Source organism: Lepisma saccharinum, chromosome 15 (genome assembly GCF_977018435.1).
Source record: "Lepisma saccharinum chromosome 15, izLepSacc3.1, whole genome shotgun sequence".
Lineage (NCBI taxonomy): Eukaryota > Metazoa > Arthropoda > Insecta > Zygentoma > Lepismatidae > Lepisma > Lepisma saccharinum.
In genome coordinates this window covers 79099960-79172048 of record NC_139243.1, presented here as the reverse complement: position 1 = coordinate 79172048, position 72089 = coordinate 79099960, and the positions used below count along the sequence as shown (strand labels likewise).

Genomic DNA, 72089 nt, shown 5'->3' with positions numbered 1-72089 from the left:
AGGGCCCCAGGTTCGATACCAGGCTGAGGGCACATGGTGGTTCGTATCAGTCTCGATCAGCTGATTTGTGCATAAAGTGGACTCAAAACAAACACTAGGAAAGACTCCTAGTTGGGAAGATGGGATCCTCCTGCTCCTCCATTCCCCACTCTGCTCATCATTCATCATCCTTCCCCAATCTCACAAATTAGCCAAAAGTGGCAGAAAACGGCCATAGATAAGAAAATAACTAAATAAACAATTCATCCTCATTGCCATGATTAGAAAAGTTACAGAAAAGGGACGCAAAAGTAGGAAAAATACGTACATTTGAAAACTGTGTATTTTAACAAAAAAAATGTAATTTGTGCAGGAAAGTCAATAACTTGTACGTTTTCTTTACAACATCATAAAATATATTGTAATTTTAAAATTTGCGAACAAACATTATGACCAAAATAATTGTAATCCCAGAAACACTATCGTTCTTGTAACAATAATTTCTTCCCTGTGTGATCCTATACACTGACAATGATCAATGCTGTTAACGTACTGAACCATTGATTGCTGACACTATTGCTTTGTCAGATTAGTAGAAAATGGATCGCCCGTTTTTGCATTGTAAGTTGTGTTTTACACAGTAATTATCGAAATTTTGCTGTCTGTTACGCCATCGATATCCACAGGATTTGTTCCAGGGGTGGCACAAACGGGGCATTTTTTCCTGGCGGTGTAGCAAATGCGGCATGATTCTCCCCAAAATAGCGATGCAGCTAAAATAAATTGCTATTAGCCGGAATATATTCATATATGCCAGTTAGTTATCTGGAGATTACAATTATTCAGATGCTAATGAAATAAATAACTCAGATATATATAATCTGCGATATAAAAATATTTATAATCTAGATTATCTGTATTTGCATGTAATGGACTTTGTCTTTATGAGTCTCTTGCAAAAGTAAGCAATATTATCATTTATTTTTGATGCCGTTGCCACATTCAAAAATTACATCAAAATGCTGAGAAAAATGTAGCTGTAGCAAAATTTTCGCTACAACTTCAGGAATTTTGTAGCTTCGCTACCGCTACAACTACAATTAAAAAAAATGTAGCGCCGCTACAGCTACCGCTACAAAATTTTGTAGCTAGCTACAGTAGCGACGCTACAAGTAGCGCGCTACTTCCGACCACTGTATCTTTATTAATGTCAAAGTTATGAACGAAATACAGGGTTCCGCCCCGAGTGAAACACCCTGTATTAAAAGGCCTGCACATTCCCCAGATCTAATATCTTAGGAGGACTTTTACCTTCAGAAACATTTGAAGAGAATGGTGCATGCACTAAATGTCCCTGATATTGACCATCTGAGAGAAGGATAGTTCCTGCTTGCGATGACGTTGCACCTGCTACATTGCCAAATGTTCTATGTGAGTGTGAGAGACGTCAACGAGTGTGCTCACAGGAATATTGACAACACTACAATGTGCATATATCGTAAGGGAAAGATATGCGTATAACGATTTGCTGCCTAAAAATAAGTTGGAAAAACCATCGCTGCTTCATTTCTCGTGAAATTCTAGCCTGATTTGATATCACATCACACCCTTTCATTTGAAATGTTTGCGTTGAATTCAATATGGCGGTCAACAATATGCCGGACCTGCGCTTGACACACACAGCTAGGGATCTTCATGTGCACAACCTATTTCTTTCATGACCAGGATAACTCCTTTATATTTTGTAGGGGGTGTTAAAGGACTTTTGACTCGTCATAGTTCATGTAATGAGGCTTTTATCAGTCACATAGTTACACATATTATTTTGTATCTTCTAATCCCATTGCAGTCCCAGAATGATTTTTTGATATGTTTTATAGTATGGCATCAGGGACCAAATATATTTTTTTCACAATTTTTGGTGATGACATGTTTTGAGATATTCAAGGTAAAAGGTGAAGGTCACGTGACAAAATTATATTTTTATCCAAAGGTAGGCTTGTTATATATCATTGGAAAGCTTGTTCAATTCCCTGTATAATAAGCTTTACTTGAGCTTTCTAGGGAAAATAGGGGCGGAGTTACAGCACATTTAGTATAGCTAAGCGGGCTCAAAAAGGGCAATTTCTGCTAACTTTGACCTTGAATAATTTAACAATTACAAGACAAACGAAACAAAAATTTTTCATAGTTACTAAGTTCCATGCATAGTTTCAACTCCCCAAATTTCATTAAAATCGGAGATGGTCAGGTTGGGAGCTGTGTTGATTTTGCATGGAATGACTCTTTAGCGATGGCACTGCAGTTAACTTCATCACGTTCTTTGGTGGAAAATACAGAAGTTCTGCTTTTGGATCTCACACATAGTCTTCTTCACAATAACTGGCACTGCACACTTGCATCTTTTACATTTCGTCTAAAAGGTAAAGGTAAAGTTCTGCCCTGTGCTTAGCTCCACGCCATGAAGGCGTATAGGGGGTGTGTGTACATTTCGTCTACAAGCATGAATCCACTGTTTACTTACGAAATTATCGGCTGGAAATATATTTTATGTCAGTTCCTTTAGTTTTCTAGTTAGAGTTTTCATAGCTTGCTACAGCTACATTGCAGTCTACAAGCACAAAAACAATAAAAATAAATCGAATGCTACAAAATCAACAACTTGCTTGTTCCGATTTTCGCGACGCGTTATCAGATGAATGTGCCCCGCACAAACCCGATCCTCCCACGTGACATAATGCATCCACGGACGACTGCGGATACGTACTGCACATAGCAACGAGCACCCCCTTACTTGAAATGTAAACAAACTTTCACATAACAAAACACGAACTTGTTTAGCCTTTAGAGACATGGTATCAGAAAAAGAAGTGTGTTACTACAGTGTAGCTGTTCTTTGAGAAAAATTCTTCTTCTTCTTTTTTTGACCCTATCAACTATTAGTCGATTTTAGTTATCTTTCTGAGTTGTTTGCAAAATTCACTATGCACTTATTTTTCACAAGAATGAAAAAAATTAAAACATATATATATATATATATATATATATATATATATATATATATATATATATATATATATATATATATATATACAGGGTGTCATTTTAATGGCGCCCACGGACCACAGATTCGTGTAGAGGACATCAAAACAAACAACTTTTCTCAGTAACATTTTTCTCGTTGGTGCGTCAATTCGACGCTCCAGCCGTTCAAAAAAGACCGTTTTGCCGCCTGGATGCTGGCAACCCAACACAACATTTGATCGTATCTGTGACGTCATTTCCTGCTGCGAAACAGCACACGGTAAGGTTGCAAGGAACACACAAATTTTGTGAAAAATTACAAACTACCAACCACATTATTAGCTGTAAAACGAAGCGAGAAACGCGTCCAGTAAACAGAACATGATAGCCTATCAGCCAGAAGATCAGCAGTCATCTCAGGGGAAGGGGGAAGTGAACCAACGATATGAGAAATGGTAAAAAAACGTATTCAAAATGAAGTGTCATTATCGGATTTTAACTCAGCCTACATGTCAAATATCAAAAACAATAAATTTTATTGTACTTACAACTTACATGTGGCTGTTTACGCCCAGCTACATGTAAATTATATTTGCTTATCTCGTTGCAAGGTTGATATCTACAGGTTTGTGTCCAGATGCCTTGTGGTACTTTTGTGCTGATAACGGAAGTATGCAAGGTTCACGTTGTTACATTACGGCTAAAACACGTACAACCACAGTAACAATCTAATGATGAATCAGTAGCGAATATACTGCCCTGTTCACAGTTGCAAACTATTACATGTGTATCCGGTGCGTAGATAATCACAGTCGTCGGAGAGTTTGTTTTACTACTATTTATATCCCTGTATTTTCAACCATTTTTGCCACTTGCCTCATAATTCCCTGAATATGTATTATGTTATGTGTTGCTTACCTTTGGAATTGAGCTCTTTCATTTATATTTTGTCATCTGTTCAGTGTGTCACAGACAACTAGTATCAGAAGGACGAAGTGGATAGACTAAGTTGTAGATGCGAACTTGGTAACTAGATTTTGCAAATATTTGACATGCAAGCTGAGACAAAACTCAATATGACCACTTCCACTTGAATTCTATTTTCTTTCTATGATTTTTCGTATTGTTTGTTTACTTCCTGTTAGGTTACAGAACGTGTTTTCTCATTTTGTTTTACGGTACATAATGTGGCTGCTTGTAGCTATGTCATTTTTCACAGAATGTTTGTGTTCGCATCGCATCGCCTCACGACGGGATATTACGTCACAAATGCAATCAAATGTTGTGTGTGGTTGCCAGCATTCAGGCGGCAAAACGGGCTTTTTTGAACGACTGTAGCGCCAAAACGATGCACCAACGAGAAAAATGTTTCTGAGAAAAGTTGTTTGTTTTGATGTCCTCTATACGTTTCCGTGGTCCGTGGGCGCCATTAAAATGACACCCTGTATATATATATATATATATATACACACTGTTTCTTAGATAGTCAAATTACATCTTCTTGCATATCCATAAAGAAGCCATATTGTGGGAGGAATGGGATCCGTGAGCAGGGCAATTAGAGATGTAGAGAATGGAACTCCATGGCGACGCAAACCATTATATAATTTATCTCGTTCTCTGTCGAAATTAGGACATTGTAAAAAGAGATGTGTGGCATCTTGATTAACTTCTCCACATGTGCAGGCTTGTTTTGTTGTAATATGTAATTATGCTAAATGATCATTAGTGGGAACATGACCTGTACGTAGACGTATTATAAAAATAATAACTGATCTTGGAAGATTATAAGAGTAGTACCAAGGTTTAATTTGTGAATGTTCTGCAAACCATTTATATGTATTGCCCGCGGATTGAAATTGTTTCATACACCACTGTTTCCATTTATCTTGAAGTTTATATTTAACTCTTGGGAGAAGATCCGTGTATGGAAGTCTCGCAAGTGAGGTAGATTCCTATGATCGGGCGGCTTTGGCATATACAGGGTGGGAAATAACCTTTTGCTAGGGGTCTGCAGGAAAAAGTAACAACAATTAAGAAATTATGGTAATACCAAATTTTTACTACGACAATTGTGGTTACAAAAACAAAATTAAAAGTTAGTTCACGACAAAGCACCTTGCTTCAAGGCAAATGCTAAAACCAATATCTTCTTCGGCGAAGTGGCATTGACTTCTTCAGCAGTTCTGAATGGCCGGGTGCATCACCGGACCTGAATGCAGCGGAGCATTTTGGGGCTATTCTGAAGGACGCATATGAGTTCTTGATGATAGTGGAACGCGGACCGGACCGCTATTCCCGGCCAACACTCCTTGCACTACTGGAACAAGTCCTCCGTGACATGGAATGGAATACGGACTGTTTGCGAATCTTCTGAGCTCCTACCCTGATCGTCTTCGTGCTGTGAGAGAAGCAAACGGCGGACATACTAACTTTTAATTTTGTTTTTGTAACCACAATTGTCGTAGTAAACATTTGGTATTACCATAATTTCTTAATTGTTGTTACTTTTTACTGTGGACCCCTAGCAAAAGGTTATTTCCTACCCCGACCAGACGCTGGACTCCTCCGAGAAGAGGAAACTATTACCGCCGGAACTATGGAAACCGGTCAAGATCTGATTCATCGCAGCGCAGACCAATGGTTAACGCAGAGACCAATACTGAAGACCTGCAATTAACACCTGAGCAGCAAGAGGCCATAAATGATACAAGGCGCTATTATTGGAGTCTCGTACGTCCACACGATCATTTTCCGTGTTTACTTGGTGACCCTTTACGTAACTAAACTGAACGATGATATTTCTTCCATTAGCATACTGGGTTTGTTGGATTATTAGTATGATAAATAAAGAATGTTTACAAATCTGAGGATATGAGGAACTCAGTGCCATTAATACGCTTAAAGCATCTGTTATGATAAGAATTTTTGTGTAATTATTATGGATAGGGTATGTGAGAGCTTTATATATTGCGTAACTTTCTGCAGTGAAAATAGAAGTGTCAGTTGTTAAAACTGTTTGTTTATATTTTGATCTGGAATGAAATAAGTACAACCCACACCTAGGCGATCTTTGGATCCATCAGTATATATGATTAGGTGTGTTGGCCATTTCTCTTTATACATGACATGTCTTCCTAGATCCCTGAAATGGATATTGCATTGAGTATATAAGGGTATGTCTAATTGATAAATTAAAGGATGTTGGAAGGTGAAAGACTTTGCACGGGTTTCCGGGTCTATGTATTGGCAATATGCAAAATAAATATGTTTAGGATCTATGACTTTAGTCATACTACGGAGTATATTTATTATTTTACGGCCTTCATTGATTAAATGCATAATGCGTGTATTTCATGTGAATCGCCTGTCAAAATATATACCTAAATATGTATGTGTTTCTATTATTGGGATATGAGAAATGTGTGATATTGTTGGGATAAGTACCCAATCGCTTATTATTAAAACAAATAATTTTTGATTTTGTTTCGCTGATGGATAATCCTTCGTTGAGAAACCACGCTTTTAAGGTGGAGATTAAATTCTGCATTGCTGTAATACCTTGAGTAGCATCATCTGTAATGTTATAGAAACAGAAATCATCTGCATACTGAAAGGGATGAAATGGTTGAATTGGTAATGCATGTATCTCATTCGTATAAATATTGAATAAGAGAGGGCTCAGAGGTGAGCCTTGAGGTATGCCGATTGAAGTGGAACGAGGATCGCTTAATTTATCGGAGAACCATCCAAATATAATTCTGTTGGAATATAGATTCCACACAATTGTTGAAAGTTTTGGGTGTATATGAAGATGCTCTAATTTGTGACAAAGATTATGTAAATCTATAGAATCCTAAGCTTTTTCAACATCTATAAACAAACTGAAACAGAAGGAATGTGTAATTTTACTATTTTGAATTGCTGCTATTAGAGTGGCTATAGCATCTTGACTACTAAGATTAGTCGAAATCCAAATTGTGTGGGATGAAAAAAAATTTCACGTTCTAATAACCAGGATAGTCTATTTTTCATTGTGCGCTGAATTTTTTTTCTTCCAAAACTGAAATGAGTACTATAGGTTTGTATATGATGATGCATGGTGCGGAGATTTGTTTGCTTTTAAAATTGGAACAACTACATGATTTTTCCATTCTAACGGAACTATGCCGGTTCGATACATATTGTTGTAATGTGAAACAAAAAATATCTAATCCGGTATTCGGTAAATATGTTATGGCCTGGTACGGAATACCATCAAGACCTGGCGCTGTGTTTTTCACATTTTTAAAAATTGTTGTTAATTCCTCTCGGATTACAGGTGGAAAATCTTTTGTAAATATTGAGGGGAAATTCTCTTTAATATCATAATGTAGGTGAACAGATGGTGGAGTTAATTGGGAAAGAAATTGATGTTGCCAACTGTCATCTATCGGTCTTTTTTGAGGAGAACGTGGTTTGCGTAAAGAATAGAATTTATGCCAAATATTTCGGGATGATTCCTGCATGTCTATCGAATTGCAGTAGTTAATCCATGCTTGTTGTTTGGCTTGTAAATATATTTTCCGTGCTTGAGCTATGGATTTTTGCCATGATATGAGGTTTTCAGGATTGGGGCATGAGGCATATTGTTTTTCTCTGATTTTCCTATTTGATTTTGTCTCTTCACATTGTGTCGTCCACCAATGTATCTTTGGAAACATTGTTTCACAATAAGTATTTTTACGCGAGGTTAGTATATCTAAAGCTTTAGTAATATATTGAAGTAGCAGTGAATAAGATATAGGCTGGGAGGAAGTAAGATGTTTACTTAGAATAAAGGAATCTATTAATATTTTATATGATTCCCATTTTAAATTGTTTGTTTTCCAGCGGAGAATTGGTAATGGCACGGGGGGAAAAGGTTGGCTTGGTAAAAATTGGGCACGAATATACATGGGAAAATGATCGCTACCATGGAGTTCGTCCTCTATGAACCACTGAAATTGAGGGACTAATGAGTCCGATGTTATAATTAAATCAATTGATGTTGGATTACTTCCATTTCGAGGTATGTGTGTTGGTGATCCATCATTTAGGACAATGAAAGAGTTGTTGTCCATCCAATCCACAATACTAGTGCCAAGTCTATCTGTTGTATGCATACCCCAAACATCGTGATGCCCATTAAAATTCCCGACAATTAAATAACGACTGGGTATGTTGAACGTTAAATCTTGTAAATCAGTTTTTGTTTTATTTTTTGAGAATTGTTATTGGAAGGCATATATACATTGATTATCGTAATTTTATATCCTGCTATGTAAATTTGGATTGCTCTTGCTTCTACTTTATAAATCCGAAATAGTTTTTTGTTTAGGTAATTGTATTTCCTGGTAGGCTATTTTCTCATGGACATATATACTAATTCCCCGTTCCGTATCTTTGTATGGAGGTCCTATACAATGATAATGTGAAAGTCTATATATTTCTTGAGGCCGACCCTTAGTTTCTTGTAAACACATTATTAAAGGATGTCTTTCCGTCAATAGTTTTAGTAGATCTAGTTTACTTGCAGAGAGACTATTGACATTCCATTGAAGTAATAATATCATATTGGGCCTCCCCACATTGCGCAGTGGTAGCGTCATTGCCTTGTAATCGAGGGGTCCCGGGTTCGATACCCGGTGGAGGCATAAGTGGTTCGGATCCCACTTTAAACTGTAGGTCCAGTCCCGATTAGCCTTACTGTGTATAAAGTGGACTTAAAACACCAAATCACACATCACAATAATGTCATATTAGCCAACTTTTATATAATTGGTTAATTAAGAGGTGAGATTCTGTAAAACGGCCAGCAAGTTTGTAGATAGGGTATTAATATGTTGTAAAAGAAGTTTTTGTTTCTGAAACTCTTTTATTTGTACAAGAGTAGACCAAGAAGCGGTATTGTCTCTAATAATGAGGTGTAAACCTCGTGAATATTTTCAGATGGATGATAAGAGGATGATTGTTCTAAGTTTTTATCTGTTGAATTAGCATGCTGTATCCTTGAGGAACTAAAATTAGAATAAGCATTTTGCACTATATTTAAAGAGAGCTTGGGTTCTGACTCAGTAGAAGAAGTGTCTGTAATTGATGATGTGGATGGGTTGGAGTGAGTATGTATCCTTGGTTTCGTAGAATGTTTCCTTTTTTCTTTTGATGTCACTCTGATATTTTTATGTACTTCTGTCAACTTCCCTGATGTATGTGGAATAGGATGATGAACCGTTGAAGCAACTGGAGTTAGATTTCATCCAGCAGAATGATCTTGCCATTTATTAATGCTGGGGCTGTGGCTTGCATTTGTGATGGGTTTAGATGTGAGGGTGGGTTGGGCATTATGATTTAGAATTTTTGAGACTGGGTGAAGCATTTAGTCGGGCACGAATCTGAATAGGAGGATAATCTGTTTTGTTTACAATGTGATTCAGAATTTCCTCTATAGATGGCGGTTGTATATATGTGCCTTCAATAATTTGTCCAACCTCACGGTAAGAGAGATTATCGTTCGCCATTCGCTCCTGTATTTCTTGCTCTCTTTGCCACATTGGACAATTTCTATCAAGAGCTGAATGAGCTCCTTGGCAATTAGAGCATTTAGCTGGTAAGTTACAGGAGCAGCCATGTTTATTGTCTCCGCAGGTTGCGCATTTTGGTTGGGAACGGCACTGAGTTGCAATGTGTGCATATCTGAAACATTGTCTGCACTGAAGAACAGCTTTTTGCCTGGGATTAACTTCATGTATCATACTATTTATGATTATTTTTGGGGGAATTATACGCCCCAAAAATGTCAGACATACAAGCTTTGTATCTCGTAGCAAATATGATCCATCATTTTTCCACAACTTCTTTTTCATGCGTTTAACGTCAATGACTGGGATAGGCGATTGAACGGCATCCAGTATATCCTGCTCGCTAACATTATATTCTATCCCGTACACTAGTCCCTCTCGTTGAAGTAAAGATTGCGGTATGCGAGACTTGATCGAGAGCTCGCTCAGCTTGGAATTTCGTATTTTTGACGAAATTGTTCGCCTCCGGAGCAGATTTGAACGTAATTCTAACTCTATTACTACCACATCCTCAATATGCTTCACTGGTATTTCTGCCTTCCTAAATTTATTTCCTAGGCTTCCCCAGCTAGATTTCCAATACTTTCCTATACCTTCTATGAAGACAATATATGGGCCAGAACTGTTGAGCTCATATAAATTCTGAGAAGGAGAAAAGATTCTTTTGTTCTGAGACTTGATATAGTTCTCTGTGTTTTGAGTCATTGATCCTTCTTGTGAATTATTATTACATTGATTCTCTTCACTATTATACGACGCACGTTTCTAGAAGCGATATCGGGCGGAGCTAGTGAGAGCGTGTCCTTGGCGACCAGCCAATGGCAGGAGTGCAACGTTGTACAGTTAGGAGACTGCGGCTCGCAAGTTAAACGCCATGTTCTGTATTTTTTCTTGCGCGCAAGAAGTTTCCATAAAATTCGCCACTTTAAGGTTAATCATAAGATGGGGCACGACATTTTGAACATGACCGTCCAAGTCCCATGAATTTCCGTCGCCTACAGCCGGAGTTATCGGTTCTCGAAGAAACACGGGAAACAACACGTCTCTACAAAAACACACACAATGACCCTTTTTTTTTCGTGTTCCGTCTGTTTTTTTTTTCGTTGCCACAGTGTTGACCCCGCTGAGTTGTGTCTTGGTGTCAAATTCGGCTGAATATACACAATGACCCTTCATTGTTGTGGGCGTTCAAACATTGCGAGTAAGTTAAGTCAGTTTGAGTTCAGCGTTTTCGTAACAGGGGCAGTGTAAGATAATTATACTCGTACGCCACGAAGAACAGTTGTGAGAGGATTCAATACAGCCCTTATTGATTGATTGATTCGATTTATTTTACTTCGCTTTTCTGCCACTTTTGGTTAATCGCGAAGATGAGGATGGGTGGTGATATGATGAAATTGATGAAGGGGAAACTTACAAACACCTATGTCCGGGCCGGGATTCGAACCCGAGAACCCTGGCGTCATAGCGCGCTGTGTAATACAGCCATTATGTTCGATAGTTGTGCAATAGTTTGTGTTCCGTGAGTGTTATTAAATAATGTCGCGCCGGCCCCTATAGTGCAGTGGTTAGCATATCGCGATACGACGCCAGGGGTATCAGGTTCGAATCCCGGCCTGGACATGGATGTTTATGAATGTCCATTCATCAATTTCATTATATCATCACTAATTCCCATCTTCGCAATTAGCCAAAAGTCACAGAAAAGCAAAATAAAACAAATCAATCAAATTAATAACGTTGCTCTTGAAACGTAGTACCAGTAGTATAGGCAGGGTTGGCAAAATTTGTGTTTTTTTTAAAAAAGAACAAAACGAACTGTTTTTTTTTTTAAACATGTTTTTTTTGTTTTAAACATAGTTTTAAACATGAGTTAAAAAAACATGTTTTAAACATGTTTTAAACAAAAGAAAGTCAACCTTTCCACAGTAAATAATAGTTAAAGTCGTTAAAGAAAAAATACTCATTGTTATGAGTACAGTGGCGGCAAGGACAGTTTATTTCCCTTTGGAGATAAGGTTTACCATACTGCAGGGTAGGGGTGTGCGGGACAGAATTTTTTTGGTCGGGACGGGAAATTCTTCAAATCCCGACATTCGGGACGGGGAAAATTCTCAATTTCCGCACAAAGTCGGGAAATTTTCGGGACGGGATATGTTCGAAATTTCCCAAAGCTCTTGAAATCTCGAATTCTACACGTAATTTCTATCTTAAGTGCTTGTTTTTGCACTTCTGGTACAAAAACTAACAATTTCCGATAAGTTACAAACATTTACAATGCAGAAAACGTCGAGAATTGACGACTTTTTAAAATGACCATTCGGTATTTCCAGACTGCTTAAGATCCCGAAAAGTCAGGAAGTCATTTTCCGAAGTCTGGATCGGGACGGGAATTTTTTTTTTCGATCCCGGTCCCGACTTTTCGGGATCCCGCACACCTCTACTGCAGGGACAAAAGTTGGAGTAATAGCCCCCTTTTTCCGTCACTGCTGAAGTAGGTTAGGATTCATATTCATCTAAATTTCAAGAAACTAAATATTATAGAATTACTATCCTCGTTCTGTAAAAATCAGGGTGAAATATTTCCTGCTGCCTGAACAGTTTATATAGCAGAAAACAACCTGCAGTGTCATAATAGATTCTCCAGATCAATTATCTTTCCAAGTACAAAATACCAAAAGTAAGCACCTGCGCTTCATTCAGTTATACAAACCAATGAATCGTATCGCAAGAGAAAAAAAAAATCACGGCATTATCAAAATCACGCATTGTGTATTCAGATATTAGTTTCCAGCTTCCACCAGTCTCAAACTTACAGGACGGTAGAAAACAAGGAACTGAGAAGTTTCGATTTCTACAGTAAAGAACGCGTGTTTCTTGTCGCACAACAGTTTTGCTACCTTGTGCATACATAGGGTGCGTTCCGAAAGTCTTAACGAAACGAACGCATTCAACGAAAATAACTGGGCTCGTGAATCTGGTGAAACCAGTTATTTTACGGACTTATGGGACACTCTAGGCGAAAGCGCAGGCGCAGCGTTTTGTTTAGAGAAAGTTTCCGCATGGCTTCAGCGGAAGGAATGTCCTTATGGCAAAAATAAACTCTATTATGGCCACTGTTACTCATTTTAATCACATTCTAAGAACGGTCAAGGCATACTTATCTTGTGCATGTTGCTTCATATCGCTATCTGTTAAAATTATAATACATTTTCCGAACTAGTGCAGTTTGAATCCATCAGCACGCGCTTTGTCTGCAAGGAGCAGACGATTTTCACGGAACAAACCAGCATCCTGGCCCGTGCGTTTGGTGAATCTCGTTCTTGCACGAAACGCACGGAATGCGACTTTTGGGACAGCATAATGAAACTCACGAAACGCACGGAAGCACTTATGGAACGGTCAGTTACCATAACTCGTTTAACGCGTTAAACTCGTGCGACTTTCGGAACGGGCCCATAGCTAGCCTACCTAACCTAACAACCTAGGCATTTAGCCTAAATTTTTAAAGGTAGTGTCTGCTGCCACATTCTTTTTCTGCTGGAACCTCAAAAGAGATACGCGTGGCAGCAAACTCGGTCTTTGTTTTATCGTGATTTCATCATGCTATGTATGCAATTACGTCTGTAACACATACTGTGAAGTTGTAGCGATTACTTTCACATAAATGTTTTAAGATTAGGTCCCTTAGCATTCTTCTAATAATAAACCTACATGCTCTCGTAGTTAGGTTAGGTTCCGTTAGCATTAAAATAATATCGCTAAATGCTATCTAAAGAAAAAGGTTCTAAATTACCTCTATAAGTAGTGGTAAACATGATAGGATAAGGACAAGAAAGGAAGAGCTCTCTTCAGCAGATTTGTTTACACTTAAACCTAGCTCAACATGAGCATATGAGCTGTTTGCTCTAGTGTGGAACTCTGCCTAATCCAAGATTTTTGTAAAAATGCCTTCTCAGAAAGGAAGAGCTCCTCTCCAGCAGATTTGTTTACACTTAAACCTAGCTCAACATGAGCATTGCTCTAGTGTGGAATTTTGCCTAATCCAAGATTTTTGCTCAGAAAGGAAGAGCTCCTCTCCAGCAGATTTGTTTACACTTAAACCTAGCTCAACATGAGCATTGCTCTAGTGTGGAACCCCCTCTAATCCAAGATTTTTGCTCGGAAAGAAAAAGCCTCTTGCCAATACTTACAAAAGTTGCATCAGCCAGTCCATAAACTTGTCAACACCTGAAATTAATCCAATACACACACACATACACACCTATATGCACACGTATTTACTTCCAATTTAAGTTTAATTGGACCCCAGCCTCAATCCAATATTAAAAACAATGCAATATGCAGAGACCCTCTAGAATTGCTCTGTGACTCTCTCATTTCTTACATCATAAACATATGATTTTTCTCCTATGAGAATAACACTACATATGGTGTCATCAGGTAAAGCCTCGTGGAATTCACAGATAATTTTAATATTTGTTCTGTCATTCACCACAACCTGTTTTCTTTTTGAAGTGTTAATTACAAACATGGGTCTCTGTGTCTTGAATTCATCTGGTGTGTAGTACATGTCAGTATTGCCTGTAGTGACACGCTTGAAGGAAGAAAAAGCTTCATATAATTTCAGGAAGTCATCCTTGGACATGTCTAAATTGTAATTTTCTCTAGGAAAGACCTCATTTCTGCCATTTTTAAGATATATGTTCTTGATGTTGCAGTTATCAAATTTGCTTGAATTTTTTTCCTGATTGTTGTGTCTTCCAGTCTGAAACAATACTACCACAAAATCAGGCATGTCAAATTGAATACTGGAGAATGAATTTGTAGCATCAAACTCATAATATGTACCAGATGCGGGCTTCTGTACGCATTGATACGTATAAAATTGCAGAGGAATCTGTGGATTTTTTATTATATCAGCTTTGTATTTAAGACCATAACTGGCCTCATACTCAACAACAGGGATTCTTAACTCCATGGTCTGAATAATGCATTTGCCTGCATCTGGTAGGGTATTAGGCAGAGCTTCTCCTGTGGGGTTTATTGTACTGTACCTCATCAAAGCATTGTTATCATTTGCAGCTCTTCTAAATGTGATTCTTAACCCACCCTTCCACATAATTTCTTTGTAATCTGAGAAGAATCCTGGCAACAGGCGCATGGGGAACAGTACAGTGTGGTTCTTAGATAAAATCTTATCACCAGCCTCGAATCCTCCTATTTTGTAGTATGAAGCCTCGGTTTTGGATAATTTTAATGTGGCCAAAGCTGTGGAGGTAATGCCGGGATAATCCACTCTGTTTATAACAACGCCATGCTTTCTGATCTCAATTTCAGAGAAGAGATGCGGCACAAAATTGTCCACCAATCTTATGTTTGAATTTGCCGGATAAGCTGTTCCATCGAGCTTTACAACATCAAATTTGATGTATAGATCTGCTCTGTGGGGGTGTATAAAGCCATCCCCTACATCAAGATCAACCTCGATTTCTGTATTGGGTTGATTTAAATTTGCAAATGTCCTCCTGTTTGGAGGGAATGATTGTAGCTCATAACTCTCAATATTTTCCATTGTATGTATTTTTATTTAAATATTAATCTCTATGATTGCAGTTGTTGTGGCTCCAGCAAAATCAACTAATTCTTCTTTTTCATTAGTGACCATCAATTCAATGTAATCTATTCTATTATGGCACACAGGAAAATATAATGTTGGGGATGGATTGTAGATGATGGGCTCCATAAATTCAGAATTAGGCTTGAATGTTGCAATGATGCCTGTTTGTTTGTGAGTGCCCATGCCATTTGATTTGGTGATCATACCCTCAGCCACATTACAGTGAATATTCAGAGTTTCTATGGCTAAGAATTTGGGTATATTCATAGCAGTGTGTTTGATGCCTGCTTCAAGTTTTGTGTTGTTCTCAAATCCCAACAGCTCTCCTATGGTACTCAGATCCACTGTTTCTGTAGCAGATACAATTTCTACTCTGTGAGTGACAGAATTTTGACTTAACACTATACCTCTGGGTAATTGAGCATTTAGAGTGGACAGATTATATTGCCCTGGAGTAATGACAATTTTTTCATCACCAACTGCAATTGTGTTGTTGTGGTGTGTAATATTAGGGATTAGGTACATGCCATAAAATGCCCTGAGAGCTATTGTTTTGGGATACACAATGTCATCATGCAATTTGAGTTTCAATATTGAATTTTGGCTGGTGAGATGAAATACCCCCATGATGTTTTAAATACCACAAGGCTTTTTGAAAATCTTCAATTGATGGTTTATTTATTTGAGACATATATCTAAGAACTGATAAACACAAATGTCCACAATTAACATCTTTGAAGTTTTGAACACGGGCATTATTGTAATAAAGATTAGGTGAATTTAGATATTTTATTAAATTTTCAGGTGGAACACCTCCAAATGAATCAAACACAAATGCCTCATTTTTTAAATATTTAAGATAACAGATCCAGTGAGTGCCCTGATTTTTGTACTCATCCAAATTAACAATGCCACACTCTTTGTTGAGTGGTTGTTCTGGTAAAGAATCAGACATGTACACACCTCTAAAATGTTTGATGCCTAATGGCTTGATTAAAGCTTCAATATCTTGGTTTGTAAGTGCTTCTTGTTTTTTTTAAACTTATTCATGGCTTTTTTAACACCTTTGCCTTTTTTCTCCATTGCCAGGTTATGGCGCCTCTGTTCATCTAATTCTGCCCTATTTTTCTTGGCATCTATTACTGTTTTTGCTATGGCGGCTGAACCCCCAGCCAAGCTCCCAACAGCCCCGAGAGCAGCTAAGATGGCAGGGATGGTAAATATAAATCCCCCCACATGTGATTTTTTTCTTGATTGCTGTAATTTTTTTAATTGGGGGGTACTAAGCAACAATTTCATACCATGCCCCTTGGCAATACAAGAGCTTTTTTTCTTGCGCTGCTTTTTAGTTAAAAGGCTGTCAATAGTTTTAAGAGATTTGAGACCTGCATAAGGTACTTGATACATAACACCCTTGGCCTTCATTGTAGGTTTATTATATACATATTCACAACCCCCACCCCAGTTTTTGTTTGGTGCTCATAGCTATGGTGGTTCCCAATGCTGCAATTTTTTCACTCAAAGAAGCATCTTTGCTTACAAATCTGCCAAATGCAGCCTCTTCTAATTTCTTGTCTGCAACATGTCTCTTGTCAAGATCAGAATGTGTGTTGTATGCTATGTCATGGTCTCTACAAGCAGCATCTAGGGGATTAACACCAGGATCACCTCTGTTTAATCTATGGTCCAATTTTGTACCGGGACCACAATATTGATAGCCTGGAATATGTAGTTCAAATGGCAACTTGTTTATAATGTCATTAACAAGGCCCCGGCCCTCAGAAATATTCCAAAATTTAGGTGGTAGAGTATTAATAATTTTTATGAGATATCCAATCCCCTTAGGATCATTCACTATAAAATTAGACAATTTTGTGCTTATCATGTCCATAATTCCAACCTTTTCATTGTAAAAATTGTTGTTCCCAACATTTTCCTCCCCAGCTATTACCAATAACCTATCTACAAGTTTCCTGACATCATCAACCCACACAAATTCTTTAGGCAGGGTGTTGTATTGTTTGATCCCACTACCAGTCTTAATTTGTGACCATATGGGCTTGATTAAGTTGTTGTATTTTGCTCCACTGCTCGGCTTGACTCTTTTTTGTGTGGGATCATTGTTCTGGTATAGAGCATCTGATTTTATTAATATTTCTTTGTAATCCTCATAATCTTGATCTGTATAGCTGCCAGGCCTTTTCCTAGTCATCAGTTCCCACAATCCAGGTGTTCCGGTGTACTTAACAAAAGCACCTTTTTCTCCGAGACGAGATTCTGAATATACAATTATATCATCTCCCATAAATGTTACTCTGAAATTGCCAATTCTATGAATGATGCTGCCATCAAGCTCTGTGTCAGCATATAAGCCAAACACCTCATCTTTATTGTCTTTAGGTGTTGTTAAATATTTTTGAGCAAGAAGACCCAATTCAATAGGATCCTGACTAGCCTCAATTCTTCTAGGAGCAAGAGGACTAGGTGTATGAATACTAGAAAGTGGGGTGAATGGATAATCTAATATGTTCCTAGCAGCTACAGGTACAAGCTCTGTGAGCAAATTTTGATTCTGCTCTGTAACAGTTTTGATATTCTTACCTAAATTATTAATAGCATCAATTACAGGCTGTTCTGTTTGTTTGTGTTTTTCATAAATTCCTCGGTTCTCTGATTTCCATCCCTTAAATCTTTTTACAAGATAATCTCTTAATTTAAGATCATCAATTATTGGCCTTTTCATGTTTATTTATATACGTCTCAACGTCTAGAAAATGTTTCAACGTCTAGAAAATTGTTGATTTTATTTCTGTATTTGCCAGTATTAGGTGTTCTTGTCATATCAATTGTAACAAACCCATAACTGTCCTGGTTCCAGCACCTGCTGCAAAACTTAGAAAAATCATTGTAGCTCAGGTCCCCACCTACATATTCATCATGTATGTGTTTGAGGTTGGTATGGTCTTGATGAAATATACATATAAAATTGCTGTTGTCTCGGATCAGCTGCTTGGGTATTTTTGAAAAAGTCTGTGCCAGGTAGAAGCAATCAATGTTTTTGTGCCGGCCCTGTGTAAAGAAATTCCTAACCTTGTTTTGATTATCCAATATAATATCATCAAACACAACAACAGAATTATCGAGACATTCATCAAGTGGCTTAACATCTGGTTCAAAAGTGGCAATATCCAATCCATCATATAGCTTCATCAGCTGCTGATATTTTAATTGTTCCAAGCTCTTAGAGAAGATATACAAGTGCCTGTTTTTCCAGTCTAACCAGTTGGGTGCCAATAAAAAATTATCAACTAATAGTGTAGTTTTACCACAAGCAGATGGCCCAACAATAAGACACCTAATATTATCAGGTAACAAGTTCCCATTTCTCTTATTCTGCTGTTCAGGTTCTGGCAGCCTTTTTATAACATCCCAGGTGTTCATATTATCACTTTGTTTGCATCGATCCAGCTGTTTTCCGGATGACCCAGCCATTTGACAAGTAATTTGTTGCCTTTTCTGCGGATGATTTTTTCTATGAGATATGTGTCAGGCTGTTTAGTTTTGCTGAGCTCTTGTTCATAGAACCTGCCTTTGAGAATTTCTCCTCTGTGATCCTTTATTATATATGTGTTAAGGGTCCCGGGTTTAACCTGAACCACTGTAAATAATTCTGTGCTCCAGTTTCTTGTAAAGCCTCTCTTGAATAAGTGCTTATATTTACTAATTCTTACTTGATCCCCTACCCTGTATCTGGCCTTTCTTGTTGTTGGCTGGTATCTAGGATAATATACAGTGCTGATCAATTTTTGCTCATCAGATGAGCTTATTACTTCAGAGGGTTTCATGTTGATTGTGGAATGGACCGAGTTGTTATATTTATGTAGAAGTTCTGGAAGAATATTAATCCATTTATAATTACCTTGGAGGGTAAATTGTTTATACATAAGATTTTTTAAGGTTCTGTTGAATCTCTCTACAATTGAGGCCTTGAGATCACTGTAACTCGAATAATGTTTTATTGCCTGGCTTTTAATAAATTGTTGAAACACTGAATTATAAAATTCTTTGCCATTATCTGTTTGCAAATAGCGCGGTGATCTTCCACTCTGATTGATGATTGTTCTAAAAGCTTCTGTAACACATGTTCCAGTCTTGGATTTGAGTGGCACAGCCCAGGCAAATTTTGAAAATGTATCTATGACAGTGAGTAGATACTTGTAGCTCTTGTTGATTTTGTCTAAGTTTTTCAACTGTCCACTTGCCATTTCAATCAAGTCGCTTTGCCATAAATCATCTATGCCCTTTGTGACTACTGGGAGTCTCTTAAAATTATGTCTGGCCTGTCTGTGTAATTCATCAACAATAATTTGTCTAGACATAATATGTAAACAAGAATATTGCAACTATAGGGTGTTCAGCAGCTGAAACTGCAGGATTTTCCAAATATAATTTGTCCCCTATCTGTATTTTAAATTCCAGAGTGCCATCATCTTCTACATAAGATGTTTCTAATGTATTGGGATCTGTAAAATCCTCCAATTCTACACTGCTGATTTTCACTTTGTTGTTAGCATTTGTTATTGATAAGGTGGGGTAGTGGTGTGCCTGTGGCTGAAGCCAATATTTGATCTTGATTGGTCTCAATGTGCCCCCAACAAAAAATTGGTAATAAAATTGTGCAGGGGACAGCATATATATTTTGCCTCCTGGTGTAAATGGAGAATCATATTCTTTGTTGGGGATGCTGTACAATTCAAGAATTACTGAATGTTTTGGATTCTCGATTATGCCTGTTATTTCTTTTTCTGCTGTGAGCAATCTGCTTGTTACAGATTCAAGGTGCTCATTGATGGTCCTAACAATCTCATCGTGCCCCGGCTTGATTCTTATGTCAACAGCAAGTTTTTTGTATTGTTGCACAATTTCTTGTAGCTGGGTGGCAAAAACAGACAGAGCATTTGCTTGATTGGATTCCATGGTCCCTAGCTGTTGCTTGATATTAGCTACAATTTGTTGCAAATTTTCAACAATTGCCAATTTTGAATTTTGAGCAGTAAGATCATGGACCTGTCTTCTGATATCCTCAAACAGGGCATGCAATTCATTAATATGTTGATTTGTTGGTAGAGTGGCCACTGTCTGTGTGAGATGTTTGATCTCTGCCTGGATATTCTTGATATCTTCTGATTTCAATATCCTATTCACTGCCCTCTTAATATTTTTAAGTTCCTGTGATGTAGGCAAATTTGATACTGTATTTTGCAAAAATTCAAGTGCCAATTTTACATTGTGTAATTCAGAAGCATCGGCCACATTTTGCATAGCATTTTGGAGCAGGGCTATATCTGCCTGAGTGGGTGTGGATTGTTGTAAAATTTCAAGCTTTGTTTGGATATCATCGATCAAGTGATGAAAATGAGATAGTTCAGATTCAGTGTTGAGGTTTTCAAGCTTTGTAATTTGTTGCTGGACACTGACAAGGGTATCTACAATCCCGGGCAATCTGGATTCAAGTACATTTGCCAAATCACTTTGCACTGCTGCTATTGTACCTTCAAGATGGGTTATGGAACTTTGAATTTTTCCAAAATCTTCATATGTTTCAAGTTGCAGCTTAATATTTGCTACACTCCGAGTTATTGCATTCAAAGCATCAGAAGATGGTAAATTGTTCATAAAATTTTCAAGTGTCTCAATTTTTTCTTTAACCTCGGCTATGGCATTGTTCAGAGGGTCAAGATTAGGTATTTGGAGTGACTGAATCTGTTCCTTTAGAGTGGAAATCACTAGATCAAAATCTTCTTGTGATTTTATGCTTTTGACAATTGTTTGGAGCTGTGTCTGGACATTATTTATTTGCTCCTCTAATTGCTGTTTCAATTGCTCAGAGTTGTTAGCCTGGGTCTTAAATTTGGCTTGAAGAGCTGCAACAGCCTCTTCCAAACTTTGAAAATTATCCAATGTAGCCAGATCAGTATATTTCTGAAGCAGCAACTTGAGTTCAGAATCAATTTTAAGAAGAGGGTCCATGCATTGTGATTGTAAATTTGTAATTTCTAATTGAAGACTGGCATTGAGTGTGGTTTGTAAAGCTTGTAAATCACTTCTTAATTTCTTGACTCTGACATCAAGCATCAGAATCTCATCACTGTGATCTTCATGTCTTGTATGGCCAAAAATATCATTAGGCATTTTGATTAGTAGTTATTTATTATAGAGTATCTGATTCTTAATTCTATAAAAAAGGGTATAAGCTTGTCATAAGATCCAGGGACCTCAATATATAAGCAGTCACCAGCAGAAACAGTATAAACAGTGCCAGAAATCATGTTTGAGTGCTTAATTCTATAAATATTTCTCCCTACTGAAATTTTAACATCACCCTCAGGGGTTGTAATAAATTGTAATTGCCCACCTACAGGTAATTGGTAATAATTTAAATTATTGTTAAATATGTACAATATTTTGCCTGTTTCATCATCAACATCTGTAAGTATGCTGTTCAGATGAATAATTAACAAGCCACTCAGTTTAGACAGCATATCAGAAGAGGGTTGTGGTGTCGGCAGGTCCATAACAGTCCGTTTTTTGAACCCAAATAAGTTCATAGGCATGTTTATTTATTTCAAATCATGCTCTGTAATTGGGCATTGATTGCCATTTTTCAAATCACAATGACCCCATGGTAGAGTATGTATGCCACATGATAAAATGCATCTCTTATCATCATGTGGGTCCAGAGCTACTTTTCTTACAACATTTGAAGTCAATAAGTGATCCACACTCTGAATTCTGGATTCCGATGTTCTGATTAAACTCTGGGATTTGATGCAATTTTTATAATCTTCAAATTGGAGCTCTTTTTCCACAGCTACTTTGCCAATGCCCTTGGCTTTTTTGACAACAGCATCACATGTTTTAAAACTGTACATCTTGGCACTTAACCCAGCAAATTCCACAATAACATCACCAAGTGTCTCATCTTTTAACTTGCCGGGCACCTTTTTGTTGTGGGGTTGAATTCTTGTATGTTCACTGGTATCAAAGTATTTGAACAATTCAGGCTGTGACATATCTTGATAAACATCTTCTGTTTTAATATCAAGAATAAAACTATCCGTGTCCATGTACATCAGTTTTACATTATCACCATAAAAAGGTTTCAGCACATCATAATACAATGTTAACATATGTAATTTAGACAATTCCAATATCGCAGCCCCTACATAAATAGGTTTATCAAACTTAATCCTTGTTTTTTTCATGTTAAAAAGTGCCATATGCTCATCATAAATTCTTCTGTAATTGAAATTAGGCTTTGCAACCAATTTTTTGCTCAGGCCGGGGTCAGTAATTATTTTAACATCGGTATGTTTTCTGACATTTTCAATTGTTTTGCCATATACAGAATTTACCATCAATTTAAACAAGGTCTTATCAAATTCGCTCTTTGCAGATGTTCGAAGCTTTGTGTTTGTATCAATGTATGGTTTCAACCATTCTGAGTGCCTGAACCTCAAAACTTTTCCAAGTTTGGTTACTTGAACACCATGATGCATCAGGAACTGGAGGTTCTTGTAATATATGACATAACCCTGTTTTGTCTCCAGTGTCATCATGAGCTTCTTCTGTTTAGAGCCAGGTGAGCACTGAACCTCGGGAATTGGGGGCAGATCAGAAAATTTATTGTGTAAATGATCTGGAATTATCAGATCAACCTCTAAGAAGAGGCCATAGTCACTGTCATCAAAGTCCTGAAGATCTTCAATATTGAAATCTTCGACCCATTCAAGCCCTGCATATGGCAGTTTTTGCATCATGGCATGACCATAGAGGCTGTTTGCATCCACATACACTATATAATTTGATGGCCGTGCTGGATTATAATCAGGCATATATTTGTTATTTGCTCTGGCATATCTCTGAGAGCATTGCACCATGCCTCCTCTTATACCTTGCTCCACAAACAGATACATATCTTGATCCTGGATCAGATCCAATTGCTTTTTGGTGTTTAAAAACATTGCAGACCATGCTAGGCCCGGGGCACTATAAAAATACACTGGGTCCAATCCATAATTTTGCATGGAGGATTTTCTGAATGTCTGCATTATATCTGCTGAGATGGTCACATCAAGTATCAAATATGCCATGTGATAATCACCAAATGTCTGGCATTCTAAATTGTTCCACGCCAATTGGGCACGGTGATAATCTTCATCACTGATTCCAGATCCTCTGATTTTGCTGTAAAACTCATGTTGTGGAGGCAGAGAACACTCATTAAATTTAGAAAAATCTGTAACATAATCATAAGGATATACACCCTTTCGCCTAATTAATTTCTGGTCCAGATTTGGAAACACTGCACGTGTGATTTTGAATCCATCATCAGGTAATTGAGTGGCCAGTGTATCCACGCTATCAGATAAAAATCTGTAAGAATCAAGAAATCTTATTTGAATAGGAGTTCCATTAACTTTAATTGTTTTGCTAATAGATATATATTTCTCATCATTTTCAGCTAAAATATTTAAATTCTGCTTCTCAAACCCCTCGTACCTGATCAGATGATGGAAATCATAATTGGATGCTCCATGGCAAAATATGGGGACAAATCTTGGTCTCTTGATCTGAATATTACAGCTATTACACAGGGCCTGTTTATATCGACCATCTGTATGAGAATGGTGATGTACCTTGATATTTGTATCTGAAAATTCACAATCACATAGCGAGCATTTTTCTATATTGTTGAAATCTTCAATCTGTTTCTCTGTTAAGGGCAACATGGGCTTTGATTTTAATAAGATGTTAGATGCTATGTCACGGCACTCATTTTCTATTCTATGTGCAAATATTTTGATGGCATCTGGCCCCAAGTATGAATCTATTTTGGTAACAACACCATCCTGTACAATCACATAACAAAAGCTGGAAGGTTCATGTAGCTGGTATGGTGTAATTGAAGAATCTTCAGGATCTGGATTGCAGAATGCAAGAGATTTGAGGATTGATTCAAAATCACAGACAATATATGCTGGGTGTTCCAACAAGGCTTCAAACTTTTTAAATGTTGCTTTTTCACTTGGATTGGGCATCACCATATGAACAGGTTTATGATTGCCACAGTATTTCAGATGCTCAATTAACTTGTTTTTGGCAATTTCTGTATTACATTCAGGAACTTTTTTTGTTGTTTTTTGACCATCAAATACACGTAAACATCTTCTGCACAACTTGAATATTCTATTAGATTTGTCTAGTTGTGTTCTCACTAAAGCTTCAAGATTATGTATCAGAGTGTAATGATATTTGCCATCCCCTTCAATTAAGAGCAAATCAATCGGAATAGCAGATTCATCATCAAATGCACTGATTCTGAGAGGTTCTATTGAGCAATTATCACGGCCAGTGGAGCAAATAAAAACATTAATAGATAATTGTTTGCCGTTCATATCCCTGGCTCTTTTTTCAAATTTATCAATATTCCGTACAGACATTGGATATTCTAAACCCTCCATTGCATCGTCAAAATCATGTTCATGGTGTTTGTAATAAGTTATTCTCTCAGGATGCCTTACAACTGGAAACAAAGCAGCTAATATACACCACAAAAAGCATTTCTCATCATTATTTTTAATATTGACCACAGCTTTTATGTTTTTAATATTAGCAGGTAATGGCAAATATGTAGAACCTTGCAATGGTCTGAATTCAGAAATATTAGCATATAACTTGTGTAAAGAGCCGCATAGGCTCCATCCAGACTCTCTTGCCTCAAATTCAGAGTGCTTAATGTTCAATTGATCTATCAACCTGCTTATTATTCTGTCCGAATTTGCATTTGAATATACAGGTACAGTTTCTGTTATGTGGGGCTGTGTAAATTTTGTGCCATTTGACTTCTTATATTGTGTATACAATTTGAGGGACAGCTTATAAGAGCCATTTTGTGCATTTAGAATTGCCTGCAGATCAGGTTTTACACTGTTCAAGAAATTCTGAATACCACATCTTGGCTCTGATACAAACCGATAATCCCTAAGTTGAGCATTAAAACTGCTATGGATAGGTTCATAGCGTGGCTGCTTTGCTGCTCTGGCATTAACAGGTGCTTCATGCTTCCTTTTGAGACCAGATGTGGATGGTTGTGGGGGCAATATTGATGACTGTGCAGAACAAGTATTTTTATGTGTATATGTGAAGTATTGCATGTTATATTTTCTATTGCATTTGGGGCATATTTTTGTGGGAGCTCTGCATTTGTCTGGGTCACAAATCTTTTGGTGTCTGGCCCAATTAGAGCTAAATATATTTTTATTGCACCGATTGCAATATTTTTGATTCGGCATTTTTGTTGTTTGTTTATTATATACAATTTCCCGGGTTTCAATTCAAAACTTTATACTGGATCAGTTGGGTTCAGCACTGTGCTGTGTGTGTGTGTGTGTGTGTGTGTGTGTGTGTGTGTGTGTGTGTGTGTGTTAATATTTTTGGCTTTAGTATTTATATAAAATTTCCTGGGTTTTTAAATCAAATTTTTATGCCTATTATGACAAGTTGTAAGGCCAATAGCCCACAAGTGGAAAAATATTGATTCACACTGACCTAGCGCAAATGCCTGCACGAACATGCATATCTTGAATAGCAATAACCTTGTTATGCATTAATTTTTGTATAACAAGCTGGGGCAAATATAAGCCTGACCCTAAATAAGAGTGGATTACAACAAATATCAGATTTTATATTGTTCAATATGAATATTTAAACCAAACAGGTCTGTAAGTATGAAGAGCACTGTTAACAACACATCTGTTCTCCCCTGCCACTCTCACAACACTGACTGATGCAATGCTCGGGAATTTCTATAACTAGTGGCGCTGGTATTGATTTTTGTTTTATATGTTCTCCCCAGCGCCACTAGTTATAGAAATTCCCGAGCATTGCATCAGTCAGTGTTGTGAGAGTGGCTAGGGTCCAATTGAACTTAAATTAGAAGTAAATACGTGTGCATATAGGTGTGTATGTGTGTGTGTATTGGATTAATTTCAGGTGTTGACAAGTTTATGGACTGGCTGATGCAACTTTTGTAAGTATTGGCAAGAGGCTTTTTCTTTCCGAGCAAAAATCTTGGATTAGAGGGGGTTCCACACTAGAGCAATGCTCATGTTGAGCTAGGTTTAAGTGTAAACAAATCTGCTGGAGAGGAGCTCTTCCTTTCTGAGCAAAAATCTTGGATTAGGCAAAATTCCACACTAGAGCAATGCTCATGTTGAGCTAGGTTTAAGTGTAAACAAATCTGCTGGAGAGGAGCTCTTCCTTTCTGAGAAGGCATTTTTACAAAAATCTTGGATTAGGCAGAGTTCCACACTAGAGCAAACAGCTCATATGCTCATGTTGAGCTAGGTTTAAGTGTAAACAAATCTGCTGAAGAGAGCTCTTCCTTTCTTGTCCTTATCCTATCATGTTTACCACTACTTCTATATTCATTCCCATTAATCATAAAATTGCATTTTTCTCGTCTTCATCTGTTCTTAAGATTTGTAACATCCTCTTAGCAGACGAATTACGTGGCAGGAGCAAATTTGACGCTTATTCTTACTGCTGACACGTGCGTGGCAGCAGACTCGGCCAAATTTAAAAAGCTTTTCCCCGTGATGTCAGAACATAATGTTGCTGAAGTGTTGTGCGATAAGTGATACCCGTGTAGCACGGAATAATTAACACAGATTCAATGAAAAGACAGGGTTGCCAAACAAAAAAATTATCACAGATTATAAAATATCAAGTACCAAAATGTGTTTAAACACTTCTAAAAAAAACATGTTTAAAACACATTGTTTTAAACGTTTAAAACATTTGTAAAAAAACAAAGCCGTGTGTTATAAACGTTTAAACAAAGTGTTTTAAACACTTTTGTTTTAAACATGCCAACCCTGAGTATAGGCACCGAAGGTAAAATATCACGTTCACAAGACAGAAATCTTACTTTTGAAATATATTCTTACTTCAATGAATTGGCGTCGTAAGAAGTGCGTGCTGAAACAGTGTTTTCTCAAGAGTCGAGAACTTACGGCTAAAGCGTGTGGTGTATTTGTTTTTACTGTGTTGCGTAATATAAAACAGGGTAAAGTATCTACCACAGAAATCGGTGACCCCCTATTCAAATCTCCTGGGAAACATGCCAGAAAACAGAGACGAGCGATGATATTGATGACATTGCAGTTCCTCTACAATAAATACGTACCTTCAAACTTTTTTCAGGTACAAGTTTCTCTTATATGCTGCAGTGATATCCTGTGTAGAATTCTTCACTATATATTTCATTGTACTCAAATATCACGTGCATGCATTATATATAAAAAATTGAATATTGGACACAACGAATTCTCTGCGTTCCCCTTCCGCTAGCAGTTGGTTTGACAACAGCGCACAAGCGCTGGCAGCGTATTGGCTGAACTCATGTTCCTTCTAAAAGCGTACGCCGTATAATGTTATCCACTTCGATATATTGTGCTGGAGAAGGAGGAGCATGGGGATCCATATTACTAAGATTAACATTTTCATGAATTAATGCAGCATTATGAAAATCGTTTGAGCCTTCCATTTGGACTCTGTTTGTAGACCTTAAACGGCCCTTTACTTCTTATATTCTTATATTCACTTCTCGAAGATCTAAATCACACGCGACGCTTGAATATAATAACTTTTGTTTAATTGTCACAAAAGAAACACAATTTCAGTCACTTTCACGCAACATATACTGTATACTACATCTTCAGTTCTCCAAATTCAAACACTTATCTTGAGAAAAATGAACTGCTACCAATTAGGACCTCTGGCAGGAAATCGCTAATAGGCGGTGTGTGCCAAACAAAGAAGACGACGACGCTATGCTGCTACGATAATCTGTGGTAACGGTTGGAAGATGGAGGTCGAGAATTCTGTATTGGAATGAGATTTTGACAGATAATGTCTATGCTGTCTTATATTCTTCTCTGAAAATTTTCAGTGATTCTAACGTCCATGCATTCTTTCAAGAGAAACACGTATGTATGATTAAAAACATATTTCCAGTAATTAGATAAGATAACATATTTACCATATACATTGTATAACTTCCGTTCTATATCGTTCACTGACAGATTATGATAAGACTGACTATATTACTACATGTTAATCTCGAATCAAGATGCTTGAAGCACCGATTAGAAAGTGATAATATTTGTCGATAATGGGCAATCTCTTATTTGCCACGGCAAATTTCTGTAATGACTAAAATTGCAAAGCTCTTGGAAATTGGTTTTGTACAAGCTGCAAGTGAGGTTTAAGAAGAAATCATGGTGAGTTGTTTAATTTCCAAATTTTAAAACAAGTTTCAAACACACATTCAAGTACATAAATCTAGCTTTAGTAACAGTTGTATTGCTTAAGAAGCCAACGAATCGAATCTGGTATGGCCCAGCATAATTCATATATGCAGTGTGGTAGTTCAAAAGTTTCCAGTTGGGAGAGATTCAAGTAAACTACTACTGAAACGGTAACAATTGCATCTCCGAACAACGGATTTCTTCATTTTTACACAAGAAAGTACTTACTGAAATGGGTATGACTTAAGATGACCGGACCCCCCTCCGATTTTCTTCATATTTGACATGCTTACTAATTGAGGCCTGCTAATGACGAATCTGAAGTTAAAATTTGTCTGAAACTTCTAGAAATTGCAAAATAATTGCGAACCATTGATGCTAGCCCCACGAACCATTGACATGTGGTTAGATTAATTTTGGTTAGGTTAGGCAAACATAGTTAAAATTTGGTGTCGTAGTAGTATCAGGATCTAGAAATTGCAAAATAATTGCGAACCATTGACGCTAGCACCACGAACCATTGACGTGTGGTTAGGTTAGGCAAACATAGTTAAAATTTGGTGTCTTGGTAGTATCAGGAATGGTACCAGTTAGATAAGTCGGAGACACATTCAACTCGTTCTTTTTCAAATAAAAATCATTTCTACTTACGTCATATGCATAGCAGAACATTTTTCAACCTGGGGATCACTTTTTTTTCCCATGAAAAACACGTTATTTTTAACATTATAATTCTTTATTTGTCGTTGCTAATTCGGCGGCCAAATCTTGACTCACGTCTGTCGTCAGTTGATGTGCAGTGTTTCCAAACCTATGAACCTATAAATGCCGCACAAGCTATTCACAAAACGTTTTGAATCGAAAATTGTTTCACAAACCATTCATGGAAGGTTAGGTTAGGTTCAGTTAGGTTAGGAAAATTTAGAAAAATACATTTCAACAAAAAGAAAATAACCTTTCACTACACTTAAATGTATTGCATGCTATGAACCTATAAATGCTGCACAATCTATTCACAAAATGTTTTTATTCGAAAATTGTTCCACAAACCATTCACGTAAGGTTAGGTTAGGAAAATGTGGAAAAATAAATTTCAACAAAAAAAAAATATCTTGTCAAACTACTGCGTGGTTGCTACACTGACAGGGGGTTACATAACCGAACGCACAGAACATTTGATTCACGTAATCGACGGCAATGGTATCACCAGCTGTCGTGCAACGGAGATGCATGAATGACGAAAAGGAGCGATTTTACAATACCGGGAATTTCTCCATGTACTGAAATTCGGCATACTCACTAAATTAGGGCTCCTAATCACGAATCTGAAGTTAAAATTTGGCGGTCACGTGTCAAACTTGCAAAGTAAGAGGGTCAGTCATCGCAACCGACAATGCACAATTGCTCATTATTTATCGCAAGATTTTCCGTTTTGAATACTTAAAGAACAAAATATATATATTCCTGATATTACTACGACCCTAAAATTTAACTATGTTTCCTAACCTAACCACGCGCCAATGGTTCGTGGGGCTAGCGCCAATGGTCCGTGGGGCTACCCATAATTCAGGAATTTCTACACTCTGTAAAAAAAAAATAGCATCACTTCATTATTTTTGGTCGTCATCATTTCGCTCGTGAATTATCAGTTGTTTTATTGATTTAATTCGACTTGTCGATTTGTTTTCCTAACAATTATATAAAACACTATATCTGTACAATATATTTTTATTATTTAAGTCATAGTTACGTACATAATGCACTTTACAGAACTAATAACAAAATTATTGCAAATATAGTTGTGGAACGTTTTCGCACAAAGACAATTTTTACAAGTAAAAAGATTGAACAAAGATTTTAAATGTATCATGATATGTCAATTTGTAATGATAGTAAGTAAATACATTGACTAGTACTTAGTGTGGCCACCCCTGGCCTTCCTAAGTGCTTCCAACCTTCGAGGCATGCTATGAATGAGATTTTGACAATATTCGACCTCAATTTAATTCCAAACATGTACAATTGCTGCCATAAGTTCCTCTTTTGACCTGTACGTCTGATTACCAAGTTTTTTGCACATCATAGCCCACAGGTTTTCTATAGGATTCATGTCTGGAGAGTTGGGCGGCCACCAAAGTCTTTTAATATCCATATCATGAAACCAGTTATTCACCACCTGAGCATGGTGACAGGTTGCGTTATTGTCTTGAAAAATAAAGTAGTCCAAATTCTGTCCAGAAAAATGATCTGCAGTTTGTAAAACTTTCAGATTCAGGATTTCCAGATATTGATCAGCCTTAACGGTCCCTGTGCAAATATGCATCCTGCCAATCCCTTTTGCAGAGAAACATGCCCAAATCATAACACTGCCACAAAACTTTTTAGTTTCTAAAATACAAGATTTTGCAAGTTCTTCTCCCTTCCGCATCCACAGTTTAACTGAGCTGTCACTCCCCAGCAATTTAAATAGTTTTTCATCAGAAAATACCACATGTTCCCAATCTGTATCATTCCATGCGCCATAACGTGTGACACACTCACGTCTAGCTTTTGCATGTGCGTCAGTTAGTCTGGGGTTTTTACATGGGACGTGTTTAGAAACACCCCGTTTCTTTAGTCGGGATACTACAGTAGCATGAGTAAGATTAACTCCCACCTCATCTTGAAGTTTATGTGCAATTTGGCGTGAACTCATTCCTCTGTTCTTCAGTGCCATGTCCTTTATCATACGATGCAGTCGAGGTGATGTCTTTTTCTTTCTGCCACAGTGACTTCTCAGTGATGATTTTCCATGTTCTTGTTCCTTTTGCAGGCTAAGGCTAACTGTGGATTGATGCATTTGAAGTTGTCGACGAATTTCTCTCTGAGAATGACCATCCATATGCAAAGCAAGAACCATTCCTTGCTTACGTGGTGAAATGTCACACTTTCTGCCCATTTTTTTTTTTCGAGAAAACACGCTCAAATACACTACACACCACCAGAACACTTCACAAATATGATAACGTATGCAAATTGTCAATAATGAACATTTAGTTTGCATCATAAAACACGTAACAAGTTGCATTACTAACAATCGTTTTACAGATTCCTGACAATTGATTACAAAGCCTTGCAGCAGTAACTGATTGCAACACCCTCTAGCGGACACTCCAAACACTAAATCAACAAAAGAATAAGACCACACTACGCAGTGATACCAGACCAATGCTTCAATCAATTGATTTCAAGTTGTGCAGGAAAGATGTATGCATGCGAAACTCAAAATTGTCAACATCCGTAATAAGAATACAGTGATGCTAATTTTTTTTTACAGAGTGTATATGTGAGCGCCAAATTTTAAGTGCAGATTCGTGATTAGGAGACCCAAATTAGTAAGTATCCGAAATTTCAAACAAATTGGAGAAATTCCCTGTGTTGTTAAATTATACCGACGAAAAATACCTTCCTTACAGGCCAAATAAGTTGCACGATTCGAAAAAACTATTTCCCCGGCTTCAGAAAGTCTACAAGAACGCAATTCCGTAAGTACTTTCTCGTCTTTTCTCCTGTAAATTTGAAGAAATCAGTCTCCGGCTTATCTAATCGTTACCTCAGGAATATATATATCTCCGGTAAATGTCTGTTATATCGGAGACCCATTTCTTCATTTTTACAGAACAAACTACTTACGGAAATGAGTTTCTGTAGCATTTTGAAAGTTCGTGGGAGTTATTTTCTCACCGTAGAATGCTACAGAACAAGAAATAAGCACTTTTGTTATAATAAACTTGCATTTTGTGCAAAGCGACAACATAATGCCGTTGTTTCCATTATGTACCTGCAGATGGCGCGAGCGTAGAAAGTCTCGCAAGTGTTTCCAAACTTGCCTTTTTTTACGAGAATTTTTTTTTTACTATGCTTACCTAACCCAACCTATTCTAACCTTGCCGGAAATGGTCCGTGGGGCTATTGTGAATGGTTTTTGGGGCTATCCGTCAATGGTTTGTGATGACATAATGAACACGAAATTATGTATTTATCGGTTAAGAAGGTTGAAACACTGCATACCAACTCCAAATTGACAAAACACAAGCACGACGCACAATGATCCACAGCTGTGCACGCCATATTGTATGTCCGCAATGGAAGAAAGGACCTAAAAGAATTACTCATAATGTGAAGAATCGAAATTATTTTCGCGTAAAAAGCATAATGTCACCTACAACTATGTTCTGCAATACACAATTGGTAAGTACGAACCATTTGAAAAAAATATCCGATAGAAATGTGTCTCCGATATAAGAGACATTTACCGTATTTCCTTCTGAAACAAAAAATGTCGCGAAAATCAACTGTTCCATTCCGAAAACTAACGCCTTATTTTTGCTTATTTTGCAATTTCTAGTCGTTTCCTACAACTTTTAACTTCAGATTCGTGGTTAGGAGGCCTCAATTAGTGAGTATGCCAAATTGCCAAATATGAAGAAAATCTGAGAGAGATCTGGTCATCTTAAGTCGTTCCCTGAAATGAATTTTTCTAGCATTTACATAGTTCCTGGAGGTATTTTCTTTCGTTGTTGAATGTGCTTGAGTGGGAATTCATGTCTTTTTCACGAATAATATCTCTCCGATGCACAATTGCCGTTGCTGTTCTCTCCTTCCTCTACGAGAGCCGGATGTTGCGCATGTTTGATGATGTAATCTTCTGTCAGTGTTTCCAACCACGCCGTTCTGTTGCAAGAAGATGAAAAAACGAAATATACATTCCTGATATTAGTACGACACAAAATTTTTACTGTTTACCTAACCTAACCTTGCCGGAATAGGCTATCCGTAAATGGTTTTTGGAGCTATGCGTGAATGGTTTTTGGGCTATCCTTGAATGGTTTTTGGGTGTATGCATGAATGGTATTTGGGACTATGCGTGAATTTTATTTGGGGCTATCCGTCAATGGTGTGTGGGGCATTTTTCGGTTAAGAAGGTTGGAAACACTGTACACCCACTGATTCACGATGCTGTGCCCGCCATACTGTGTGTTACAGAAGCCAAAAAAGGACGAACAATAATTACTGTTATGGACATTATTTTCGTGAGAAAAGTAAAATGACACACTACACAATGTTCCGGAATGCACAATCGATAAGTACGAAAGTAAAAAATGACTAAATAAATGAGTGAGAGGTATTGTTCGGAGATGTAATTGATACCATTAGGCTTAGTGGCACAGATCCATTTAGACAAGGTTAGACTCATTAGGTTGGCAAGTTTCCTTCTAACCTCGAAATGTCTGCAGCATTCAGTTTTAGTAGGGGATAGGTTGGCCACCTCAATAACATAATTCGACTTTGAGAGAGTATTACACTTGATATAAAAGCAATAACGTCCAGATTCTTTACTCATACATTCTTCCAACCTTTATTTTTCTGATCATGGTGAAATTTCTAACCAACAATAAACTTTAATAGTGGGCAAATGCATATTTGTTTTGTTTGCATATTAAATATGGTGAAATCTTCGTGTTGATGCAGGTGTGACTTACCCACGTAATATAAATTATCAGTACAATATAAAAAAAGATTGTATAAAATACTTAAAAGTACTTAGTTGGTGAGTATGTGATTTACGTGAAAGCTACGTTTTGGGATATAACTAATCCCTTCATCAGGTAGAAATACTATGGCAATTTAATTGTAACATTTGCTGCGTCAGACAAAGCGTGGATCAAGAGGTATGGTAAAATAGGTAAAAAGGTTAAAAAATGACTTAGGCTGCTGAATGCATAAAAGTGCCTTATTCCTACCATTACGTTAAAATCCTGATGGGTGTATCCATAAAAACACTAAAACAATTATACTCGGAACATGTTAAAAACCACTTTATCAGTAGTGGCTCGATAGACGCTGTACACTAAACTGAGGAGGCCCTATTTTTACCATACCTCTTGATCCACGCATTGTCTGACGCAGCCAATGTCAATTAAATTGGCATAGTATTTCTACCTGATGAAGGGATTAGTTATATCCCGAAACGTAGTTTCACGTAAATCACATACTCACCAACTTAAGTACAGTAGAGCGTCGATTATCCGAAGTAATTGGGGGACATGGGTGTTCGGAAAACTGGTTTGTTCGGATAATCAAACTGTACATGTTTATTTGCCAAAAAGAAGTACTGTACAGTAAATTTATTCATAAAAACAGGCATCTCTTTAAGTATTACAAAGTAACGTACAAAGGCAACTTTAGTAGGAATATATAGTATGTGGTACAGTTTATTAAACAAAAATATGTACATATTACATACGCATTTTGCATGAACAATACATACACCGACAGAAGTGTGCTGATTGTTGAAACACAGCGACTGGCGGCTTGGCCGGTCAGCAGCGCCTTATGAAGGCCCCATTAGAAGCAATGTTCCGCCAGCGGTGGCTCAGTGCGGCGACTACTGTGGGAAACTTGGTTTGGGAGTGAGGGGGATGATGGACGGTAGGGTGGGAGAGTAACAGGTGCGAGCGAGTACACAGTTCGGTTAAGCGGTCGTTCGGTTGACCGACGTTCGGATAATCGACGGTCTACTGTACTTTTAAGTATTTTATAAAAATCTTTTTTTATATTGTCCTACTGATAATTTATGGTGAAATCATAACTTACGGTAACGAAACTTTCGAAGATGTCTATAATTCCTTTCCTACTTCTTATACTCACTAAATATGCGGTCCTGGTAACGTATCTGGATTTAAGATTTGGGGGTCACGTGTAAAAATTGTACACGTACGTCTATATATGTTGCAGAATTACGTTCTTCATTACCGCAATCATTCTCCATACGTAAACATAACAACCATGTTTGATGGTATGAACAAGTGACGTTTGGCATTCGTTGGGCTGTCTACAGTGTTGCCACACTGTTCCTTCGTTACTTGAAGATCATTAATCGTTGAAGCATGGCATTGCGGATACGCTCTTTGATTAGAGGGAGGTTTGGCAACGGTGTTCGAGCGTTCTTCTAGAAAAATGGCATTTTGTGCAGTAAGGAAGCTAGTGCTACAAAACTTATATTTTTTGACAATATGTGCTCATTGGGAAAATATTTAACTGATATCCCCACAAAACTATTTCCGGTAAGGTTACGGTAAGAAACTATCTTCAATTTCGTTATTATTTGGTATATTAACTAATTTTGGCCTCCTACATGAACGATGCATGGGTAGCCCCACGAACCATTTCCAGTAAGGTTAGGTTAGACAATCATAGTCAAAATTTTGTTTGCAAAAAAATGCGATACAGCTTTAAAAAAAAAAACACTTATATCGGCTTTTTTCGTGATTCCAGACGTGACCCTCTCATTTTAACAACAGATTCATGATTAGAAGGCCAAATTTAGTTAGTATACTAAATATTAACGAAATTGGAGACATTCTCTATATTCTGCATTCGCTCCATTTTTTTAATTATTCTTCCAGAATTTAGAACTTAAAAAGTGATAAATGTACTATTGACATGTCAGAGCTTTATGAAAACGATGGAAATTGTGGAACTGTGTACATTTTACTCTTACAAAGTTCCTGTTTTAAAAATAAAAATAGTATATCTTGTCACTGTTGATAGTGTAATGATGCAATTTGAATTGATTCCTATTAGGTATGACATAAACACATTAAATTATATAAATTGGTAAAAATACATTTTGATCAGTTTGAACACTGTCAAGAAATGGGAAATGTTTCTTAGAACATTTTAGTATATTTTAATGTAATAAAGATTTAATGTTTAGTAGCGTAATAAAATATTCCAGGGTGGTTAGAATTTGTGTGCAAAATGAGTGGGAATCATCATTTGGTTGCCTCAACATTTCAATATTTGCCTAAAGTTCCCTGTGGTAGAAATTCATGCAAAAAAGAAAAATGCAAGCTCCACAAGGACTTGAACCCAGGGTTTTGGGTATAATCTTGCCATTGGTGTACCAACTGAACTGCCAAGCATAGTTTTTCACTTCTGTTGTTTTGTGTGTGTGTGTGTATGGCATGGTATGCCAGAGACCTAGGTTTTTAGTCCTGGTCAACCCTCCATATTTTGCTTAAATTACTATGTGGTTCATCTTCTGTGAGTGCCAAATCATACAGCTTCCTTTGGGTGTTTTCATAATTTATGTGGAAAAAATTAGAACAAATTCTACCTTATCTCATTTTGCAGGTTTGACTTTTAGAATTGTGAATGCCTAGATATTAGAGACAGGTGGTTTATTCTGGGAATTATAGGAAGAGCACAACACCGAGAGAGAAAACAGATTCTATGTAAATTTTGTTCACAAACATGAATATTTCATTATAAATAAAAGGTAATGGTTCTGACAGTGGCGTATGCTGAGTCTTAGACCAGGACTAGCTCACTATGACACCTGGTATGGAGGAAGGGAGAAGACTAGGGTCATTTTTGCAGGTTGCCAATTCCTAAGAATGCAGGTTGCCAACTCCAGAATCGGCATTATCTTCTTATTGAAATCAGGTTTATTCACAGTTCCTAATCGATTATTCTTCGTATTTTCCGAATGTTTAATCATTTTATGGGGATGAATGCATAGACATTTGTACTGTGCGATCTTGGGCTTTTCATGCTCGCAAGGAAATCCCCAGCTGAAGAACTCTCAGCATATGTGAGAGAATGAAGTGGAAGGGCACGTACTGCAACTGATGGAGGTCATCAGAATCGTGTTCAGCTGGAGTTTTCTTTATGAGCATGAAAAGCCCAAGTTCGCACAGCACTGATTCAGCATTCATCCCCATAAAATGCCTTCACTCTCAGATGAATGTCAATTTGTAGCACATTTTCTGGGGTTGGAAACTCTATCATGGCACTCCACCGACATTGCATGGTTACATGCTGCCATTTTCCTCACTATAGTTCAGCACCCCCTGGTGATAGAAGTTTGAAACCTTCAATGGAGAAGCGGGAAAGTCTTTTAAGTGCAATGTATGGTTACTCAAAATCCAAAATGCATTTACAGGGTAGCAAATATAACAAAAAAAAAACATAGGAAGCTTTACTTTTCAGCACACCATCGTATATATACTTTATTGCAGAACCATTTCATGATTGTAATGTTGTTGATTGATATTCCAAATTACAGTTTGCAGAATTTTAACACAAAATGTTAATAAGAAATTAAATTATACATACCATATTTAATGCAAAATATTGAATTTTTCACGAGTTTTGTATCTCTTAAACCAATTGAATCTCAAACTCAAAATTTTTACTGATGTTACTTATCATGGAGTACTGTATTGTGTACAAATTTCAGATTTTTAAACAACTGGCCACCAGAGATATTTAACCCTGAACTTGGATTTTTTTTTAACAAAAAGTACATGTTTATGACCCTGTAGGTAAAAAAGGATTAAAGTCTCAAGTTTCAAATAATTTTCACACACACTATTGGTACACAGGTACTTGCACAAAAAAAAATTGTGTCAAACAAACTTCCTTCCCCCTAAAAAAAATGTCCAAAATGTCATTTTGAGTAATTAAAATACACAATTTTGACCTTAAAATTGATTATGAAGGAATAATGTTTAGAAAATTACGCACAAATATAATTGTAGCCTATAATGTGCTTAACATCACAGATTTTGTCTCATTGTCATAGTACTTACCAGAGCTGAGATAAAAAAAGTTACCGCTAATGCTTACGAATGGAGAAAATGCCCGCCATATTTAAATTGGTGATAGTAATAATAAAATAACAGTGGTTCTGAACTGTCAACATATGAGGCTCACAGCACACAAAAAATAAACTTTTTTAAAAATGGTCAAGCAACCCCATGTTGTACCACGTCATATGGATTGACCCTATATTAACCGATTTCACATATTCATTAACATTCAAGCAGAGCTGTGAAGTTGGTATGGTTTTTCTCCAACTGTGACTGCTAGTGTAAACTTGTAGATTCCTTATATTTATTGAAAGGTAACTACGTGCAAGGTAATTCATTAAAAGATGTAAATGAATAGATGATTACTTACAACAATGAAAAATTATATTTAAGAGAGCTGGAAGAATTTGTGGAATACCTTCTGCCGGTTTCCCCTTGATAGAAGCTCTTAACATCTGATTTCATTATTTGAAACGAGAAAAAGGGATTAGCATATGTGAAATTAGAATTCTTAATTAGCATGCAATGTTAATTGGGCATTATCCATTATCTAGTAATTTAACTTTCACCTATTCTAATATTATATTTTGAGAGTGAACAAGTTTCTCTTTGTTTATGGTAGCCATTAGACCTATGACTCATCTGCACTTTGCTTCAAATTTGATGCACTATTCCACAGCACCCACTGGCAGTCTATAGTAACGTGCTACATTTAAGTTATAATTTCTGGTTTACGAGTAGGAGAGGTGAAGGGGCATATTTGGATGAATGCTACATTGCGATGGCTTATTGAATTATGTTTGAGCCATGGGTTTTTTGAGTTCTCAGTTTGATTGTGTTACAGTTTTATGTTGTATCATTGTATTCTATGTGAATCATGTCTTGCTTGTTCAAGGGTTTTTAACCTTTTTAATTCTCCTGTTTCAAAAAGAAACACCAGATTTCAAAAGCCTATATATATATTTTTATTTATCAAACCAGGAACTTGGAATTGCTTTTAAAATACACAGCTATACATAAATTTTTACATAAAAAATGTTCATAAGTGCTCAATGTGACCCCCTTTGGATGCTCGGCATATTTCCATATTGTAGGAGAATTCGTCCCATACAGATGCGAGCATGTCTGGAGTCACGGCCTATTGATTTCCCTTTGCACAGACAACCTGTGTCTTTGAACTGTTCGTGCCAACGTCGAATACTCTGTGTGGTTGGAGGTTCAACACCATACTGTCACCGAAATTCACGCTGCACGGTTTAACAGATTCGCACACTTGAAAGCCCAGTACACAGAAAGCTTTTTGTTGCGACGTCGCCATCTTTGCTTGAATGTGATGCAAGTGCAGAAAGGGGGGGGGGGAGGGTGCTACTGCTATCTGCTGGCAATCATGTGAAACTCGCGAATATCCTCTTCCTAACAGTAAGTTGTTCGATGTGTTTTAGCAAACTGTTACAGAGTTCAATGACTTCAGAATCGGATGATTCTTGTGTTCATCTATCTTCTTGTTCACCTGAGGATTAGAGAAAAAAGAAAAAGGGATTAGCACATTTGAAATGTAGTGATAATTATAATAACCTGTGGTGCAACAGCCCTTGAGGGCCAGTGCCTACCTACCAACTGGTGGCGTCACTTCCACCTGCCGAGGTGGGAGATCATCCATCATCATCGAGTTACGGAGTTGTAGGTTTCCAAGACCAGGTTATGCTACTCATTCATAGTTCCCGAATTTCCTCATGATGGAGGTGGTCACCGGTCAAAATCTCAGGGGAAAAAATGTTATGCTTGCAGCAGGAGACTCGAACATGCATACGTCCCGTAGCCAGAGCCCAAAGCATGATGCCTTAGACCAGGGCGCGAAATTTCCGGTCGCCAGGTCGCCATTGGCGACCAAAAGTTTTAGGCTGGCGACTAAAATTTCGTTGTTTCAAATGTGTGTCAAACACGCCTCAAGACTTCACCTCTTGAGAGAAACGGCAGAAGTTATAGAAGAAATTCTAAAACTGAGTGATATTCACACTATTAGGTGGTTAGCCAGCAATAAGAGCTCTCTTGCAATCATGGAAAGCTGTTGTGACCCATCTTGAACAGGTGGCCCATAGAAAAGACAATTATGGCGCTAAAGCTAAGGATTTGCTGAAAAGTTTGAAGCAATTTAAATTTGTTAAGCTTCTGTACTTCCTTTTGGATTTCTACGGGAAATAGAACCTTTTAAGCGTGGCACTACAAAATAAGAATTGAACACTGTATTTCAGTTTTGGCTGACCTGGAATCTAATGTTGGACCAGGCGAACAAGATTTCGTGGACCATGTATCCATTTCAGGGAAGATCAGGGATGTGCAAGAGTTTCAGACTGTTAGAGGAAACTTAATTAACAATGCGAAGGTGTACATCACAGAAACATTGCCGTCTATGTCAACAGATGCGATTGCATCTCTGCATGTTTTCGACACCTTGGGTTGGCCTCCCAAAGACAATATTCTTCAGTTTGGGATAGAATAAATAAAGGAGCTCTACATATACTTCAACCCGAGCCTTTTTAATGAGAAAATGGGTGTTCTGTCAGCAGTGGACAGAATACAAACTTTTGTTTCCTTCTCCAGCTTTGAATCAGACGCCGGAGAAGATCCACAGTGTGGAGTGTTCGGCAAGATTCCCCAATTTGCTCCAGATTTTGACATTTTGTGCTGTTCTACCAGTGAGCACAGCCTCATGTGAGACTCAAGACTACTTACAGGAACTCTCTGAAGACTGAGGCACTGGATGATCTGCTCAGAGTTTCCGTAAACGGACCCCCCCCCCCCCATCCTCCCTGTCAGAGTTTGACCCAGCAACTGCGATTGATAAGTGGTACTTCAGTGCAGAACGATAGCTCTACACAAACATTAATTCCTAACTTTTTAATAATTGCTCATATTTTTATTATTTATCAATATAAAATAGTGGCGACCAAAGATTTTAGTCCGGCGACTGATTTCAAACTTGAAATTTCATGCCCTGCCTTAGACCGCATGGCCACGGTGTGGGACAAAATGTAGTTGCAGAATATCGAAAAGTATAAATTACAGACAATGAATAATATTGAATTAACATTGCATGGTAATACAGAACCATTGTCACTAACATTCAGACAGGTATCAGAATTAATCATATTTTTTCAGTTACATTTGGTCAGAATCTGTATGTTTCTATGACTGCAATTCAATCGTTGCTACTGGCTTCAATGCTAAGCCCTACAGCTGTAAGATGAAGCTTGGTTGTTTACTCTTGTAAAGTTTGTCTTGCATGAAAGATACACTGGATGCCAGTGGCACCAACTTATATGGACCTGTGGGGCTCTAGCCCACCCAATAATTTGCCTCTTATATTTCATTTAAGAAATAAATCGCCACACGTAAGAAAACAAAATGTTTCATCATTTTACATGTAAATAATTCCCACAACTTAATTACTGACTGTTACCTAAATATTTAATAATAATTGTTACATCTCCAATATGATACTCGACAATGGTCCTGTATTATTTACACTATCCATGGCCATATTGTTATTCGGAGGATAAGGGCTTATAACCAGTACGAGCATCGATGGGCAGTAAAAACTCTCAAAATAGGCAGACAAAAAGCAACAGAGTACAATAGAGGCACTAACATCCACATATTTTTCATCACTTTCCCCAATTAGACACTCAAAAAGGCAGTTATCATCGAAATAGGCAATGACTGAAATTGGCCAAAACGACCACTACAAAATTAATGTATTCCTCTCAGAAATTACCTGAAAAGTTTTTGTGTAATGTTAAAGCCTAAATTTTCTGGCCAAGGAAGAAAAAGCATTTTAGGCAAATCCTCAGTCTACTTGTGACAAATATTATTGCATAAAATTTTAAAACAAATCTCTAAGTTCCACCCACCCAATGTTTTTAAATGCTGGATGCAATTTTTAATTGTGCACATACTTGCTGATTTTATTCAAAAATAATAATCATTGTTACAGCACTTCTGACTGTGTTTTTCTTCATACCAAATATGTGTTTAATAAAAACATGCTTACTAGAGACACTGCTTCTTGTTTGTAACAATAAAATGTACATTATCAACACAGAAGTGTTTAATATGATACGATCTTTACTCTCTAGCATAATATGTACATTGTAAGAAGTGCTTGAAGTGAGGAAACATCGGAGAGGGAGAATGTCATCACCCGAAGCTACGAAAACTTGCATAAAGTATCCATTCACCTTCAGCTATTCCACAGGCACAAATATCCTCCCTTCTGTGAATTTCCACTTCAAGAATTGATTGTTTGTTTCAGTTTTTAAGTCCTCTTCATGCACACACAGGCAAATCTGGACTGGAACTACAGTTTAAAGTGGGATCCGAACCACAATGTGCCTCCACCTGGCATCAACCCAGGACCACTTGATTTCAAGGCAACTAAACTAAGAAATGATGATAACTTACTTACTTTACTCTCTAGCCTTCTTAAACCTGAAGGTTCATGGCTGCAGCAACACAGGCCTTCCATCTGTCCCTATCTTGAGCAAGATCTATATACTCTTTTCCATCCCTACCGATTTCCTTTAGGTCCATCTCAACGTTGTCCCTCCATCTTTGTCTTGGCCTTCCTACAGGTCTCTTACCATCGGGTTTCCCAACAGGAATCCTATAAACTCCTCTTTCCTCTCCCATTCGTGCCACATGGCCGGCCCACCTAAGCCTTCTTGATTTAATTATTCTAATAATATCTAGACCTGAATGCAAATTATGTAGTTCTAAATTATGTAACCTTCTCCACTCACCTGTCTCCTCATCCCTTTTAGGTCCAAATATTTTCCTAAGGATCTTATTTTCAAATACTCTCAATTTATGTTCCTCTTTCAATGTAAGGGACCAAGTTTCACAACCATATAATACTACAGGCAAAATTACTGTTTTGTATATTTTACAAAATGATGATAACACAATACAAAACACTGTCTTCTTTCTCTCTTTCCAGGGTGCATGCACCACCCCCTGACCCACATCTGGTGGTGTTGTCACCTTGTGAAATTCTCTCTCTTATCCCCTCCCTCTCTGCATGTGTGTGTGCAAGATGAAATTTCTTTTTCTCACCCTTGTTCTCTGAGATAGGGAGAGGGAGGGGTGTCTGTCTCTTTTTCTCTCTATTCAAAAGACAGATGAGTGATAGAAGGCTAGATAAAGAAAGACAGAGAATGGAAAAAGAGGGAAGAAAGAACAAAATAAAAAAAGGTCCTCTTCCTTGGATTATTAACGCCTCCCTGATGGCGCAGTGGTAGTGTCATCACCTTGTAATCAAGGGGTCCCAGGTTTGATACCAGGTGGAGGCACATAGTTTTTCAGATCCCACTTTAAACTGTAGGTCCAGTCCTGATTACCCTTACTGTGCATAAAGTGGACTTAAAACACCAAATCAATCAATCAATCGGATTATTAACCCATGGGGAAATGCTACAGTTGTGGGATATAAAAGCAAGTGCACCTTGTTTTCTTTGTAATAGTTGTAAATCTGGTGCACTTTGCGCTGGACTCCCGTTAATGGGGTGGTTACCACAGGTTCATAGGTGTTCTTTGTGCCCCATCATTATTTTCATCATATCATCACTCATCATCATCTTTGAGATTAGCTAAAAGTGACCGAAAGGAGAAGTAAAGTAAACCATAGATCAATCGTAAGTTCTGATAAACAGGTAACCTCTCGTAAAATAAAATAGTCATTAAGAATTGTGTTGTTTTTCTTTCATTAACATGTTTGACTTTCGTAATGTTTGCAGGCCCAAAAATGACTGTGCTTGCCGAGAAGACGGAAGCTGGATTTAGCAGCGGACCTCCAAGGAAAAAGAACAAGCTTTCACTTGAAGCCAGGAGCTGCGAGGAAGGCGGAGACGAGAACACTCCCATAGCTCCAGCTAATGCAAACAGCGAGGAAGGGGACGGGGAATTATTCCACAAGCCTTTCCTTCCCAGGAAGAAAAGTCTGAGTCTTAGCCTCAGTCAGCGACAGCTCTCTCTATCGGCGTTTATGGCAGCTCCTCACGATAATGGTACGCAGGTTATATTCCCTCACAGCCGGTTGCCGTTGAAAGAAGTCATGAACGGTTATGTATCCAATAGCGAGACAGAAGTGAAGAGCTCGACCGATGATAGTCCGGGCAGCGAGGCAGCCAGCTCCGACAGGGCATCACCTGTCGCAACGCTTTGTAACTTAGGCAATACATGCTTTCTAAATAGTGTACTGTATACTTTGAGATTTGCTCCCTACTTTCTACATAATCTACATCACCTGGTGTCTGATTTGTCGGACTTAAACAGGCAGATGCAGTTCAATATAAACAAGATGAAAGACCTGTCCCTCAGCAACCACGGTTCTTCCGACGGTGAGAAGTCGAAGATTCAGGTTACTACTGAGAAGCTGCACGATGTTTACCAAAAACTACACACCTCGGAACATAAGGAAATAAGTGATCCTTTTCAACCAGATGTGTTCCTTCATGCTTTGAGGTAAGAACATTTCGTATCTCTGTAGGTAAATTGACCAAACAGGAACTGTATGACAGTGGTGTATTCTCCATGTTACTACGTTTACCGCCAACTTTTCTTATAGATTTTTATAGATTTAGCTTTAATATATGTGAAATTGCTCATTATATATTATCAGGGTGTCTACTCACTGGGAATTCTTGGAATTATACATGATTTATTAGCTTTGGGAATTATGCGTGAATTCTACATGAATTTTTCTCCATAGACGTGAAAAATTGCAACTTTTATTAAACCAAATCCAATTGAAGTTATGCATATTTATAAATACCCTGAGGCGAGTTTTTAAGAGTTTAGCTTTTATTTTTATCAAGGAAGGAAATAAAAACTGCATGGAAAATAAAACAGAATCCTCTCAATCCATCTACTTTGTTAGTGTCCTTTGCAGAACAATCTCACAGACAGAAGATATCTTGCAGTTTATTAGGTAAACTTGAGTTTGAAATTCTTATAAAATTAAACAATTTTTCGTAGAGTGTTTATAGATGTATTTCAAGTTTGAGCATGTGAAATGGCAAATGTAAATGCAACACCTTAAATTAAATATTTTACAGTCCCGTGCAAATTAATCGGAACAAGCCCCTTTTTTGTCTGAATTGTCAGCACTTGCCCAGTAGGTGGCAGCAATGTACATGCGGTGGCTATTTTTATCTCCCGCGTTTTCTGTACATTAACTTGAGCATTGTTGTCACGGTCAGGCATCTCGTGCGTTGATCCTTTGCATTTGTATACATATCTATGCGTTCGTAAATGTAGTTTTTTTCCATATAATCAGTAGGCTAATTCTGGTGCAGGTGTCATTGAATTTCTGCCAATGGATTTGACACCTAGAAAACGTTCTGCAATTGTGACTTTATCGCAAAATACGTCTGACGCAAAGGAAGATAGCTGCAAAATTCTCTGTTGGTGTAGCTACCGTAAATCGAATTATCAAGCAGTACAGACAAACTGGTTCCATTACACCTAATAAAAAGGGGCAATGTGGGAGGAAGAAGAAGACATTGCCATATGATGACCGATTTCTTCTCAGGAAAAGTAAACAAAACCCGGCTCTAACTGCAGTGGAATTGACACGGGAATTGAGGGACAAAGGAGTGCATTTGGATGTTCCCAATGTACGACGTAGAATTCTTGCAGCTGGACGGAAAGCCAGGAAACCGGTGAAAAAAAAATTCTTTTGGCTGCAATGCGCAAGAAACTTCTCTCGTGGGTCCGTTCTCATCGAAATTGGACAGAGGACGACTGGAAGAAAGTTGTGTTCCCAGATGAAACACATTTTGAGGTCCAGGGACAGCGGGTTCAATACGTGTGTCGGTCGAGTAATGAATCTGTAACGTCAGCACATCTGCAACAGACCGTAAAACACCCTGACAAGAAGATTTTTTGTGGATTCTTCACCCATGAAGGACCAGGATCATTAGTGCCAATTGATGGTATGATGAATGCTGACAAATACATACATGTTCTGAGGAGGAAAATGATTCCAGTGCTCCTGGAGAAGTTTCCAAATGGTGACAGCATTTTCCAGCAAGATTTGGCTTCTTGTCACACTGCCAAAAAAGTACAGAATTTCATGAGTGAGAACAATATTCGAGTGTTAAAGTGGCCAGGGAACTCCCCGGATTAAATCCAATCGAGAATTTGTGGGCTATTTGCTAACGACAAATATCAAAACTGAACTGTTCCACAAAGCAGGCAGTGATTGAGTCTCTTGTTCGTGTTTGGTTCCATGACAATAAACTTAATACAATATATTCAAAGCTTGTAGAATCTGTGCCAAAACGTGTAATGGAAGTTATAAAAAATATTAACTATTAAAAATGATTATCTGTTTGTACCTTATGTGAAAAATGAATATATGTACAAATGTGTTTGAAAAAGTTGAAGTATTCTATGTTGTAAGACAATAAATGTAAATTTTTGGATGTAATTGCTGGGTTCCGATTAATTCACACGGGACTGTAAATATATGTGTCATTTAATTGAACTGAATTAGAATTTTTGGATACAGTGGCATCGCACAAACTGTATTTATGTATGTATGTGTGTGGGTGGTGAGAGGTGGTAATACGTAAGGTGGAAACAGAGAAACCATCTGCCTGTACCCTTGAATTTTAAAATTTGGCCTTGAAAACCGAGAATTATACTTGAATTTTATCATGGTCCTAGAGTGGTCACCCTGATTATGCAAACTATTAAAACGAGCTTTTAAACCCAAATTAAGTTAATTATGTAAAGAACTTTGACTTGTTCATGTATGCCAGTGGTCGTTCTCCATCGCACCCTTTTGACTACCTGGTTTTTGCCCCGATTGTACCCGAAGAGGGCAAAGACTATTTATAAACATGCAGACTGCCACTGCTAGAAACAGGGTTGGCAGGAGAAAACTGCTTGTTCCTTTCAGTTTGTGTGCTGCGCTTGACAGAGGCAGTGTTGCTACATGAACGGAAATTTTCCTTGAATGGAAATTCATGTCCAATTTTCAGTGGCAAGGGAAATTTTATGATTTATGAAAAATATCAGAATTGCTGGAGAATTTGAAGTTGTCAGACTCTTGTTTTTGTTTTACTTGCATGCCTACATTGGCATTTTTTTCTATTATATCTAATTCTTCTAGTTTGGGGCTGTAGATACAATAAATATGAATTGTTACAGTAAGCCAGGTCAAATTTTGAGGCTAAGCCACTGCTGTATGATTCAATCTTCTGTAAACCTAGTCTAATGGCACAGTGGGTTGTATAAATTAAAATGAGCAGATGAATAAAGTCCTCCGTTACATTGTTTGTATATCTGTCCCAGAAGTCTGTGTAGCATACATTGTTTGTATATCTGTCCCAGTAAATGGAAGCAAGTCCTCTGTGAAATAGCGACTCGTAAGGGCTATTGCGAGAGTGAAGGATTGCATGGAGGGGGAAATGCGACTGCAGTTACCGGTCCTTTGCAGCAGCATGCACTCCTTTTCCTTTCTTTACCATGCTGAACAGCGTTCCTCCACAGATTCCTGTAATTAGTTATTTTAGAGAATTTTTGGCTACCATTTTTATGATGACCACAAGGTCACCCGTTGTTCTACATTTTACAATATCCCACGTTAACAGGGCCTGGTGTGATGTAATCATTTCGAAGGAGCATTCAGAACAAACCCCTTTCACTGTCAGTAGGACACCAAGGTACTAGCCAGCCCGGCAATCCAATTGCCTTGCAGCATCCCCAGGAGGTCTGTTCTCCACTGGAGCAAGAGTCCCACTCCAAGTCGAAGTCCCACTTTCATCTGGAGTCTTGTATATATTTGGTTGGCACTTGTTACCAATGGCCCTCCTTTCGAAACTTGAATTTTCAACATCCAAAAATGGCTGCTTTTTCTTCAATGTTCTAGATACGACGATAAAATACAGACAGTTATGTAGTAGATATACAAAAAATAAAGAACCTAAAAAGTAGTAAATAATAACTGGATTTACACGAATTTTTGTAGGACCGTATCCACACACACTTTTTCACATACATATTTGCAATGGTAGACAAGACTAATAATAATTCAGGCACCAGGGCTTCTTTCTCAGGAGCCGCTTTTTTTAACAGCCTAAGAAAGCCTGGAATCCAACTGAGATAAAGTTGCACACTTTGATTAGGTTTTTGTAAAAGCGTCGCTTTTCTTCCATTTTTGGTTAATCGTGACAATGAGGGATGCTCACAAAGGACACCCATGCCTGGGTTGGTATTCGAACTGGGGACCCTTCGTATTGTAGCACTCTGTACTAATGATTCCACCATGGAGGTCGGCTAACTACACAATATGAAATATGATGTTAAAACATTTAATTTGTTAATTAATTCAAGATTGTACTAAAAGCAATTAATTATTGTTCGAGAGTCACCTTCTTAAAAAGGATCTACAGGTAACAGCATAAATAATTATGCTATACATTGTAGTATATGGCCGACTACCATATCGCTGCAAGTTTTCAAATTCTGCTAGCAACAGTGCAAAACTTTGTAGTGACATGTTTATTATTCTGATTTAATGATACATGTGATACAGAAAACATAAATATGAAAAAAAACATACTGTATTTCTTATTTTAAAAAAATAAATTCCCATAAATTAACTTGTATTATTAAAAAGAATAGAACTGAATTTAAAGATTCAGGCACAATGTGAACATTTTCAGGTCCCTGCATATTTGTATACAAGTACCTAATTAATTAGCATATGAATAAAATAATATAAAAAGAATGAACATTGTTGATCTGACCTGGGCTAGGGAAACATGTCAAACCGAAATGTAGACCTCCTCAAGTCCTCGTAGCTTAATCTTCTGAAAAGGAGTTTGAAAGAAACATATTTATAATGTTCATCTTCATTGCAGGGAAAGAAACATGATATTTATAATGTTCATCATCTTTGCAGGGAGGTGAACTCAATCTTTGAAGGAAACCAGCAGCATGACGCCCACGAGCTTCTCGTGTGCTTGCTGGACATCATCAGGGAAACTTGCCAATTGCTCTCTGTGCGTTCGTCGCAGGCTACCTCTCTGGAAAACAGCGATGCTTCCAACATGGAAGTCGACCGGAGCCAGTCCAGTTCTTCCATGAAGCCCCGGATGGTGCGCAAGTCCTGGAAGATGAAGTTGGGCAAGAACGGGAAAGGAAAATCCGAGAAGGAGGAGGAGCCGTTGGTCAACGGGATGGTGGAGATGAAAAAGGAACCGGAGAAGAAGAGGAAACCAGTGAACTTCATTGCTGAGAATTTTGAAGGCGTTACTGTCCTCCGCACTACTTGTCTGGAGTGCGAGCATGTTACGGAGAGGAAGGAGACTTTCTGTGACATATGCGTTCCTATTAAGACAGATCAAGGAGTTGAGGATGGTAAGTAAAACAAATTCTGATTCCTAGTACAGCGGAACAGTTCTTAATTTTTCCACATATGTTACACTTAATTTCTTCTTTGCCCCAGTGCAACAAAACATTAGAATTTCTTTAATCATGAGACCCGGGAAAACATATAACCAGAGATACAGGATAACCAAAAAGTCCCTCACCATAGGGCAAATGGTAAAATTGACGTGCTATGCCAGGGCAGTCCGAAGCACCAGATGACCTGTTGAATGAACCCCCATGCTGGACTTTGCATTGTTGCTCCCTTCTTGACACGTATCAAGAAGAGTGGAATGAGGTAATGGGAAACAAGCTTCATGCTATCAAGCTCATCATTGGCAGGGTCACCAGACGTCCGGTTTTCCCGGACCCAGGAGGAATTTGAAAAATATCATAAATGTCCTACATTTTGAGCGTCACAAAATATTAATTAGGAAAATTTGTAACAGAAACAAATTATGCAAGTTACAAGTCTATGGACTGCGCTTCTAAACTCAATAGTGAAATTTATTTTGATTCAGTCATTGCCCAAAAGAAAAAAAAGTTTGTCCTGCTATTAAATAAACGGAAGCAATTAATGAACAAAGTTTTGGGACCACTTTCTGATAACGTCATTGTTCAATTCCTGAGCAGAATTATACAGACTGTGAGTCCAGACGCCAAAGCCTCGCTTGTCTGTCAAACACAGTTCAGGATGCATTAATACGAGAAAGCAGATCTAATTCTCTTCTCAAATTCAGCTTCAGTTTTTATCTTAACTGGCCCTTTGGTAGGGGTTTTTATTAAATAAATATTTATTTTCTTAATTACTAATTTCCAACTTTTCGTAAGTAGGGGAAAACTGAAAAAAGGTCTAGAAAAGTCCAGAAAAAGTGAAGCATCCTGGATGTGTTATTTTGGTAGACACCCTGTTATTGAACTAAAACCTACCCAAGATGAAACTTCTGGAACCATTTTAAATTACAGTAATTGATGAATATTTGTTTGCCATTACAGGTCATAATTCAAATGTTGAGAGAGTACTTTCATTACCATCAGCACAACAGACTCACGAGAGAAATTATATTTTCATAAAGTCTGTAAAATGTTTGGTACTGGGCAAATTACAAAGAGTTTGACTGTCCACTCTAACATAAATATAGTTTGACTAAACCTGAAATTTGATAAAAATTGTCTTCTCTGATAAATCATGTAGTAAGAGGTGCATTGATTAGTATGATTGCAAGTTTTGAAATTTTGAATTTAAGAATTCATTAAGAATTAAATTTTTTAAAACTGAAAAGTGTCATTTTTCAACTACTTTCTAACGTGTTCTATAGAAATATGTATTATTTATTGAGAATGTTTCGTGTCCTACATTTTGACTTAATGTCCTACATTTTGGGACAGCATGTCCTACATTTCCCTTACAGGGATCTGGTAACCTAATCATTGGTGCACGGTTTCTCATACCGTTCGGTTGAGAAGAGGTTATTTTAACTTTGGTTTGTATTGGACAGGGTCCTCTCACACATCGCCACTTGCTGCAAGGGCTGGACGCTCCCAATATACCGTGTCTATGATTTCATTTTCAAAACATGTTAAAACACTGTCAACATCTCATAACGTCAACAATGAATTGGCGGAAGGTTAAAATTGTGTCTTGAGGATATTAAATCTGTACATTAGAGAAGGATGTCCCGATTTTAACTTCCTCAGACACACTTTTAACCTTCACAGCAATTTATTGTTGATCTTGGGAGATGATGACACTGTTTTAACACATGTTTTTAGCTTTTTGTGAGGAGCCGGCCTTACAATGTGTCTGAGGCCCAATCAACCGGAACTGGAAATCCTACAGTAATGCCCCTGTTGGCTCTAGACTGGCTACGAGGATAGAAATGATAGTCTCCAGGTTGACTGCAAGGCTGGTTTTGGCAACTAGGCCGTGTTCTAATTGCAACTTGCCTCTGCTTGTTGCTATGGAAACAATCAATCAGAGCAAGTGTGTGGTTATATGAGGATAATCGGAAAGTTTGGCAAGAATCCAGAAAATGTAACGGCTAAGTCTATCACGAAGGGCCCCAGGTTTGATTTCATGATTACCATGTCATCACAAGTGTTAAATATTCCAATATAATTGAAGTACTAGGAGTATATGGAAATAATTGTACAGCCATTGCAAGAACATTGCTTGTATTTGGGACATTCCAGCGTTCAACGTGTGTGACATTTCACACACAAAATGTAAGGTTCTAAACATGCGATTGGATTAAAATATTTATTATGAACTGATTTCATAGAATTTTGAAGTTCTTTATGGTGTCTGCTAACAAATGGAAAAAAACTTGAGTATGATGACTGGAGGCACATATTTTTGGTAAATGACAAAGCAAACTTTCGGTACAAAAACAGAGTCCATTTCAGGTTCAAAAGCGGTAAATAAAATAAAAGATTGGTGTTGTAGTAGTGAAAAATCTGATCAAAAGCTGTATATGAAATGACATTTTGGTTGTAAAATTGTGAATATAATCTTAAATTTGATTTAAAAACTGAACTTATTACACAAAATAAACATATCCCTTCTAATAGCACATTTACCTAGCTACCAGAGTATTAAATTTATTCCTGTGTAAAGGGGACCATTTTTGCTTATCAAATATTTACAGCAGGATTAATCAATTTTCTGTGAATTGCATTACTCGCAGCATAATTCATACGTCATAAAGTGTCGCATCTGTAAATATACTCTAAATTTCATGTTTGAGTTCATTTTACAGTTATTTCGCATCATTTTGTGACAATACAGGGTAGGAAAATGTACCTCACGTCTTTCAGAAACATGAAAAATTAATATTACAATGTGTTATTTCATATTTCGTGTTTTTGTCAAAAATTAAATATGCATGCCTCTAATGATGACATAACTTGAATGCATGAAAAGCGTTAACGGTAATGTGTTACTTGTGTGAAGCTTTAAAAATGTAGCAAAATTTGACTTAATTTGTCTGTAAGGCATATAGGCTACAGATGGTGAAATATGCAACTTATATGCATTCACAAACATTTATGCCTTCATGCAGTTAAAACAATCATAATTTTCAGATTACCGTATTTGCTGGTCTACAAGATGCACCGCACCCTCTTTTTTGGACACATTTTTGAGGAAAAAGCTTTATCACTTGATATTATAATTAACGTACAGTATTTCAAATATAAAGTAATATGTAAGTCTACTTTCAAAAAATAACTTATCTAATCTAACTAGGAAAGAATACATTTTAATCGTCTTCATCACACACCATAAGGAAATTGCCTAACTTAGAACAGAGAAAATTTCCAGAAATTGAGGTAGTCAGAAACTGAGTATCGGCGTAGGAGACGCACCCTGTTTTTCAGATCTATTTTTAAAGGATAAAAGTGCATCTTATATGTTGGCAAATACGGTAATTCATTTTGTTGACGGGGTACATACATCCAATTTCACCAGCAAGCATAGATTTATTTTAATTATATTTAGGGCTGCAAATCCATAAGGTAATAAGTTTGTGTATACAATGAGTGACAACCCACTCTGTGTTTAGCATCCCAAAGCTGTCACTTCTGTAACCACATAAACAATGAGTATCGGTTGATTTTCAGTGGCTATAAGAGCAAAGGCAACAGCTCGTCTCACCATTTGTCTACTACAGAATATTCTCCTCTTAGTTCACATAGCAACAGGTGACTCATTGAATAGGGGTCCTGGGTTCAATACCCGGTGGAGAGACAAGTGGTTCGGATCCCACTTTAAACTGTAGGTTCAGTCCCGATTAGCCTTACTGTGCATAAAGTGGACTTAAAAGGATTAACTCAAACAAGATTCGTTCAATATGTATGATGCCATTCACGCTTGATGGGCATAGCAACAGCTTTACGACCTACAACTAAGAAAGCCATTTCTTGAACCTGAATTGTACTGTGCATTATATACGTTCAAAAACCAGGGTGTGCATTATACATGCGTCAAAATTACCTTATGGATTTGCAGGGCTCAGGAAATAAATCGTTATCTGTTATTTCTCTCCAACAAATGCCACTGATGTAACGGGAGGTGCATGCTCGAATTCTGCCAGAACATCACCACTTTTCTCGTTGTTGCAAATTGTTTTGTTACAAAGTGAAAAATCCTGGAAACTGCCCTTAAACTTTATATCATTGCTCAAGAAACCAAACCTGGTAATTTGTATTTGCACCGGGGAATACACACTTGGTTTCACTAAATTGTTTACAATGATTTGTGGTGAACATTGAAAAACCCATGGGAGTAATTTGTATTTGCGCCTGTTGATATATACGTATATGTTATACACAGTGACAGTGAAAACATGTGTGGTTTCATGTTGGCTGTCCAAAATTATTCCGTGCATAATACGCACCACAGTTTTTTGGGGCAAAATTTTTCGAAAAGTGTGCATTATACGTGAGTAAATATGGCATTCATCCTTCTTCAACATATCACATTCTGCATGTATGCAAGGTGACAGAGAGGTGCCACATTGTGACAGCATGCATCCACCTGTTCTTGATAACATGTCAGCTTTCAAAGTTAGCTTCATTGCAGTGTTCTGCATTGTGCTTAGCAAAGAGAAACTTGATGAAACTTTGGCTTGGAAAGCTAACCAAATGCACCATATGCTTGAGTTTAGGGAATGCATGTATCCAGTTTCGCCTGTAGGCTGTGTGCTTCCAGCTGTTACCTAAACACGCATTCTAGCGACACTAACCAAGTGAAGGTTCTGTAGATGTGTTTGTAAAGTATGTTGTTATCTCCTGTTCTATAAATAGCCAAAAGGATCTCCCCGATGGCATAGTGGTAACTTCATCACCTTGTATTCAAGGAGTCCTGGGTTTGATACTCGGTGGAAGCACATAGTGATTCGGATTCCACTTTAAACTGTAGGTCGAGTCCCAATTAGTCTATCTGTGCATAAAACAAAACTCAATAAGTATCATAATTGTACAAATTATTCATTACATAATTTTAATATTAAAAAAATGGATGCACCTTTTTATGGCATTATTCACTGTAGAAATCCCAACATTTCAATCAACAGTGGTCTTCATTGAGATTGAATTAAAGAAACTGAAGTTGTCTTATTGCCCTATAGGTATGAAAAGGTAGGAATATTAAAAGTATTAAAAAGAACACACAGCATTTAGATCTAAATTTCATTCATATATCATTATACGTTTTCAAACTTATGTGATAATGCAATTTCAGCATGTAATGAAGACCATTGTTAATTTGTTGAAATGCGATTTTTGCATGAATAATACGTGTACCACAACAAAGAATCTCTTATATATATATATGTATATCTCCCTCCCTCGCATGGAAAAGGAAAGCAGTTAGAGAGAGAGAGAGAGAGAAAACTCATCTTCTTCTTCTCTTCTTTTTCTGATAGAGAGAGGGAATGAGATGGGAGAAAAATAAGTTTGGAGAGAAAGAGAGAGCTGAACTAACATCATTGCAACACTTATATGCTTTCTCTTTCCTTCTCTCTCTCAGAAAGAGATAGAAAAGAGAGTGGGGAGAGATGAATAGGGATGCCACCAGAGGATGCTTCTCAAACCTATTTACAACCGAAAACAAAATTAACTCTTTGGCAGTGTCACATTACATGAAAGTGGCTACATGATTTCGTAAGATGCAGTGTTGACCCTTTCCAATGATACACACAAGTCAAACTTTCTTACACGTAATACACCTGGACTGCATCTTGCAGACTAACAAGGCTTTGGCATTTGGACTTTCAACCATTATAGTCTGTGGGGTTTGTGTAAGCTGTCTATGCACGTTTGTGATGGTGCCTTCATAATTTTCATCTTATCGTAATTCATCCTTATCTCCATGATTGGTCAAAAGTGGCAGAAAAGCGAAGTAAAATAACATTTTGTAGGTTTGGTGCGTATTACTCACAATTCCAGAATATAAAAAGATGTTAAAAAATTAACGTTAAAAACTGTACTTACGTATGCGAGTAGGTTGTTCCTATTTTTCTTTCTTTAGAACTACGTTTCGGAGATTAACTATCTCCTTCAGGTTCGTATGAAAAAACTAGGTACTTAGCATAGTACCACGTCGAAATGTAATAAAAGGATTGTGGACAAGGGTTGGTGTGGATACATTTAAGATATTATATCCTCGCCCCAGACGTATATAAAAAGCTCGTTGTTCACTAAAAACTTGCACAATAAACCTATTCTCATGTTAAAAATGTTAAAAAACTAAAAAACTTGTGTATATCACTATATAGACACACACACACACACGCACACACACACAAACAAACACACAAACAAACAAACAAACAAACAAACAAACAAAACTTGCAGGTTCAGCCATTCCTGCTCAACGTGGTACTATGCTAAGTACCTAGTTTTTTCATACGAACCTGAAGAAGGGGATAGTTAATCTGAAACGTAGTTCTAAAGATAGAAAAATAGGAACAACATACTCGCATACGTAAGTACAGTTTTTAACATTAATTTTTTAACATCTTTTTATATTCTGAAATAAAATAAAACAAATGAATTAAAAGAGGATAATTTTTTGTTTTGTATTTCACCACTTAGTTCAATATGACCGTAACTTGTGTTTGTATGTTTATACACTGTATGGCAATTTTCTTGGAATGTAAGATAACATATGCAAGCGCTTTGCTCATTTCAAATTTCCAATATGTGGTTGTGTAGAGATCAAGAAAAAATGAAGCAAGTCATTAGTAGTCTTCCGTGTCCTTGGTATACTTTCATAGATGCCTATTAAAAGTTGTGGAGTGGTTAGCACATCGCGCTATGATGCTAGGGGTCCCAGGTTGGAATCCTGGCTTGGGCATGGATGTTTGCGAGTGTCCATTCATCAATTTCATCATATCATCACTCATCCCCATCTTTGCAAATTAGCCAAAAGTGAAGTAAAATAAAGCACATCAATCAATCAACCTATTAAAAGTTGAATGTTACTTGGTGTAGTGGCTTGAGCGTACATGCTATGTTTATTTTCCATATCTCATGCCCTAAAGCTCATTCTGCACTCCCCCAGCACCCCTACATAATTAATCCTGGCCTCGCCCCTGAAGCTGAATGAAAGACAGATGGGAGGAAAGTAAAAATCTTGCAAGTGTTGCCTTGATGTTAGTTAAGATGTTGAATTCAGAACTGTAGAAGATATTTGCTCCTTTTCTAGAATATTCATTGCAATTTTTCAGGTGAAATGCCTCTACCAGCCAGTGAACTCTACCAATCGGCTATAATGGAGAGTGAATATTTGCGTGACCTAAATAAGTATTGGTGTGAGCAGTGTTTAAGGTACAATGAAGCCAAGAGGTCTGTTCTGTATGAAACACTTCCACGCATTCTAATTCTGCAGCTCAAGAGATTTTCATCTACATTTGGGTAAGTTACTTGACTGCCATACTACAACTTGTAAAACCTTATGGTGAAATATATACAGTAAAACCTTGTTAATCCAGACTAATGGGAGGATAAGTTGACCAGTTTAATGAAAGTCCGGATTAACTGAAATAACCTAAAAGAACAGTAGAAAGTGTATTAAAACTCAGTTTATTATGGTGTATTCAAAGGGAATAGGCCTAAATACACCATACAGTACAGTACAAAGTCTGCAGGAAACAGAATTTCATCAGTGGTTGACTGCCTTTTCTTTGGGAAGTTCTCTTGTTGACTTCTAGCCACATTTAAAACCTTCATCTGCCTTAAATTTACCATTATCTTATCAGTGTAAAGATCTAAAGGATGGAAGTTTCTTTTGGTTTGGGTACTGATACAATATGTTTCGTTCCCAGGCTCAAATCTGGTCAAGCTAGAATTTAACTGATATGTTAAAACTTCGTTAGTCTGGACCCCGATAAGCGGACTTCACTTAATCCGGACAAGCAAAAATGTGGCTAGAAGCACTGCATTGTTCTACTGCTTTACATTTTACTGTACTGTATAGTGTAATTAGGCCTATGCCCAGGGGGGCACAAGGGGTGCAATTTTCTTTTGCACCCCCTACGTTAAACTGAAAACACTAACCCTTAGTGTCATATTATGTCATGTCATCATATCGAGCGTTGAATGTTAGGTACTGAAGTAAGACAGTTATTATTGTATGCATCAGGCAAGCACTGAAATAGATGCCGATATAGCCTCCATACTGTCCTGTACTGGTGGCAGCCTCTATAAAGATCAGCGGCCATTTTTTTTCATCAGCATTGTTGTTATGAATTTTTTCTTCCTTTGTTTCTTCATGTGGTTTTCGATAATTGCCGACAGATTAATGTAAGTTAAGTTTTTCTTTCTTTTTCATTGTTGATAAACGGTTTACTTTCCGCCTATTCTTCTTCCTCACACTGGAGCAAAAATTTCAGCTGCTTTCAAGATATCACCAAGTCACTGACCAAGTCGTGCTAGGGAAATTATTTGAAGGGATTGGGTGTAAAACATGGTGACATTTTGGTTATTTTTGAGTTACAAAGTAAAATGTACCATCCTTCGATTTTCGAGTGAAATTGCCATGTCATAAAACTTGCATTGGACTCAGTGAAGCCTTCTGAAATTGGCAAACACAACACGAAAACGATTTATCTGTAGTATAACTTCTAATAATCTTTTTCCGTAATGAACTCAGAAATCAACTAAATGTCACTTACCATGTTTTACACCCGAGCGCTTCATTTATCGCGATGCGAGTTGTAACGTGAAGGGTAGTTTTCTTCTTAATACGTTCTGTGTATTTGTTTCACGTAACATGTCTAGTAAAATGTACCATTTCAGGCTTTTTCAAAACACGTTAGAAAGAGGCCCAATGTTCAAGAAGAAATTTTACAGTTCGTTGTTGGGAATAGTGCGGCAGAAGGGATTTTAACGAAGATGGAGTTGGCTGTGCACTTTGCGTTTTGTCCTGAAGTGGCAGACGGAATGTACAATGTACTATGTATTTGGTACCTTCATTGGTTACATTGAAAAGGTTAAAAAATTGTGTTCTTAAAGACAAGGATAATTTCATTTTTTATTTCACTACATAGTTCAATTAGACTGCAACGTGTATCTGAATGTTTACACTGTACGACCACTTTCGTGGAGTATAACACATAATACATATATCATCATGTAAGTCCAGGGGGAGGGCAATGCATGCACAGCCTGCCTGGAAAATGAATGTCAATCTAAAGTTATTATATTTCACACATACAATTTAATTTCAGTCAGTAATTTTTGTTAATCAGTGGCGGCGATTAGGGGTGCAGTTGCCCCTGGTTTTTGCTTTCTTGCCTCCGCACTATGCTAAACATTATCTACTACGGAAAAGTAAACTGTCCTTGCCCCTCCCCCCTTTTCCTGTTTTGGCACCTTGCTCCCCAGTTTTGAAAGTTTGCATGTGTGTTTCATGGTTTTCCTTATTTTAAGCATCCCCTAAATTTCTTTCCGCACCCCCTCATCATCCCTTGATGATTAATCCTGGCACCGCCGCTGCCTATGCCCTTTAAATACACCATAAGAAACGTGTTTTGTTGCAATAAACTGAGCTTTAATGCACTTTCTACTGTTCTTTTAGGTTATTTCAGTTTGAACTGATACCAATACTCGTATCGATTCTCACCAAATCTGATATTGATGCTTGAAAATTGTAGTAATAATAATATGTTGTTGAAAATTATTAATTAATATAAATTTGTAATATTCCACTCCCAATTATACACAACAATTTACCAAGAGTTTTGCTCTAAAACTTATAAGAGTTTCATCAGATTATTAACCTTTCGGGATGCACACTTATTTCATTTACACAAACAGTCGCATGTTGTACTTTTTACAACACACAAATTAGCTGCTTTCGCAAGCTTAATTTATTTTGTACTTCTTGACTGTTTTTTTTTTTATGTTTTCGCATTTATATATTTTTTTAAAAAAATTTAATTGTGTTAATTTATTTTGCTGGGTGAGATTACTTTTTAAATTTTGGAGTCACAGTACACAGTCAGTGGTTTGGATCCTACTTTAAACTGTACGTCCAGTCCAGATTGGCCTATTTGTGCATAAAGTGGACTTGAAACACCAATTCTAATATTCTAAATTATTTTATATTGGTGACAAGAATTTCAAGAATACAATAGAATTTACCATCAACACACTAAGCAAAAAATTCTATCTCTAAAGTTTCACCATCGCCTTCAATCTCATTCTCATCAGAATGGTCATTTGCTCAATAGTTTCTTCTCTGGGGCCACTTTCATCTAAATCACTAATTACGCCTACGTTGCTCTCCTCACTGAAGATTCTAAAAGTAATCGTTCTATTTCACTTGTATCTAATCTATGTGACATGTTGAATAAATCGAGGCTCCCCGATGGCGCAGTGGTAGCGTCATCGCCTTGTAATCAAGGGGTCCCGGGTTCGATACCCGGTGCAGGCACAAGTGGTTCGGATCCCACTTTAAACTGTAGGTCCAGTCCCGATTAGCCTCACTGTGCATAAAGTGAACTTAAAACACCAACTCAATCAATCATGTTGAATAAAACAAAATCACTCGCAAACAGAATGACAAGGAAAAATAAAATACTACACGAGAAGGTGCATGGTGTAAAAAGTACAACATTCACTGCCACTCATTGTTCGAAACCTTATTTGCCACTCACAAACTATTAGGGGAGTTACGTGATGGAAGGGGTGGAGGGGAGTCAAAGCAAGGAATAGACACAGGCGCCACGTTGCAACGATAACAAATGCCTTTGTTATTAACAAAAGAACGTAAAATTTACAACGGCATGCATCCCGAAGGGTTAAAATACATGCTATGTAATAACAAAATCCAGCTTTTCACACAAAACGGGTACAATATAAAAAGAAACTTTGAATTATGCATATTCTCCACGATAATTAACCCCTTAAGTGTGGAATTTGTTGAACAAGTAAACCTACTGGAAAAATGTAGGTTTTTTCATCAAATTCAGTATATGCCCTCTGCATTGTGCTGCTGTAGTGTGGAAGGCATATATACGCCTTATGTTTGTCACACAGACGTTTGGTGAGATAGTTCTAGCTGTAGTAGAAACAAAAAATAGTAGCAAGAGAGGAAAAAGATGAAAAAGAAGAAGACAAAAAGAAAGAAGAAGAAGGGAAAAATTAGTTTCGTCTTCTTCTTTTTCGTCTTTTTCCTCTCTTGCTACTATTTTTTGTTTCTACTACAGCTAGAACTATCTCACCAAACGTCTGTATGACTATATAAGCCACAGTAAATCGAATATAGTTGAAACAAACATAAGGCATATATATACACCTTCCGCACTACAGCAGCACAATGCGGAGGGCGTATATATACACCATCCACACTTAAGGGGTTAACTTCGCAAAAGTGTTTCGTGACAATTGTGTGGACCAGGTATAAAAAAACAAAATGCCAGAGAAGTATTTGCCAGTATCAGTAAATTAGATCGGTATTTTCAAAAAGGATCTCTCTTCTACAAACTTCAGACCCAATATAATGAGGTCCCCTCATATTAAGTGTTGATATGCAGGGTAAGTCGAAAGTTCCTTAACACCCCCTATAAAATGAAAATAGTCATGCTGGGTATATTTGGTCATAAGAGCAACAGACTTTGGTTTTCTTGTAGAATTGCTTAGGTTTTGCAATCCATGCAAATCTGTTCTTAAAACATACATATACAGGGCTAGTCAAAGAGAATTGAATGTTTTCAACATTGTAATAGAAGGTTGAGCACAATAGTACCTGGAAGTGCTCTTGTGAATACCCTTGGTTACTCTGCAAAGTTATGATTCAACAGCGTCATGTTCGTGAATCACCCCAAATATGTAGAATTTCCCACGTAGGCAATGCTGGGACGTGATGGTTGAAAATTGTACCTGTATATTGTCTTGTGTGTTCCATTCTCGTCGCATGAATTGTGCACTTGCTGCATATGCTTTCAGAGAAAATAAATAATTTCTAATTACTAGGCTGTTACTTTTTTTTTTTTTTTTTGTAGGAAATTGTTCCCCCAAATGTTACTATCTAAGATTCCTCAAGGCTCATGTAGCTGTCAAACTTGTATCTTCGAACATTACCTGATTACATGAGTGACAGCATGCTAAAAAAAATAGGTGACGCATATGTCACATCTCAGTGTTAGTGACCTCACCTAAATGTGACGTGTGTCACATCCTGGCATTTAAGGGTTAAAAGTGTGTATGGCAGGAATCTGATGATCACATTTAGCACTTCAAACTTCTTTTAAGAAAGCATTTCACATGTATATTAATTTGACTTTGTGTTCGATATGTTGTAAATAATAGCATGTTGAAATCATTCTGACTAGTGCTGTATTACATTTCGATAAATCTCAGCCAGGGTTTACTTGAAGTAAATAGGTCTGTATTGGCAAGGGATTTCTTTACGTAAGATTTATTTTGTATTTATTATGTTCTCTTCTAGATCCATGGTGTGTATGTCAAAGGTGAATGATTATATGCCCACTCCTCTCACCTTGTCTTGTTTCTGCGAGAAATGTAGAAACAACAAAGATGGCCCGGAACACCAGTATAAACTGTACGGTGTGATAATGCATTTGGGTGCAACCATAGCATCAGGGCACTACGTAGCTTACGTGAAGGCCTCAGAGAATTCATACGACTACTACCACTGCGACAGAGACAAGGAGAAACCCCCGTCAAGCAAGGCGAACGAAAAGGGAGGACTCCTTAGGTTTTTCAAAACGAAACCAGACTTTAACAAACATAACGCCTGCAGCAACATGTGCCGCAGTGTCGATTGCTGCAGCGTGAAGATCAGCAAGTCTGTGATGGATTTATATTGGTCCAACTGCGACAACGGGACTGCGGGGAACATGGCTAACAGTGATGCAAGTGCCAGGCGTTTCAACGGCAGGGATAAGGGATATTCGCAGTGCGAGGATAAGTTATGGAAAAACACTTCCAGCCCGGTGATAATGGACACGTCTGTGCCGGAGCCCGTATGGTTCGAGTGTGACGATGAGACGGTCAGGTTGCTATCGAGGAAGGAATTTGAGGACATTTTAGCTCCGAAGCCGGCTAAGAGTTCCGCTCTTACTCCATACTTGTTATTTTATGCGAAGTGCCCCTAGGTATACTAGTAACGATTCCTATTGATTGTATAATTCTGTAACTAAAGCTTCCATTCCACTTCAATGAACTGAACACCATTACGAGAAACTTGTGTAAGATATTAGTATTTTAACCCAGTGTCAGATATAATATGTTTTATATTTGAATTGCTTTGTTCCTTTCATTATGTTCATATTGATGTAAGTCTGTGACTTTGAGGATGTGAGAGGCAGCAAAAGCATTGTTAAATGCAATAAATAACAATTAACTAGGCATTGTTGTATTTGTCTTAACAGGGGAATCCATCAGTGGCTTATTCTGAAAATTTGACCTGGTTTACCTCAACAATTCTTATTTATTGTGTATATTTATTATTCAACCCATCTAGATGAATTAGATGTAATAGAAATAAAGCACCAAAGCAGGCATGCAAGTAAAACATAAACAGAAGTCCGGCAACGTCAAGTTTTCTATATTTTCCATAAAATCTGTTTTCACCTAAAATTGGACCTAGAATTCTCTATGCCAAGAAAATTTCCCTTCACGTAGCAACACTGCCTCTGCCAAGCATGGCACAGAAAGCAGGAAGGAACAAGCAGTGTTTCCTACCAACGCTGTTTCCAGTGGTGGAACTGACGCCTGCAGGCTGCATGTTTTTCATTAGCTACTTGCTTCAACTCCCTCACCCTGCCTTTATAAAATGGGAGGGAGCCTGGTTTTCAGAAGGGTGCAATGGAGAACGATCAGTGGCATGCATAAACCAGTTGTTAACTTCTTTAAACAGTTTACATAAATTCTGGTTTAGATGCTCGTTTTAATAGTTTGCATAATATATAATGGGGCTATGATTTTGATGCAAATGCATCTTTTTTTGGTAAGGCAGAAACGTTGCATAAGTAGATAGGAACGTGTTTTACACGTAAGTGAATTAATTGGGAAGCCTTTGTTAGGGCATTTTTTTTACAATTTTTGACCCTTTTTGGAGTAAAGGTCATTTTTTAAACTTTTTAAACCGTTTGTCATTTTTTGGCCTTTTAAAAGTCATCTTATGCATATTTCTACATTTTGGTGAAAGAAGGGACATTTTACATGCAAATGGAACCCTTTCAAGGAGAGAGGTTCCCGACTCTCGTCTCATTGTCTTCAGCGCAATTCTGAACGACTGTGTTTGAAGAAACAACCAAATTCTGTGCAGTATTGTTGATACAAGCTGTTGTGTAACAATTCAGCTCAAACAATGTTATTTCCCACTCTCTCAATAAATACATTGTTACCAGACAGATTATTGTTAAAAAAACAAGGGGTACAAAGTTTTGTGCTCTGTATCGGACATTTTGTCAGGGAAGCAATTTGCACTTGAAAGTGACTTAACAGCAAGTGATTAATTGTTCATTTCAAGTACGCTCTTCTTGTGTCGGTGGAACTCTATTAAAGTTTTTCGATGTACAAGGCTCTCTTGTCTGAAAACCGACAATCATTCACTTTTGAAAATTTGCATATGATTTTCGTTGTGTACTGCAACTCAGTACTTAAAGTGTAAAAGATGACAAAAAGTGAACTTCCTTACTTGTACTACCATACGCAATGAACATGTGATAGATACTGTAACGTTAATTTGTAATTTGAATTTCTCTTGGTAGTTTATACATTTTTTTACAAATCTTTCAGAATTTTTTAGATCATTTTTCTAAATTTATAGGGCATTTTCTTGCATGTATTAGGTCATAAATGCATTTTTTAAAGGTCATTTTTTGGCAATTTTAAGGTCATAAAAATCCAGCCCTAATAATGAGCAATTATCCATATGTTAAAAGCAGCGCCATTCTTTTGTACCTAAAACCGTTTAATATGAAGCGTTATTTCTCTCAGTTGAATAGTTATAGTCTTTTAAAAATGTGAAGTGATGCATTGTTTACATATCGTGCGGCCACCATTACATCTGCTCTCATGACCTAGAGGTCGCTTTTGTTTGGTTATGCTACGAAAAATGCTACAGAAATAGGACGGATCCTATCCTTGAGAAATTCCATGAAATATGCCATATTCTTGCACCAGTGTGGCCTTTCTAAAGAAGGCTCAACTGGTAACAGCATCAATAACTTTGCAATACGTTCTGATAACTTATATGGCTGTCTCCAACATATTGCTGCAGATTTTAAAATTGGGTAGCAACAGTGCAAAAATTTATATTTTGATTGAATGATACACATGGTACAAATAGCATATACTGTACGAGGGTCACTATTTATATTTTGAGCCTTGGCAACACTGATTGAAGTTAGGCGCGATTTGACGTTTGCACGTAATCGTCTGGCATTATTGACCATAACGTACTTCAAATGTTTTGTCAATAGCTTCATTTGTGTTGTCTATGTTGCCTTGGAGATTGCGCGACAACAATAAAATGGAATTAACTCGTGAACATTTTCGTGCGATGATTTTTTACGATTTTCGACGTGGATTATCAAGACAAGAGTGCATCGATCAACTTACTTCCACATTTGGCGATGAAGCCCCATCCTTTGCCACTGTGAAACGCTGGTATAACGAATTTAATCGTGGCCGCCATTCGCTCACTGACGAGATTCGCGAAGGTCGTCCAAAATCAGTTGTTGTTCAAGAAAACATTAATGCTGTGCAAAACCTAATACTGCAAGATCGTCATGTGACATACTGTGAGATTGAGGCAACCATAGGCATTAGTTCCACCATCATATATAAAATATTACATGATCATTTAGCTGTGAGAAAGGTATGTTCTCGTTGGATCCCACACAATTTGACAAAAACTCAAAAAGACGCTCGCGTCAATTGGTGCAAACAAATGCTCAATAAATACAATCGTGGTGCTTCAAAAGACGTATATAAGATTGTAACAGGTGACGAATCATGGATATATGCATACAGCAGTCGACTGTATGGGTGTTTCAAGATGAACCCAATCCAACAAAAGTTGTTTGCGCTCGAAGCACATCGAAACAAATGGTCGCCTGTTTTTTCGGGAAAACTGGTCATTTTGCAACTGTGCCTTTAGAGGAACGTAGAACGGTCAACTCTGAATGGTACACAACAATTTGTTTGCCAGAGGTCTTCGGTCAAATACGGAAGACAAACAACCGCCGTCGGATCATTCTTCATCAAGATAATGCCAGCTGTCACACATCTCGTCTAACAACCGACTTTATGAACAGTCAAAAAATCGAATTGATGGGTCATCCGCCGTACAGTCCTGATTTGGCACCCAATGACTTCTTCTTGTTCCCGAATGTCAAGAATAGCGTGGACAACGATTTTCGTCGGCGGAAGATGCCGTTGATGCGTTCAAAAACCATATTATGGAGGTGTCTCAAGAAGATTGGAAAAACTGCTTTGACAAATGGTTCGAACGAATGCAAAAGTGTATTGACCATAAAGGAGAATACTTCGAAAAACAATAAAGCAGTTTTCAATGCCAAATTCCTGTTTTTTCATTCTTAGGCTCAAAATATAAATAGTGACCCTCGTACTCGTTATTTAAAAAGAAATGTAATGGATATTTTCCGTAATCGAACTCAAAATATTAACATTTTTTTTAGAACTGGATTAAAAACTTCTATTGCCTGGTGAAAACTATCAAACTCGATGGTGACTGGGCACCCTGTATTTTTCTACCCTTTGTCACGTACCCTGTAGCATTTCATTTACAACTGAAATGTCTGCTGCTGTCCAAGGAACCATGTGTGGAAACTATTAAGACAGTGTTAAAACTTGAGCAGATGGCTAACCCATACATGTACCACTCCATGTAAAGGGTTCAGGGTGGCTGGCACAGTGGGATCCATGATCATTTTTGTGCAAATTGTTCATCACCATGCTCTATTTTTGACAACTTCTGCACCAGTTAAAAACACACAGGATGTAAGAGAAAAATTAATGAAAATAGCCATGGAAAATTTGCACGGTAATACTTATGGCTCCCACTGTACATATCCTCGCGTGAGAACCAGGTGAACGTAACTCCAATTTTTCAAATTTACAGTTATAACAGGAATTTACAGGAAATAATGTATTCTTAAGAATATGCCGGACTCTAAAAAAAAAAAAAAAAAAAAATCAGTACATTGGAGATACGTGACTCCACTTTACCACTTAGAATAAGAGGCGCAGATTCATCAATCTGACACCAAATACAGCTCTTCAGAGAAGATGTGTGTGTCAAACAAAACTGAAAAACACATTTTTGGAGTTACATTCCTCTGGTTCTCATGGGACAATATGTGGACAGCAATTAATACTTAACTTCTCCAAAACTACATGTAATCTAGTTGTCTTTTTATTAATTTATATACATGTTAAAGCACGACATACTCAAATGAAATTGCAATATAAATATTGGGTGTTTATCGAAAGCTGTTTTATTTTAGTATGAATTTTAAAGAAAGGCTTTTCAAATGTGCAATATGTTTTCTAAAAAAATGTAGGTGTACTATTTGTTGTACAGCTGAAGTTTTTTTTTCATGAAATATTTACAGCTTTCACAGGAAGTTCAATCTTAGCATTCCATCTTGATAATACAGGTGCAATTAGAAGAAGAAAAATGAGAAAATTACCCCCTGCAGCCCCCATAATATACCAAAAAGAATATAAAAATTCCAAAATATAGCACTCGTATGAACCTACAATTGTGCTTAGTTGAAAATTGTCCCATAGTTTTATCATAAAAAATACTAAAATGCATTACAAATTAGCGCAAAAGTAGTGTTGCCAGCTATTCACAAGTATGCTCTCGATTCTAGCAGATTGGCTATCTAATGTAGTTCATTGAGTTTACATACCACAGAAGATTACTCTTTGAGAAGACATTACTTTGTGGAGGGGGACTAAAAAAAATAGAGAAAAAATCAAGTTTCCTGAAAAAATAGATTTGTTTAAATTTTTGTTAACCCCTGATTGACCCCTCTTTAGTGCACAGTGAGGAAAAAGGTTTATGACTGCAGATCATACAAAGGGGGTTTCAATAAAACATGCATTTTTAAATACAATGAAAGGGATACCTGTTTAATGAGACAATATTACAAACACAATACAATTACCATTTATGAAACAACCCCATTCACCTTCATGTTTTCAGTATTTTGTCACACATGTGTTCGAACACCTTGATAACTGTCACACTCAAACAGCCTCAGAAGATCAATCATGACATGTTCCAACATCTCAAAACAAAAATTCAAACTCGATGGCCTGTGGCTGACTTGCAAACACTTTGCTGTTCGGGTGCTCCATACAGAAGTAATCCAAAACAGTTAAACCCCTTGCGACCAAGGAACCAAATTGGAATTCTATTTTTGCCGTTTGCATGGGAATGCAGGGAGGGTCACATGGATCCTTGAACTAATTTGGTTGGTTCAGTTGCCATGGTGATGGGAAATTCTTGTGGTATACTGCAGTACCAAGCTTATGGCTCGGAGCAACAGTTTGGGGTCTAAGGTGCAGCTAAGCTGGTTAGCTTTGCCAGTTAGCAAAGGAATAGGTAGGTCTCCCATTCTCTGCCTCTCCAAGTGCAAAATGGAATGCAAATTGAAATTAGTGGGGGGGGGGGGGGGAGAATGACTAAGTACTTCTCTTCAACAAAACACTCTAGTCTCTTAACACGTTCACTGCTGATCTAAATTTGAATACTCACCCCAGGTGCTGAATTTTTTGTTTTCCACATTATGTACTTTTATGGTTCCTTGTAGTTACTAGACAACATAAAACACTTTTTTTCTGTTTTGGAAGTCATCATAAACAAATATGGCGGTGGACGCCTTTCGGCGCCATTAGCACACAGCATCAAATTTCCTTGCTCTGTGCTGAAGACGCCGAAAGGCGCCCACTGATTCTTTTGCTTTTATCTACATTCACAACATTCAATTCTGAGGGAGTTGTTAAAAATTATTATTTATTATGTTATACAAATAATTGCTTTCGTTTTTAGAGATAAAATTTTTACATACTTATTACTTGTACATACAGCAAACAAAATATTTGTACATCAAAACTTCTACGTATTCTTTACATGACATACAGACATTTTTTTCAAATCATTACTTTACTTGTTTGTGATAATTATAAAAACATGGATGCAAACACAGTCCAGGAGTACCAGGACAGATTACACAGTTGTAAATAGTGTCGGTTCTCTTTCCATTTTTCTTGCATTCCCGACATTTCTTCCGCAGTGTTCTTCCCTTTGGTCCTTGCTGGCACTTTGTTGGTAGATGATCTGATTTTCTTGAAGGAGTTGGAAGAACTTCCGGTCTGGCTGATTTGAAGGACAGCAAGTGTCTAATTATAACCAATCTGAAATCATATAGGTTCATTGTTTTGTTTACAGTTTATTTGTTGTGGAGGTGGAAAGCGTTTAGAACCATAAGCTGTACGTAGTGGACAAACAGTTTTTTATACCACCTTATTGTCTTGCGATCACTTGGGTAGTAAGCCATCATTTGGTCCTGTCTGTCTACTCCCGACATGTAGCAATTGTACTGTACAATCGGAAGTGGTTTCATGTGTTTTTCATTTCTTTTATTTATGATCTCAACTAATTCATTTGGAAATTCTGTAGATATATAAAGCACTTCTCTTTTATCGCGCCACTTGCCGATCATGATGCCTCCATCAGAGTATTTCCCTGTGCTTTCCCCCTTTTTGAGTTTCGCTCGTGTGACTGTCTGTGGGTTGTTTTTTCTGTTAGCCCTAAGGGTACCTGTGGAATAAGTTTTTTTCTCAAGGAGGACCTGGGATAGTTCATGACTGTTGTAGAAGTTGTCCATGTAGAGGGAATGTCCATTGTATAATTTTCCCTCCATGAGATGCAGGACTACTTTACTGGAGTGACCCTTTCCACCTAGTTCATCATATGCACCACTGTATACAAAAGTCTTTAGTACAAGGCCATCAGGTTCTGTTGTACATATATTTTAATACCATATTTATGTCTTTTACCTTTTATGTACTGCCTAAAGAAAAGCCTACCACGCCACAGAAGCATTGCTTCATCTAAGCTGAGTTCCTTTCCTGGATAGTATACTGAGTGCATCTTATTGTTAAAATGGTCTAACACTGATCTTATTTTGTATAAACGATCATCAGGTTTAGGCTCATCAGAACGAGGATTTCTGCAGAAATGTAAACAGCGCAGTATGATCAAAAATCTGTCTCTGCTCATAAATTGAGGAAAACAACTCAAGAATAAGGTATCAACTTTCCAATAGTCCTGTAAACGAGGCATAGCGACTGTCCCAGTATGTAGAAGAAGACCTAAAAATACTTTTAGTTCTTCCACAGTCAAGTCCCTCCACCTTCGTACCTTCTGAAAGAAATATCTCTTCAGCGTAGTTGTTTGTATATCTGACAATTTCCTCAAGAAACAAATCATCAAGCAATAATTTGAAATAATCACACGGGCTATTGTTACCAGGCAGAGGAACTAGAAGCATATTACCTTTAGTAAAATGAATTAGCCTTAGACGTGAAGGATCATCAGTCCAAATGGTCGTGTCTGCTTCGTTTGAATAGGCATCACTGGCAACTTCAGTTGCAGATTCACTTTCTGATGTGCCATGCTCACTATCAACACACAAAACACCATCATTTTCAGTCATTTCACTTTCATCACTAGAATGTTCAAATAAATCACTCGAACCTACAGATATATTATCCAGTTCACTAATCGTCATGCTCTTGATATCAATATTTTTAGCCCTTGATGAAGTAAGAGGCCGATTCATTTCCCCGCATCTTTCACGATTCATTTTGTGCAGTACTTCGCAACGAATGCAACAATGAACTAAATCTAAACTTCATCTACCGCCACATTCGGTACGACAATGGATGCAGTAAAACTGGCGGGCTGATCTCCCGCCAAAATCAACTCTGCACGAAGCGAACGCGAAGCGCCAATCGGCGTCCAACGCATATCGGGAGAAATCACCCAGACGCCGATCGGCGCTTTCAGCAGTGAACGTGTTAACTGTAGCAAAGCTTGTTTTTCAAGACAAATTGATGCACATGAAAAAATTGAAAATTCGCGTGTAATTAATATTAATATTAAGAACATCGTTTATGTCGTGAAATGTAACTGCCTATATTCCTTCAGTCATTTCATCAAAACGCCCAAAATGTATTTGCCAATGTTGTCAGTGTCCGATATTCAAAACACCCTCACACACACATTCTACTAGATATTAATTACTCTGTATTCCTTTATGCAAAGTAACGTCAAAATCAGGAAGAGAAATCCTGGAAGTGAAATGTGAAGGAGTGCAGTTAAAACATGTGGATAGATACAAATATTATAAGAGATGGAATAACTAATGGTGTGTTAAAAGCATTTCAAATAACAAATGATGGGCAAAAGGGATAATAAAACTACTATCACTCCAACCTAGTTATATGACACTGAAGGCTTAACTCTGAAACATAAGCATCGAAGTAGGATAACAGCATTGGAGATGAAATATCTCAGAACAACAGCAGGAAAACCAAATTTTGAACAACTTCAAGCGGAGTCCGTTGAGAACAGTGACGACGCCAGCTAAGAATGAGTAAGGAGATAGAGGGGGATATTTCATGGGCAGGGCAGTGACATTCAATATACCAATACCACACAAAAAATTGCATATTTGGGCTGAGAGCATTTATTTATGGAGCAATGGGAGTCGCTGGTTGGAAGTAAGGTAAAGGTAAAGTTCCCCGTGCAATTTGCACAATGCCATGAGACGCACATAAGAGGGATGAAAGGGTAGCCCCACACATTCTATCGATCTCCGTCATTTTGGAGGTGATGTGATCTGCCGCCTTTACCCCCGCCGCAAGGTGTCCATTTAATCGAGGCTGACTGAGGCCCAGACCCGCTTTATGCGGGGACAAAACCCGAAAAATTCCGATCTTAGATCACCCACCCCGGGAATAGAACTCTGGTCTCCCGCATGGCATTCAGGCACCCTTTCTTTTTTTTTCGACTAGACCATCGCAGCTCCTACTGGTTGGAGAGCGACGTCAGTAGCGACACTTTGGGGAAACTGAGAGAAGGCGATGATATTATTTGGGGCTTCTTCCCCTTGCTTCTATTCAACGAGGGGGCATAGATTTGTTTTTGTAAAATGCCCATTAATTTACTCATGGGTATAAACGATTACATATTTATTAAGCTTTTGAGGCATAAACGAATTTAATAAAAATTTCTTAAGTTTTTTGTCCATTTTTAATTCGCGACATTTTCTTTGAATATCCTTTGACAGTGCCACCTGTAGAAATTCCACTTTCCGAGAGACCTTTATGCGAGTGT

The 72089-nt window shown here is 37.5% G+C and overlaps 1 protein-coding gene across 2 annotated transcripts; it reads left to right on the top strand.

The window, feature by feature from the left end:
• Nucleotides 1-28133: 28133 nt before the first annotated feature.
• Nucleotides 28134-63049, top strand: Usp1 (ubiquitin specific protease 1). 2 transcript variants are annotated; one of them, XM_083137062.1, is made up of 5 exons: nucleotides 28134-28274; nucleotides 44026-44752; nucleotides 49203-49660; nucleotides 56902-57088; nucleotides 62127-63049. In XM_083137062.1, exons 2-5 carry the CDS (start codon nucleotides 44034-44036, stop codon nucleotides 62794-62796), a joined length of 2034 nt encoding a protein of 677 aa, XP_082993188.1. In that variant the 5' UTR covers nucleotides 28134-28274; nucleotides 44026-44033; the 3' UTR covers nucleotides 62797-63049. The 2 variants fall into 2 exon arrangements, with proteins under 2 accessions (XP_082993188.1, XP_082993189.1); XM_083137063.1 differs by lacking the exon at nucleotides 28134-28274 and adding an exon at nucleotides 28487-28568.
• The last annotated feature ends 9040 nt before the right edge of the window (nucleotides 63050-72089 follow it).

Excerpts from the sequence above, each read along its gene's own strand:
- Usp1 (XM_083137062.1), top strand. The coding sequence starts at position 44,034 with ATGACTGTGCTTGCCGAGAAGACGGAAGCTGGATTTAGCAGCGGACCT. Across the intron at positions 49,661-56,901 it reads AGATCAAGGAGTTGAGGATG|GTGAAATGCCTCTACCAGCC; the intron begins GTAAGTAAAACA and ends GCAATTTTTCAG. Across the intron at positions 57,089-62,126 it reads AGATTTTCATCTACATTTGG|ATCCATGGTGTGTATGTCAA; the intron begins GTAAGTTACTTG and ends GTTCTCTTCTAG.